Source organism: Canis aureus, chromosome 11 (genome assembly GCF_053574225.1).
Source record: "Canis aureus isolate CA01 chromosome 11, VMU_Caureus_v.1.0, whole genome shotgun sequence".
Lineage (NCBI taxonomy): Eukaryota > Metazoa > Chordata > Mammalia > Carnivora > Canidae > Canis > Canis aureus.
In genome coordinates this window covers 21080398-21150923 of record NC_135621.1, presented here as the reverse complement: position 1 = coordinate 21150923, position 70526 = coordinate 21080398, and the positions used below count along the sequence as shown (strand labels likewise).

Here is a 70526-nt window from a genome sequence, read left to right as displayed (position 1 = left end):
GCTTGAAGGGCCCACAGGCCACCCAGAAGTCCCCGTGCACCTGCCGACATTCGCAGGAAATAAACGTGTTCCCCTCCCCCACCCTGAGTGAGCTCCCCCTGCCCCATCTCTCAGGCTCAATACTCAAATCTTGGATTGAGGGATCCCTGGGTGGCGCAGCGGTTTAGCGCCTGCCTTTGGCCCAGGGCGCGATCCTGGAGACACAGGATCGAATCCCACGTCGGGCTCCCGGTGCATGGAGCCTGCTTCTCCCTCTGCCTGTGTCTCTGCCTCTCTCTCTCTCTCTCTTTCTCTCTCTGTGACTATCATAAATTAAAAAAAAAAAAAAAATCTTGGATTGATTTGCCTCCTGGACTCCTAACGTCATTGGTAGCCGAACCCAATCTCCTCTAAAACCAGAATATTCGGTCAGCCCTAGGGCGATCTTTATAGTTTCACGATTCCAGAGCTGCTTGCACAGCACATCTGCAACCAAGCCCCGGGCCTCCGGGGTGAACAAGCCACGGCTCTGAGCCCCGTTTGTGCGAGCCTGTGGGGCTGCAGGCTGGTGCTGGACGGGGGCCGTGGCGGGCGAGCTGGGCGGAAGGAAGCTTTCAGGGCAGCCAATCGGCCGTGGGAAGAGGGCCTCCAGGAGAAGAGCTCCCTGACTGCGAAACAAGGCTTGAAAGTCGTTTTCCAGAACAAAGCACGTCAGGCCGCATCACAAGCACTCTCCTCCAGCAGGCAGCGGCTCTGCAGGCCTCCTGGTAACCGCCGGCCTCCCAGCGGTGGGCTCCGAGGGGGCCAGCCCTCGTTCCTGGAGTAACGGTCCCTCCCGTCGAGGCGTACGGACCGTCTGCACCTGGCTCCCTGCAGGACAGGGGTGTCCCGCGCTGTGCTTCTGCAGGGGGGCAGGGAGTCGGTGCCCTGACCGGTGGGCGGGGGCCGGGGCCTCAGATCCACCCAAACCTCTCCTGACGCATCCTAAGCAGCTTCAGACGGTGAGGGCCTATTTCCCGGGCCTCCTCTGTGTCCACGGGGGAATATCTGGAGCAGCTGGCGGTCAGCTCGGGGCCTCGGGGCATGGGAAGGGGGACAGCCCTCTGCCCAGCCGCTGACGGTTTTCCTTAAGGACACAGCGTGTTTTCCAAGGAGGCTCCCATAGCTCAGGGGCAAGATGCAAACCGGGCTCTTCCCACAGCGTCCGGGCCCGTGATCCTCAGTTTCTCCACCTGCACTGTGCTGGCCAAGGAGCCACTAAGTGCGGGGTGATTTAGTGGCTGAATTAAGACCATAGTTCTTCTGCCCAGGAAATTCTGGAGCTCTCTCACAGTGACCCCCTGAGCTGGTGAAGGCCAGCCAGTGGGAGGAGGAGGGGTGCATGAACATGGAGGCCACGCTGCAGGATTGGCCCCCTTGGGCCACAGCCAAAGTAACGACAATCACCCAGTGGCAGGATTTCATTAGCATGTGACATGTATGTTATGGCCCCTGTGGTGAGACCTGCCCCTTTCCAGAGACGTGTGTCACGTGGGGAAGGGTCCATGGAGGGTGACCGAGAAGCGGACACTTCTGTGGGCATTTGGGACCACGGACGCCGTCAGCACAGCGTCACCAGGCCAGGTGGAAGCAAAGTCCAGGGCCCTGAGCCGCGTGGCTCCCGTTCTGAGCCTGCAAAGCAAGGTGTCGGTTCCTCTGCCAAAATCTACAGGGTGGGCCCATCTGTGTGCCAACTGACCGTCCTCCTGGGCCCTGGAGCCCCACTCCCCTGTGGAAGAAGGATTCACGTGTACCCGCACATTTTCAGAGCACAGTTGAAGGAGGGTCCACAAGAGGGAAGCAATATAAAAATGTGCGAGTAATCCTCCTTCACACCGTATACCAGGAAATAGGATAAATTGATCAGAAAGTTAATAAATTCTCCCACCGCGAATATGTGTCTATGTCAACTATTCTATATAAATTTTAAATTGTACATTCAACTGTCTCAGGCTTTAGAAACCAATGTGTGGCCATGATCCGTGGGAGAAGGGAAATGCAGTCATCCTTGGTTTACAAGACCAAAATCATTATTCTACTACAAAGACTCTTCATTTTGTGAGGTTCTTTTCGATAGGTGAGCTCCAAACAGCAGACTTTACCTAAGGGGGATTGTCCTGGAGAACCTGGGGGGGCCTGGTCCGATCAGTGGAAAGGCCTCCAGAGCACAGTGGAGGGTTCTCTGAGGAAGAAGAAGAAATTCAGCTGGCCCCCAGGAGCTCCAGCCCGCCCTCCCCAAAGCCTGCCCTGTGGGTCTGGGACTTGCGGGGCCACGTAAGCCTACTGCGTGTCTAGAGCACATGCCTCACCTGGCTGTTCCTCTGATTGGCCCTAAATGGATGTAAGAGCAAGACTCCAATCCTTTCTCCCCGCATCTACAGCCCCCCACCTCCGTACATGCTCGGGGCCTCAGACTTCACCCGGACGGACGGACAGATGCCTCCCCGCCCAGCCTGGCTGCCTCACTGATGACTGAACCCCTCTCCGTCAGGTTGTCCACCATAAATGAGGGAGCTAAATGGCAGCAGCCCTCCCTGTGGACCAGATACTCCCAACCCCAGCCCCTCTGCAGCCCTGCTGCTCATTCTGATGCACACACCCTGGGTGATGCCCTCGTAGCCATGCAACCCTTCCAGGCTGGATCTGATCTAGCAGCTCTCCCCGTGGGGTCAGATCACGTGGGCAGAAACGAGAGGCTTCAAGGTGGCTGTGCCACGCAGCCATGGCTTTGTTAGGCCGTGGGAACAATCTGAAACATCAGCACCTCCAAAAGTTGTGTGTTTCCCACTCCTGGCACTCGTCTTGCACAGAGTGGCATGGACTGTTTCTCTCAGGCCTGATGAGGTCTCCACGTGAACATTGCTCCCACAGTCTGAGAGGAAGAACAGGGAACCTAGAGAGTGGCTCCTACAGCGTCTGTGCAGAAGGACACGTGTCAGTGGCCGAAGCTGGATGCCACCATGTCAGGGACGTCTGCCCTCTCGGGGAGGGGCAGTGCCGATGTGCTGTCACTAGATGGGGCCTGCCCCTGAACACAGGGGAGCACAGCAGGGTCAGCTCGGCACTGTGAACCCCTGCGGAATCCCTGTGTAGGTCCACCCGGGTGACCTCTGCAGTGGATGAGCCAGGAGCGCTGGGTGGTGGAAGCCAAGTGGGGAAACAGTCATCCCAGGCCAGGCCACAACCACTCTGACCAGCTTGGCCTGGCCAAGGCCTTGGGAGGTTCAGGGTCAAAGGATGGGACCTAGAGAGGCGTCTGGGTTCTGAGAAATGGTGATGTTTTTGAACCCGTAGACTTGAAAACACACAGGTTCCTTAAGAACCGTCCCATCCATCACAGACGTCACGTTCAGAGCAAACCAACCTCCCCTGCCACTGACCATGTAGATCCCATAGTTGAACAAGTAGGGCCCACTGTTCCTTGTAGAGCCCACTGTAGGGGCCACAAGGCCTCCATCAGTGGGCGCTCACGGGGACTTCCAGAGCAGGTGCCTTGGGAGAGGGTTGCAGGAAGCAGTTGTTACTCTAAATGGCGCTTCGTCAGGAAGGAAGGGTAATCCTAGGATTGATATCTTTGCTCTAATTGAGATAGAAATCCCGGAAAAGTCCCCCGTTTCACTATTCTAAGAACCATTCTGTGGTTTTTAGTGAATTCCTAAGATCACGTGACCATCACCGCTGATTGCAAACGTTTTCACTGCCCCATCGCCATTAACAGCCCTTCCCAGCCACCCCCCCTGCCCCCAAGACCCTGGCAACCACTTATCTACTTTCTGCCCCTGCCTTTTGCCTGTTCGGGACATTTCATATAAATGTCGTCACCCAATGTGTGGTCTTCCCGTCTAGCGCCTTTCCCTGAGCTTACTGTTCTCGAAGCTCATCTGGACTGTGGCGTGTGCCAGCACTTCATCCCCTAGTGGGCCTGGAGACGGTCTGCTGTTGGATGGGCCGTATCGTGCTGACTCACCCATCCAACGAGGGACAGTTGGGTTGTTTCCACTCTTCGGCTGTTGTGAGCTTGTGGATGAGTTTTTGTGCAAATGTATGTGTCCACCTCTCCTGCTGCATCCCTGGGAGTGAACTGTGTGCTCACGTGGTCAGTCTACATCCAGGACGGAGCATCTCATCACACCGTGTCTCAGGAGGGCTGGCTAGACTGGAGCCCGGTGCTCTGGGACCGGTGTCAAGGGGCGCCTGTGCCCTGGGCTGCCCTAGCTGCCTTGTGTCTGCTTCGACATAACTTTGGCTTCTCTCCTTTTTGGTCTCGCTCCTTTGTGGCCACTGTTTTTCCGGGAGGCTGTTTTGTGTCCAACAGGGAAATGTCACGTCCTTGCCATGAGCACCAGACCAGGACCTGGATGTCGGGCTGCTTCCCTCCTCCTCCTCTTCCATGCATGCTGTTGTCCTCCTCCCCCAGGTGACATCTCACATGTGAGATGCGTGTGAGCTGTGGTCTGGCTGCTGGACTCAGCCCACCCCTCCAGCCTGCTCTGCTTGAAGGATCTCCAGAGCTGCCTGGTGCTCCTGGATGTGCAGAGTCAGCGTCTGCCGCACAGACCCGCAACTCCTCCAGCAGCTCATCCCCTCTCACTGGGAAGCCTCTCCAGGGCCTGCATGCACTCACCTAATCTGCACTCTGAAATGCAAACACGAGCCAAGTCCAGTCTGGTCAGCGAACTCGAAGGTGCCCCTTTGTCCACAGAATAAATCCCAACTTAATCAGCAGATCTCCCCATTTTCTAGTCCTCGGAGGGGTAGCCTCAGATCCCAGGCCTCCCTCTTCATGTGCAGGGGTTTACAGCCTCATATGTGGTTGGCAGTCAGACCACTGGTGTAGACAACACCTGACAGCATCTGTGTGGACGAGGAAGGAGATGCAGTCTTGTCCATCACAGGGTGGTTTCTGACTCACGAGTGTGGCTTATAGTCACTGAGTTTGCACAAGATGCTCTTTGGTGTCTGCAGAACATCCTTTGTTTCCCAAACTCCCTCCCTCCTAAGGGCACCTGGTTTGACCTCCCTCCTGTGGCCACAGGGTGCACTGAGGGAAGGGAACACCTCCCTCCTCTGAGCCAGGTTGTGCTACACCCTAAAGATGGCCCAGGCCAGTGTTGGGTGAGGTCTGGATCCATGATGAAACAGCCCCACATGCCCAGAAGATGCTCACTGATGAGACAGGACACAGAAAAGCAGGAGATACAGAGGGCTGGAGACAGGAGGCCCCTGAGGCAGGCACCCACGGAGGGAGAGGGATCCAGGTGCCCACTGCTGTGCTTCCCTGCTCATGAATCCCCAGTGGTACTTTGGCATAGGGGAGAGCACCAGACTTCAGGGAACCTTATTGCCTCTGGAACCCCCTGTCCCCCCAGTGCTGGGCAGTCCTATACCCGGGAATGCTCTAGCCTGGAGCTGCCATCCTCTGCGAAGGCTTCTGGGCCCCTGAGTGGGGACTGGATGTGAGGACTGGACATCACCCTAATAAACCAGGAGGAAGCATGGTCATTGAGCCAGGGTTGGAGCTTGGGAACACCTGATGGCCCACTCAAGCTCTTCTGCTAACAGGGCATCTACGTCCTCTCTACACTTTGACCATGACTCTCATCCCCCTGATGGGCCAGGAAAGGCAGCAACGTGGTCCGTGCAGGGACCATATCCAGGACCGCTCTTCAGGCTTCCCACATCTATGGGCTTTTTTGTTCTTGGAAAATTCACCCAAATGCAAATGTGGTGTATTAAACAGCTGAACAATCCTAAGTAAACAAGACCCATCCCCAAATGCTTAGCCAGGGCCAACTCTCCCTGCACAAGATCAAAGACCTGCAGATTTCTCACATGTCAAGAATGACATTTCAGGTGAATTGTAAGAAGATAATAATAATAAAAAAAAATACTGGGGAAATAAAACTCCCCCCGCAGCATGTTTACCTCTTCTAAACTAGGTAGAAACCATATGCAAACACAACAAACTATCACCTTCGGTTTCCTGTAAGACGGCTATCGAGCCACACGTGGTGCTCACACAGTGCAATCCCACACACTCTGTGCACCCACTATGAGCCCCCAGCAGCTTTGGGCCTTGAGGAAGATGATTTGTAAAAAGACAAAAATGCCCTGGGAATTCATGAAATGACAACAGCAGCCAGGACGGGCACGTTCAAATGAGCGTTGCCTTTCGAAGTCCTCCCTTGAGGAAGGCAGGATCCCTCCTTGCTTGTAGGTCAAGCCCGCATCCGCAGCTAATTCTGTTCAGTGCTCTTTGCCTTCCTCATGGAGTCCAGAGCCGTTGACCTGTGGGCTGATGCTGAAGGTCTTTCCAAAGAGAAGATCCTGGAGCCCCTTGGCCAACTCCTTCCCTCAGCCCTAGGGCAAGTGCGATAACACTCACCAATGCCTTGCACAGACCCAGGAGAGCCTGCACTCCCCAGCCCCTGCAGCAAAGGGTACAAAGGGTCTGCCTTTGACTGATGGGCTGTACCTGGAGGTAACAGGTGCACTTACTGCAAATATGCTATTGTCTAAACTCACCCCCACCTCGTTCTGGTAGGGGAGATGACACTCTGCTTGGCCCAGCCCCAGAAAGATGGATTTTCCATCAGCCTGGGGCCCTGAGAGATGTTGTGGAGCAGAGTCCCTCCAAATCATGAGGAAAAATAGTCACCTGTGTGTGTGTGTGTGTGTGTGTGTGTGTGTGTTGTGTGTGTGAGAGAGACACTGGTTATTCCATGGTTAATTTGTTATTGCAAATAATAAATTTAACACATCCTAGCTGATCCATCCCCCAATACTCTCTACCTACATTTACTAAATGGAAATCCACCCGTCAGCTCTTGCCACATGCAGGGAGAGCTGAAACGTACCTGTAGGGGAATTGGGGCTGGTGGTCTAGTGAGGCTGGCTTGTTTTTAATTGAGTTTGTAGACGTTGTCCTAAGAAAGATGTGGAATAGGGCTAAGCCAGCTGTAGAAACATCCCTGTGTAGGGAGTCTGTGCCACCTTGAGAGTACATGAAACACCATTGCCTCACACGGTCTGAACCGGACACACTCCCATGACATGGGAGACAAGGAGCAGTGGAGGACCATTCCAGATCCAAGGAAGGTAAAGGGTGTGACAGCTGCTGGATCCTGGGCTGAATTCTGAGCCAGAGAAAAATATCATAAAAGGCACGATCGAGACACGGGGTGAATTAGAATCTGGGCTGTCGTAGACTATTTAATCTGGACAAATTTCTGACTGTGATGTCAGCACTGTGATTATTTAAGGGAATATCCTCAATCTTGAGAAACACGCTGAAGTATAAAGGATGAGGGGCCCGGTGTGCATGGCGCGTGGAGTGCTCACCAGGTGTTCAGGCAACAACCGTGGGAATAGTAACGTATAGAGAGAGTGCAAAGCAGACCACACAAAATCCTGCAAGTGGGCGAGCCTGAGTAATGAAGGACCCGTCAGGGCTCATTACGCTACCCTTTCCATGTTTCTAAGTGACATTATTTCTAAATAAATAAATAAATAAATAAATAAATAAATAAATAAATAAATAATGTATAATATATAAACGAAATAAATAATTAAAAATAATAAAATAAATCATTTTTCTAAAAAAAGAGACACTGAAGGTAAGGACCCACCTGTTGCAGTCACTGTGGACTGGAGGGGTCTGGGATCGGGAGCCCTCAGCGTGCCCCGGGGTGACATCAGCCCCCAAGGGGGCCATGCTGGGTACGGGGAGGCTGGGCAGTGGGGACCTTGCATCGGAGCATCGGAGCATCCGAGGGCAGGGCAAGTAGAGCTGGATGGGATTTTAGGAGCCCTTCACATGCAGGTGATGAAGTCCCAGGGATCCTGAAGAAGATGACAGATGGGTGGCACAGAAGGTGTGGTCTAGGTGCCCAGCAGAATCTTCCAACACCATCAGAAAGGACAAATACCTACATTTACATCGATGTGGAGGGACCTGGAGGGTATGATGCTGAGTGAAGTAAGTCCATCGGAGAAAGACAATCATGTGGTTTCACTCGTACGTGGACTAAAAGGAACAGTGCAAGAGACCACAGGGAAGGAGGGGAAGGTAATGGGAAAAAAAACGAGAGAGGAAGATAAACTGTGAGAGACTCCCAATCACAGGAAACAAACTGAGGGTCCCTTCCCTGGAGAGGAGGGAGGGGGGCCGGGGCCCCTGGGTGACGGGCCCCGAGGAGGGCACGAGGTGGGATGAGCCCTGGGTGGGATACTGTATGTTGGCAAATTGAATTTAAATAAAAATTAATAAATAAATAAAAATGAAAAATAATTTTAAAAGAAACAAACTTTAAAAATTCCTGAAGAAGACGACCCCCGGGTCTGTCCTCGCTTCCGTTTTCTTTCTCAAGTGAGAAGACGCGTGGTGGGGCGGGGGGGGGGGGGGGACAAGGCGTGGATGGCAGAGCCAGTCTGAGGCTGGCTCTGGGCTCTCCCGTCTGCGCCTCCGTGACACGAGGGCGCTGACACCCCCCGGCCGCCGTGCTGGCTGGGGGACCCGCGGTGGCGCACCTGTGACCCCGACCGGCCCGTGTCACTCCCCCGCAGCCCCACGCTGTGGCCCAAGGCGCGCAGGTCGAGGCCATGTCCTGAGAGGGTCGTGGTGACCTTGGCAGACGGAGAGCGGGTGGGTGCGGGACGGAAGCCTCCGTGGGGCAGGGAGGCCGCTGGCTTCTCCCAAGACCGAGCCTCTCATCATCGCAAGCTCTCCCAGGAAATGTGCTCATATTCACAAAATGCATCAAATAGAATAAAACTATCTAAACAAGCGTGACTCAAAAGCTCGCTCCTGACTTAGGCAAATGGATTTCGGTTTGCAGCCTGCAAATTCTTCCCTGGAGTTATATTTTGGAGTCACTTTGCACAGTCTTGCTCTTAGAATAGTTTTCAAAGAGAGAAAATGCCTAAAGCAAAAATTCTCAGTTCAACATCCTCTTCCCTTGCTCACCCTCAGCCTGGCTCCCACGGCGGGGAGGTGCTGCTCGGTGCTCTGCTCCCGTCTCCAGCCGGCTCTGCACGCGGAGGGACTGAGGGGCTCCCGCGGGGCAGCAGGACGCTCAAGCGACGGCCACCCAGGGGGCCCCGGCTGTGCACGCGGCCTGCACATATGGATGCCAGGGGCGCACGCGGCACGCGGCACACGGGATGCGGGATGCGGGACGCTGGCTGAGGACACGTGTTTGCTCCTTGTTTTAGGCACAGGTGCTTGACTGGTCCTGGCAGGGTCAGAGCGGCGGGGTGGCAGCGCCGAGTGCCTTACAAGCGCGGCCAGCGCCTCTGCCCACACCCGGCCTGCCCGTCCGGCCCCTTGTGGACTCTCGTGCTCTCAGAGTGAGGACCACCCCCGACACCACGGGCTTGGGGTTTTTGCACGAGTTTTGCACTGTCACCACCCCTGGTCCCGTGTGTTCGCATTCCCTGTTTGAGTTGACAGGTGCTTGCTGCAGGTTCAGGGCACACACGTTACCCCCACGCTGGAGAGAGGCGGGAGGCATCGAGTGGGGTGCAGAGGGGGGTCTCCCACCAGCACGTGGTCCCACGACTATCCTGCCCCACTCCCAGCCGACACTGGACTCCATCCAGCTCCATCTCAAAATGCTCCTTCCTCTGCCTCCTGCGAGCTGTCCCTTTGTCCCTTCCATCCTCCCCTGGCCCCCCGAAGCGCGACCTCAAGCACGACCTCTGCTGACCCTCACCTGGACATCTCACCCCCTCCCCGGGTTCCCATCCCGGGCTCCCGTCTGCATCGGCGTCTTCCCTCCATCCCCTCCCTCCTTCCCGTCGCCCCGTATTCACAACCAACACCCCACATCTCCAAGGCTCCCTACGACCCTCACTCTCTACTTCTCAAAACCCACTTCTCCGCCATCCTCCCTCTTCTGCAAATGGGAGCTTCTTCTTTCAGCCTCCCGGCCCAAGTCCTGGGGACCCCACCCTTGACTGAATCACCTCCCGAGGGCCCGCTGCCTGAGACCGTCATGTCCAGAACATTCCACATGGATGGGGGGACGGGTGATGCAGCCACGCAGACCAGGGCTGGGACCCTTCAGGGATCTGCCCGGAATATCAGTTCTCATTTATAACAAGAGCTGCCTCTCCCCCAGGGACCCGAACCCCCCCACCCCCTGCATTTGCACCCCGTGCTCGGAGGTACTCCCCGGAGGGACGCTGAACAGGTGCGAGGATGCCACGAGCAACTCCACGCCCCCTAACACCCACACCTTGCCTCCCGCCCCCGCCACTCATGAGACGTTTGTTGAATGAATGAGTGAGGGCATGTGAGACGTGTGTCCCGAATGTTTCACGGAGACCCGTCGTGCACATGCGTTCTGAAGGGAGGGACGGGGGAGGATCAACGCAGGGGTCCCCCAGGGTGTTAGAATTTGGGGAAGGAAGCAAGAAAGGAGGGAGGGGGGATTTGCTCCCAAGAGACTGTCAACTCCACGGGAGCAAGGATGCGACCATCCCCTTCCTGCCGTGTTGGGCTGGCAGGCGGGACCGTATTCCCGGGGTGAGGGCCTAGCTGGGGGGAGGCTGCAGGGAGGGTCCCCCTTCCCTGCTGCTCCTCCTCTGCCTCCCCCAACATATGGAATCAGAGTCTGAGGACCCCAGCGATGGAAGGGACTTTCCTGAGTCCACGTTTGGCTTCAACCCCAGAACCATCTAAGTATTAACCTTCCCGAAGACGCCTCGGCCTCTCTCCGGGAGACATTGCCTCGGGCACATGGGTCCCTTGGGAATTACAGCCCTGGGTGCATGAATGTGTCTCCCCTTGGGAAATAGGCCAACACGGTGGTGGGGGAGGGTTGCTGTGGGGTGTCAGAGCTCAGCCCTGAAATATTCTCATTTAAAGCCCCCTGGCCACCGGCCATTGGAAGGTGTACCTCTTACCCCTGGGACGGTGAGCGCTTACCGTCCCCGCCATCAGGAGGGCGCATCAGGCAGGGCGAGCGGCGGGGATGGGGAGGGAGGGTCACAGTTTTCGGGTTGGCGGTTCAGGAATCGTGGATTTCACGCTGCTGCTGGGAGGGGTGCAACCAAAACCCCTGGAGCAAGGCTGTGAGGGGGCCCGTGCCCAGGTCCCCACCGGCCACCAACCCACAAAGCTGCCTCTGAGCCCACAGGGGTGAGCGGGGGGGCGGGGGGGGCAAGGCACCTTCCTGCATAACCAGCGAGTTCATTTGAAGTTGCATTAGATATGCAATAAATACGTGTATAAATAACCAAATAAAAAAAGAATAGATGATAGTATAAATGCAACCTACAGACACCAGCCCCGGCCCTTACTAGCCGTAGGATCGGGCAACTCTCTCCCTTCTGCAAGCCTCGGTGGGCCTCGCAGAATAATCTGGATTGGCTCCTGATGTTGCCCGGGGAATTCAGTGTTTGTCCTGTGAATACAGTTGTCCCTGCAAGCCACGGCAGACGTCTGCTCTGGAAGCACAGGCAGCGCAGGTAAGGGTGGGTTTGGGGAGATTGCCGGGGTTCGCCCCAGAGCACACCCTCTGACTTGCCCAGAGCTGAGTGCAATGTGCGTCTGCGCCTCGATGCACCTGCTGCCGGGAAGGGAGGCTGGTGTCCCCTGAACAGAGGCTGGTGTTCCCTGAACGGAGGCTGGTGTCCCCTGATCAGAGGCTGGTGTCCTCTGAATGGAGGCTGGTGAGCCCTGATTGGAGGCTGGTGTCCCCTGATCGGAGGCTGAAGTCCTACGCCTTCGGGTCGAGGACGCCCTGCCGCAGCGCTGCCGGCCGGCCCCGCGCCACGACTTCCGCAATCAGGAGCTGGAAGTGTCTGGGCTTCGCATGGGCTATGACAGGGACGGACACCCAGCACCGGCGATCCTCGGCGCTCTGCCCGGGTTGCTTCACTGAAGGCAAACCTCTTACAATAAACAAGCCAGCTGAATCTACGAAGACGCTTTCCCACAGACCCCACTCCGTGGGTTTGCCGCTTTTCCCCCAGCAGCGAACCTTCCGGATTCTGCTCGGCCTGCGGGCCTGCGGCGTCTTCCCGTGACTGCGGCCGAGTCAGCACGGCGTCCGCCCAGGGCCCGCACATGGCCTGTGCCCACGACGGAGGCCGGGCCTCCCCTGGCTTCCTCCTCTTCGCTGCCCCACAGCAGCTGCCGGGGGACACCTGGACCCAGAAGCCCCCAGGCCCCTTGGGCCCAGCTTCTTGCTTCTGGCACCAGCTTGTCTTAACCCTGACGAGGCAGGGCCTCCCTGGAGCAGCTGGCCTTTCGGGGGGCGCCAGACAACACCAGGCTCCCTCTCCGGGGAGCCCAGGACACTGCTAAACTCAAGGGAGGGAGAAAAGAGAGATCTTATCCAACCTCAAGGGGCCTGGGCTGGCAGGCCGCAGCTCACTCTGTCTTAGGAACTGCAAATGTGGGGCCATATGTGAAATAACCCTGCCGGCCTGGCCCGAGGTCCACGTGGCACAAGGACCCCGGGATGACAGCTCGGCGGCTGCTCCTGCTGCTGCTAGAACGACGGACGGGCGTCAGCAACCTCAGCCAATACCCCTTTCCTTCGGGGCAGGGCCTGGGACAAGCGGGGACCACACGCAGACCGAGGGGCCAGCCGGGGTGAGGAGGGCGAAGGGAGCCCCGGAGCAAGGGCAAGCCTCACCGTCCAGCCTCCCCCAAGGCGGTCCGTGCAGACTGACCCTGGACAGGAAGGTCTTGGGTGATGGGATTAAAGAACACAGAAGCCTCGGGACCGTGGATGCTGGAATCTGACGCTGGGGAGCACAGCGAGGCAAATGTATGGTGTTAAGCTTTAAACCCTGAGCTGCTTCCCCGGGGGAGACAGGGTCCTGTGGCCAGCGAGGGGCAAGGCAGGTGTCGCCAATGCCCTCGCCTGGAGGATGAGCCGTGAGGTCCCAGAAGCACCAAGGACAAGCACCCCAGCCGGGTCCCCTCTGTGACTCTCCTGCTTCTCGGGGGGGTAGGGAGCAGATCTTAGGAGCTGCACCTCCTCCTGGCCCGTCCGGTGCCGCCACTGCTCCCGTGCAAATCACGGCCTCTCGGACCCTCTTGCTCCTTCTTTAGACCTGACCTGGATGAGGTGACTGCCGACGGCACCCAGCGCCCCACGCTTCTCCCCTCACCGAACGCGGGGATCCTCTCACGTATCGTTACATTAAACATCTGAGTAACCAGCTCGGGTCTGCGTGCGGTTGGTTAGGGTTCTCCCAGAACCACGGACGCCCACGTGTTCCAAACCCAACGTTTGCACAAATCTGACTCGTATGGGAGATGTTGTGTGCGCTGTTTCCATGGCAACCTCCTCCCCCACCCTACCGTCACCCGCCACTCCCTTGGTTTTAAGCTTAATTCTGTAAAAACATGCAATTCAGCTGGCAGGAGCTTTCAGATTTAAATATAGAGATTGGATTAAATGCGAGTTGAAGCTGTGTTTGAATCCATAGCGCACGGAAGGAATAAAATCCGATAATGTTATGGAATGTGGGGGGGAAAACTGAGATGGGGAGGTAGGGCCCCGTCAGACGTTTCTTCAATGTCAAATTATGCTTGATTTAGCTTTCCTTCTCGGTATCTCGTTAACATGTGTGCGAAGACATCTTTAAGGGGGAAATTTAGTTTGGGTTTTTTTTTTTTCTTCTTTTAAGTGAGACTCTGCATCCTGTTTGCATAACTCGTTTTTTTCCGTTTCGGTGTGCGGTGGGACGCCCGAGTGAAGGCTGCAGCTCCCGCCGTCCTCGGCCCTGAAAGGTGAGTGAGTCGGCCTCGGGACACGCTGGCCGGGGGCAGAGCGGGACAGACGTGCAAACCTCGGCCTAGTGTTGTGAAGCCATGCAGGCTTCGGTTCTTACTTTGGGAAACCCGCGAGCACCCCCCGCATGTGAGTGAGCTCCCGCTCACCTCGGGCCAGGAGGGGACTGAGGCCCAGCTGGGCCGCAGTCCTGTGAGGAGACCCTCAACCGTCAGCCCACTGCAGATGCCTACATTAACCGGGCAGGCCCGCGAGACGTGCCCAGCGGAGCCCAGCCCCCAAGCCCATGAGCTGCCCAAACGATTGATCTTCTGACATTGAGTTCTGCGGCGTTCTGTGCAACAAAAGCTAGCCGCTACTCTGTCCAACAATAAAGCATTCGACTGTCTTGGTTGCATGGGAATAGATTTTTTTTTTAATCCCTGCTATTCCTGCTTTTTAATGTGGCGTGTTGAGTGGCTTCTTGGTGAAGAGGGAGCCTTGATCCTCACGCAACCCTGCGGCGTGCCGATCCTCTGATCCTCCACGCGCCGGCTTGCTCCATCCCAGCAGACATGTGGGGCCTCGAGCCAAGGCCTCCAGGGCCAAGCTACTCAGGGCTCCAGCTGCCGCCCAGCCCTTTTGCTGATCTCAATCTGAAGTGGAAATGGACCACAGGTCACATTTAGGAACATTTCTCCAGATCCTTTTGTACAGGCTGCTACGGTCATGGACCTGCTTGCACGGGGCTTTGGAAGCCACAAAATAGCAGCAAAATGACAATTGCAGGCACACGTGGCACGTCGTAGAGACCCGGCTGTGGGCACATGCTGGGCACAAGCAGAAGGAAGCTGGGGATCAGAAAGCGTTCCAGGTCCTGGTCCTACTGCCCGTGACCGCCGGGGTGTGGGTCGGCCTCGGTGTCCGGGCACGTGCGTGATGGCCGACAGTCCCTGCACCGCCTGGGCACGTGGGGTCGTCATAAGCACTTTGCAAAAGTCACTCAGTGTGGGAGAGGCAGTTTTAAACACTAAAGACAGTTAGGATCCCTTCAGGAGTTTGACTTTTGCGAGCAGCCCCGGCATCTGCGCAGGATTACAAACGTTCCCATGGTGCGGTGTTCCCATCACACACTCGAGTTACACACGGCTCATCCACACCTCCGCTCCGCATCATATTTTATATTTTATGTCTTTCCCATGGAAATGAGCCACTCTGTGGGCAAGAAAGCAGGCAAACAGCCAGGGCCTGCTCCTGCGGGCTGCTGCCTTTTAGAGACGCTCGGATGGACAATTTGGCTCCGGTATTAACCGTTTTTACTGTTCTGAGTACGGAGGGCATCAGACATTTCATATTTGTATGGATCCGCCCAACAACCCTGCGAGGCAGATGGCATTATCCTATTGTAAAGATTAAGACACGGAGGCTCAGAAAGGATGACGCCCTGCCAAGGTCACAAGGCAGGAGGGGGAGGAGGCGAGATGGGAACCCGGCAGGGGGAGCCCAGCCGCGTACCAGCAGCACCCGGTCTGTGGGTCGGTTTGCTGCCGAGCCTGCCTCCTTTCCAGAGGAGCCTGACCCTCTGTGACATCCTTTCCAAAGTACCGAGGAGCCTCCAGCTCAGAGAGGACACATCCCGTTTGCATGTGTCTTGAAAAGCAGCCATTTGCGGTTGTGCAAAGAATTTAGGATCCAAACAGGCGTCTCAACATGATTTGGTAAAGCACATTCGTGACAATCCAAACTGCTTCCTCAGGATGGATGCGTTGGGCGAGTGTTCAGGGGCGACCATAGACCATCTGCCACGGGGGCGCCTGTGCCAGCTCGTATCCTTGACAGGCCCGTGAACGCCGCGGCAGGGAAATGTCCCAGCACAGTCCCGCAGCGTCTCCTTCCTGTACGTTGCACGTTCCTGCGCCGGCCACCAAAACGTCGAAATGTTTCTCTCACCAAATTCCAGGAAGGGATCCAGACTCACCAAAGCACGTTGGATTCACGTGGGCAGCTCCCACATACCGGTTATTTTTATAAGGCTAAGATATTATTACCAAGCGGCGGAACAGCCAGCGCTAATTATCCCCCGGCTGACTTGCCTGCCTTTGTCATTAAGGCAGGAGCGACATCTTGCTAATTCTATGTTTAATTCCAAGAAGCATCCCCATTGCACCTGCTCCCTCTCAGGAAGCCCGGCTCCGCGAAGAGGCGGGACGTCCTCCAACCTCACGTGGGCAACGGCAACGAGCCTACTGTGCGTGTGTCGCTGTGGAGCCGCCCGAAACCCTCGCCGCTTCCTCACCCTCTCGTGCGCGCACCCCAGGGAGGGCTGTCCTACCAGGTGACACGGAGACAAGCAACCCGAGGCGGGTGAGACTTCTTCAAGGGAGCATTTGGCGCAGCATGATGTCATAACCTCGTGGTGCATCATCGAGGCCTCGCACTAAGGGCAGGCGTGTGGGAGCTCGTGGTGATGATGCCCTGCACCCCGAACGAGGGACGGGGTAAACCAAGTGGAGGCACCCAGTCAGGCCTCCAGGTCACGGATGGGTCGTCCTCCCCCTCGGCCTCCCTCCCCCTCCTCCCTGCCTCTCCCACTCTTCACCAGGAGTGGCAGGCAGGCTGCAGAGCTGGCTGCCCCGGTTCCTCCCCTGCTGACACGCTCCTGGGCCCGTCAAGACATAGACCCTTCCTTGATTCCGGGCTGGCCTTCGTGACTTCGTCGCCCTCCCCGTCTGCCACCGTCCGCAATGCCAGCAGGAGTCCCCTCCCCGGCTGCTGGTGTAGAGGCCCTGGGCCGTCCTGATGGAGGGCTGTCCTCAGGGGCTCCGTGTGCAGACGGGCAGGCGGTGGCCGGGCCCAGTGCTGGCCCCGTCACCCCCTGCTCTGACCCTTTGACCTCCCAGGACTCAGTTCCCCCCCTTACAGAACGGAGGCACTCATGGCTCAGGCTGAGGCAGCTCTGGTGGGGACTCCATGAGGGAAGTGAGGGTGGAAGACACGGCCTCCGCGATGGTGTTTGATGGGGCACGTGGGACCGAGGGGGCATGGGGACACTTTCCGTACTCGGGACGGCCGGGGGGTGGGCTGGGAGGGAGCTGCGGGACATAGGGCCTTGCCCATCCCATCTACACCCCACACGGGATGTGGATCTCCCGAGCAGGGAGACGAAACAGGCGACATTTCGTGCTCGGTGGCCCTCCAGGCGACATTTATTCTCCCCAGTCCTGCTTGTTTTCCTCCAACGGCCCAGCAGGTGGTGTGACCCAAGGGCCCCAGGACCTGTGCAGTTGACCTGGAGTGGACCTGTGAACCCGTCCCCGCCTCCCGAGGGCCGGCCTGCTTCTAGCGGCTGGAGGGACACCCGCGCTCAGGACCGTCCTCGGGACACGCAGGGCGTGCACTGTCCAGGCCGTGGGCCGCCGCCGGGGACCCCAGGGCAAGGCCATGTCCCTCAAGGAACAGAGCGTAGTCTGAAGCACAGATATAAAAGTGGCACCTGCTGGCTCTTCTAGCTCTGCACGGAGTGCCCACCCATGGGGGCCTGACCACCGCAGGCGCCCCGGCCTCAGGCCCCAAGGTGCCTGGACGTGACCTTTCTGATGGAGCTAGAACCTGTCCATTCTTCACTCAAAGGGGGAACAAGAGTCGAGCCAAAGGGAGGCCCTGGGAGCAGGTGACAAGCAGAGCCCAGAGCATCCTGCATGCAGCACAGTGGGGTTGCCAGAAATGCCAAAAATGCAGGCGTGCCTGCCCCGGGCGGGACGCTGTAAGCCAGGAGTCGTGGCTGACATGTGTATGCTCTGGGTAATAGCAGAACTTTATACTTGTCGAACACTCAAGTGGGTTTGAGTATTGTCATAAAGTGCAGGGAAATAAAGGAATACTTGATTCTTCATTAAATCCTAGAATGGTCTGACTCTGGGGTAAGTGATTTTAGGACAAATAAAATCAACCATCCAACCAACAAATATTTTCTATGTAGAGATGAGGAAAGTGGGCAATTGGGTGAATTCAACCCAATTAAGCAATTATATCCAAAGGCGTAGATGTGTAAATTGAGCTCAGACCTACTGTAGAATGAATCCTAATAACACCGTCCGAGGTTTTGCCTAATAAATGCCTTTTGCATGAGCAGAGAAGTAAACGGACAGGGAGCTGATGGCCAGTAGAGAAGGGGATGCGTGGTGCACGCCGGTCGGGTGTGCAGGGGAGGGAGCACGCACGCATCACGGGATGAGCCAATGAGAACCAGGCCACCTCAGGAGCAGGGACCTTTGGAGGAGCTGACATTGAGGTGGAGTGGATTTAAAGATTGAAGCTCGAGGGGATCCCTGGGTGGCTCAGCGGTTTAGCACCTCCTTCTGCCCAGGGCGCAATCCTGGAGTCCCGGGATCGAGTCCCGCGTCGGGCTCCCTGCATGGAGCCTGCTTCTCCCTCCTCCTGTGTCTCTGCCTCTCTCTCTCTGTGTCTATCATAAATAAATAAATAAATCTTTTTTAAAAAAAAAAGATTGAAGCTCAGGTCTGGACACGGTTAGAGCTTGCCTGCGATATGACGGGGCACTGGACGCCTTTCCGGCGTCAGGGGCCCGGGAGGCATCCGTGGCTGCAGATGCAGTGGGAGCCGGCGGTGCGGCCACACGGACACGCACACACACGTGCCCCAGGGGCCCGGGTGAGCGCCGCTCCTGCCTGCACGGGTGAAGGTCGGTGGACACCGCGTCTCTCCTTGTTTGCAAGGGGAATCCAGCGGGAGGAACTTCCACTCCCAGAAGGAATCTTTCTATTTCCAGCCGGAGCAGAGGCTGTCTTGCTCCACATCTCAAGGGAGGCAACCGTCTGAAGGAGGAAAACGCTCTTCTTGGTCTTGGAGACATCCACGCGGGAGGACGGGAGAGGAACAAGGCAGTCCACTGACATTTCAGGGGGGAACCACATCTGTGGCCTCTTTGTTTCGATTTCCGGCCGGAAGCGTGAAGCCGGCCTGCCCACGGCACAGGGTAAGGACATGTATGTGGGCCGTGGTCACCACGAAGATTCGGCCCCAACGGGAGTGCGCTAGTGTCGTGAGCCCAGGTGTTCCTCAGCACCGTCGGGGAGCCCACGCTGACATCTGCCGACGACACCCCGGGGTCACGGCAAAGGTGCCGCGAGGGCCAACGCCCCGTGCTAGTGTGGCGACCATGGGGCATCGCCGACACGCCACTGCTTTGGGACCTTCACAGATAACAGTTCCATAAACCTGACCCAGGAGAACGTAAGGGAGCCGAGATCCAGGCTTAGGTTTTCTGAATATAAAGCTTAATTCTTTTTTTTTTTTTTTAAGATTTTATTTATTCACTCATGAGAGACCCAGAGAGAGAGAGGCAGAGACACGGGCAGAGGGAGAAGCAGGCTCCATGCAGGGAGCCCGACGTGGGACTCGATCCCGGGTCTCCAGGATCACGCCCTGGGCTGAAGGCAGACGCTCAACCGCTGAGCCACCCAGGGATCCCCTTAAAGCTTAATTCTTGAGGAGGAGATGACTAATCCTCTGGGGAGCCAACTGGGATTGTTTCCCTCCCTCCATGTGCCCTTGGGGTGCCTCAGACACATTGTGTTGCCCTGGTTGGGCCGCGGGCGTGGGACAGGCAGGCGCAAGCTCTGAAGGGGACACTGGCGCTGGGGTGGCCGTGACCTGGCGGGGCCTGCTGCTCCCCTGACAAGGGGCGCCCCCACTGCTGTGACTCCTCAAGTCGGCCTCCCTCACGTCGTCAAACGTTTGCACTACTAACCCCACAGTTCTTACCCGTGATCACGCCGCCTACAGGTGGGAAGCGGGGGGTCACTGCCCCGCAGTCGAGAACTGAAGGAGGCGGATGTGTGCCCGCGCCCATCTGGCTCCCAGACGGCACATTCCTTGTCCGCCTTCCACGCGGCCTCCCGACCCGCGGGCCAGGCTCCCTGGTGACCGCAGCGTGCTCCCACCGAGAGGAGCCGGACGCTCACCGCCCCGCCACCCACCCACCGGTGGGGTGCCGCGTGGAAGCTCCTGGAGGCCCTGGACCCGGAGGGGTGTGCAAGGCTCAGCCAACTCCAAACACAGACCTATCACGTGCGTTTCATCCATTTTCCTGCCCCACACACAGTCCTTCTTTCAAAAGACTCAGCTGCGACTGTTTCCCACGATCGTGACTGACCTTATTGCATCTCCGTGATGCCCCAAAGTGGAGCAGAGCCTCCCGGAACGACCTCTTTGCAAAACAGGCAAGTGATATTCCCCCGTCTGACACGCAATTCCACGTGCGATCTGTGTCAGGACCGTGATAATTGTTGGCGCCACCCTGGGAGGGGGCCCAGCAGCGCCGGGCGAGCCAGACCTGGCGGGTGTATGGGTGACGACCCCCCCGGCTGCTTGCTGGTAAAGGACTCACAAACGGGCAAATGCAATCTGGACGGGACCCAGGGGGGCGGGGGCGGGGGGCAGATCCTGTGAGGGTCGTTAGGGTCTCAGGGAGCCATGACGTCCCAACGCGGCCCTGTGCCGCCCACCCCGGGAGCATCGCCTGGAGCACCCCAGCTGCGGCTCCCTCGTCCTCACGGCCAAGCCATAGAAGAGCCTCTGCCCGGGGTGCTGGGCGCACAGCACGGTCACGATTGTCGGTCATGGTGGCCTTGTTCTTCTCTATTAATCTTGGTTGCAAGGATGACTGACTGTCCGGTCGGTAGGTCAGGCCCGACGGAGCTCTCTGCTGAAGTATCTGGCCTTCAGGACACCAAGGGCGCATCTCCTGTCACACGCTGGGCCAGGTGGCCACCCCTGCCGGCTTCCTCTCAACACGCTCGCCGGCGGGGAGCCGAGTCCACAAAGCGTCCCTGCCTGGCCCTGCGCCCGCCCCACGGAGCCACAGTGCAGGGCCCCTCACAGAACCATTCCTGTCTCCCCAAAGGTCCTCGGACCTGGTCCTGGCCCCCAATACCCTGCCAAACGCATTCATCACGGGAATTAGAGACGAGGTGCTGCAGACGCCTCTTCGCTCACCACTCACGCTCTGTTGAAAGCAGGACCCTGGGGGCAGGCGGAGCGTCACCTGGGCCTGGTGGCCAAAGGGGTGAGCGCAGGGGGGTGGGCAGAGAGAAAGGAGCCTGAGGGAGCCGTGGCTATGTCCCTTCCCTATTATTCAGGGCTCTCTGCGCAGAGAGGGGCCTGCTCAGGGCTTCAGGCAGAGCCGGGAGGGCGGGTTCCCGGAGTCCCGGGTCAGGTCCACGCCATATGGACCCGTTTCCACGAAGAAGCTTCCATCACATCCTGCAGCCTGCCCCTGAGCGTCTCCCCAAGGATGGCAGGTGGGGGCGTCCCCACGGGCAGTGCCCTCCAAGGGGCGGCTGAGGCCTCTGCTCAGGGCCTGTCTCCTCGTTCCCCCGAGGCTCCCACTAGGCAGGATTTCTCCTCCCTCCTAGCAAGGGTTCTGCTCACGGGACAGGCTCTCCCCAACCCGGGAGGCTCTGCAGAAGCGTCCCTCAGGGTCCTCATCACTTTAGAATCCAACAGGGGCCCCCGGGGGGCTCAGCGGTAGAGCGTCTGCCTTTGGCCCAGGCCTTGACCCTGGGGTCCTGGGATCGAGTCCTGCATCGGGTTCCCTGCAGGGAGCCTGCTTCTCCCTCTGCCTGTGTCTCTGCCTCTCTCTGTGTCTCTTATGAATAAATAAAATCTTTTTAAAAAATTAAAAAAATAGAATTCACCAAGAGAAAGAGGTGCAGGTGGGTATCACCCCCCAAACTCCAACACACAGCGTATTTCCTGCAAACACTTGGTCATGACACCTGACAAATAGCCTGAGTTTCGGAAACAAGAGTATCAAGGAGGCCGCACGACCTGTGGCACAGGCAGGGGGCAGGGAGCGCGTGTGGCACTGGCTGGGAGGGACACGAGGCAGCCGCCCTAACCCTGCTCCTCCTGGCCTTGTTTGGAAAATTGTCAGGATCCAGAGACGGGGATGGGGCGGGGATGACGTCTTACCGCACAGACTCCTGAGGTGCCTCCTGCTGCACAGTCTCAAGGAGGCCCCGAGAGCCTGGCAAGTGCTCGACTGAGGGGCTGGGGGACCCCAGGAGGGGCCCTTGCATCCGGGATGTGGTTTGCTCTGGTCCAAAGCCCCGGCTGAGAGCCATCTACCCGCAGGCCAGCAGGCTGAGGGAGAGAGAACCTCGGAGGCAGGTGAGGACATGGCCGGGAGTCCAGGTGAGCAGGGGAAGGCTTCTGCCCTGGCGTCGGGCTCTGAGGGATGAGAGGGCCCCTCACCAGCAAAACTGGGCAGAACCAGGATGGAACGGCACAGGTCAATTCCCTTAAAGCTGGGGCAGGGAAGGGCTGTATCTTCATGGCGCGTAGGACTGAAATAGTCTTCCCCCGTCGCAAGGAATCGACCTTATGGGAAAGCACCCTGGACACGGCGTGGCCCAGAGCCACCCTCAGATGTTGGACATGCAGGACAATAGCCCGTGGCCTCCCGACAACAGGGGAAGGGGCTCCCGGGCACGCTGGCCACGCGGCTGGGTGGCAGGTGCAGCACGATCCCCGTGCACGGGCCGGGAGGGTGGGCGTGGGGGGCAGAAACACCCCAGAGGGGAGCCCTGCAGGCGGGGGCCACTGCGGGCGCGAGTGGGGTCTACAAAGGTGCTCTTAGGGCCCCGTGAGCAGAGGACAGGCAGCTGTGTGAACCCCGGGGGCTTGGGGCAGACCGGGCTCTGGGGGGCATGTCTGTCGATGCAGCAGAGCCAAGGGCAGAAGCCAGGGAACCCGCGGGAACAGGCTCAAGAGCAGGCGCAAAGGAAGAAGGCCTAGGACCCAACACCTTGGCCTCCGCAAGGGAGAGGACAAAGGGGATTTCACGGCAGGTCAAGGTGAGCAGCTCAGTTTCGTGGCTGAAGAACAGGAGCAAAGAGAGGTGGTGGGGCTGCCAGCAAAGATGCCTGATCCGTTCCCTGGAGCCCAGCGACCGGGGGGGGGGCGGGGGGTGGATGGCAAGAGCTCGCCGAGGAGGGATGGAGCCCGGGGCCTCGGGGGCAGCGGCGAAGGTGGGGTGGGAGGCAGGGCCTCTGGGCAGAGACCAGCGTGGGACGCGGTGACAGCAGCCTGAGCGACTCCAGAGCATCAGCGACTGGTAGGCCACCCTGGGCCTGCAGCACGGCGGCCACGAGGAAGGAGGAGGCTGTCGGGCGCCAGGAACTGGGAAGCTTCAGTTCAGGGGACCCACGGAGAGGCAGCTTACACAAGTGGAGGCTGAGAAGCTCACCTTGCAGATTTTTACCCAAGTGGACTCTGCTCTGTCTCTCCCCTCGGACAGGGTGACAGCTGTGATGTCACAGCCACCTTCCTGCAGGAAGGTCTATTCCAGCCACTCGGGCTCCCCACAGCTGGACGCCAGGGTCAGCACCCGCCGGGGCCGGGCCCGGAGCACGTTGCTCTGTCCTGTGTCCAGCCACCAGTGAGCCGCCTGGTCAGCCCTGCTGCGACTCTGCTTGGGACACCTGGTGATCTGCCTGGAGCTCCCCAGGTTCCAGGAGCGTGGGGTGGGCTCTCGCCGTGAGTGTGTCTCTCTCTGCTCATATTTCCACTTCTCAGGAGGACACCAGTCTTGGGGGGCAGGGCTCACCCAGTGGCCTCCTCTTAACTTACCCCCGATTCCAAATAAGGTCACGTCCCACCTAAGAACTTGGCACAGCTCAGCTGTGACGAGGACCCAGCCCAGGATGAAGGGGAGCCCTCAGCTGTGGAAGAGACGTCCCAGGTAAGAAGCCAGGACAGCCGAACCCTCCGCACACGAGCATCGCCCCCCCCTCCCCGGGGCCACCACCAGCGCAGGGAGCAGCAGACACCCCTCTGGATGAGGGACGCCCCTGGGACCTTCATGCCCACCCACAGCAAACCTTGTCCGCCCGCGCTTACAAGCCAAGACCGTGTGGACGCGGACGCTTCCCAGGCTATGCTCCCCTGGTCCCCCAAAGGCTGCTCCCAGGTTTTTAATTGAATGTTCTCAAATTTTGTACTCGAGACCGGAGGCACTGAGCTCTCAGAGGGCATGATTTTACAAATTGGAGAAAAAATAAAATAAAATAAACGGAAGGTCTTCTGTTCCCTCCCTGCCCCCGCTTACACCTTACGGCGAGTCCAGTGTGGGCAGGCCAAGCCCCAGAAGCCTGTGACCTGGTGTACGAGCCCAGAGGCGCCACGTGGGGCCTTGGCATCCCCACAGCATGCTCACTTCTCGTGCAGGCATCAGGGTGCCCGAGTGGGGCCAGGGACCCCCAGGACCCAGCATCCTGACCCCCGCCTTCCCCCTTCCCCGAGGCTGGGCGCGTTTGCCAGAGGCTGGGCTGACTTGAAGTGTGTGTGACTCATGCCCGAGGGCGGAAGGGCTGCCGTCAGCAGGCCGTGCCGAATCTGGGTGCCTGGCTCATGGTGTGGACGGCCAGGCTTCTGCCCAACACACGCACGGGACGAGGCTTTGGCGCACTCCCCTCTGCGAGCTGTCAGATCCGCCCCGCACTCACTGCCCAGCCCCCGAGGGCCCAACCAGACCCACCTGACACCTCTAGGGTCTCCCACCTGGGTCTCGCGGAGTTGCAAAGATGCAAAGGAAAGCTCGGACCTGCTTGCTGCCTCAGTGTCCCGCGTGGAGGAAGCCCGGCGCTGCCCACCCACCTCCTTCCCTGAAACACTTGATGCGTAGCCTTCTCGGAGACCCAGGTCTCGAGCGGGGTGGGGACTCGCGGTGGGGATGCTGGACGTCAGCCAGTCACACATGCCAGTGGACAGAAGGTCGTAATGTCTTTAAGAGGACCCCCCTCCCCCGTTTGGACCACGGGCCTTGCTGTTTGCAGCTTGTGTCTTTAAGCCGAGCAAAGGACACACTCTGGTCCTGACCGCCTGTACCCCGGTGGTTTCTCCTTTATTAAAACCACAGGTGCGCCCGTATCTGGCGGTGCCCCCTTCCGCTCCATGCAGCCCGGCGGGAGTCTGTGCTCGCTGGAGTGGCCGAGTGCGTGGGTGGGGACCACGAGGCCCCTCCAGACTCTGAGAAAGTGGACCGGATCCCGAGTGAAGGGGTGACACGTGGCACCATTGTTCCCCTCTTTGACAAGTAAGAGATCCCGTGAGCCTGGGAGCTTTATTAGAATACAGGGAAGGAGTTAGCTCCATCCCACCCGTCAGGGCTGGTGAGGAGGCACCTCCTCTGGTCTCCTCTGTGAAGTCCTGCGATGAGGCCGCGTTTAACCACAGTCTCTCGTAAGCGCGAGGCAAGAGCAAACGAGAATAGAAGTGACACGAGTCGGTGGGTGGGCAGGAAACCTACCTGCACATGGCACCTCGCAGCAAAGACAGGTCAAAGCCCTGCAGCGACCCTGGGCGAGTCCCTGGGGTCGGGGTCCTCATCCGCACTAGATGGAAACTTCAGACGAGGCGCTGGATTTAACAGACCCGCAGCCACAGAGGATGGACAAGGGGTCCATGAGAACCACAGCCTTCTTCCCGAGCCTCACGGACACTCGTGTCCCTTGTGACGTTAAAGTGATACCCAAACTAAACCTGCACATGCATGCTTACGGCGACACCATTCTCCACATCCCAGAGGTGGACACAACCCAGAAGATGCTCAGATGATGAGTAGAGAAACAAAATAGGCGCTTGCCATGCAACAGAGCATGTGGCACCGACAAGGGCTACAATGAGGGGAACCTTGAAAACGTGGAGTTCGGTGAAAGGACCCAGTCACTAGAGACAGCGCGTCCCACGATTCCTCTGATAAGCGGTGTTCAGAGGTGGCAAATCCATGGACCCGGAGAGTGGGTTCATGTCCGCCAGAGGCTGGGGAGGCAGCGAATGGTTGCCAGAGTGTAGGTGCAGGTTTCTGTCTGGGGCGATGAAGTGTGGAAGCAGACAATGGTGATAGTCGTGTGACCTTGTGAATGCACCACCTGTCACTACTCGTACACGTCCCATTGTGTGTATTTTACCACGACCAAAGTGACTCCTATACCCAAGCGTCCACGGATAGAAGAATGGGTGAATGGGTAAAGAAGATGTGCTGACCGCTCAGCCATAATGTAGAACGGGATCCTGCCGTTGACAGCCACAGGAATGGACCTCTAGGGCATTATGCTAAGTGAAATAAGTCAGACGAGAAGGAAAATACTGAATGATCTCACTTCCAAGAGGAATCCAAAAAAAAAAAAAGCAAGTAGCAAATTTCACAGACACAGCTCAGACTAGTGATGCCAGAGGGGGGGAGGGGGGGAAGCAAAAGAGGCGAAAGAAGCGGCCAAAGGTATAAACTTCCAGTTATAAAATCACCAAGTCAGGAGGATAGGAGGGATGTGCAGCATGGTGACTGCGGCTAACACCGTGTCGCGTATTTGAAAGTTGCCAGGAGGTAAAGTCTTGAAAGTTGTCATCACAAGAAAAAAATGTCTGCAACTATGTAGGGTGACAGGTGTTAATTAGATTCACCATGGTGCTCATTGTGCAGTGTATACGAATATGAAGCATCCCGTTGTACCCCTAAGTAATGCAGCGTTAGATGCCAATCGTACCTCAATAAAAATAAATAAACAACAAATAAAAATGGAGACTAATATACGGGTGTTATTTGTCGAGTGTCCACACCGGGCACTGCGCTGAATGCTGTTGTGCTTTCTCTTTTTATGTCCCTGAGATCCTATCCCTGTTTCATAAATGAAGAAGCAGGGCAGTGAAGCTGTCTGCTTGGTAGGAAACAGACCCCGGATTCTAGCCCAGGTCTATGCAACACCCAAATCCAGTGTCACCCACTAGGTGATGTGTTTCAGTCCTGAACACAGAAGGGCTTCATGGTCAACTAATTTGGGGAAGCCTTCGTTACATGGGTTAGTTAGCCTGATGGACCCATTTTAGAGCCTTAGAAGTGCTAAGGAGCATTTCGAATCTCCAAGAGAAAGACCTAAGGCACTATTTTTGTTATTTCTCAGGCCACCTGTCACTACCTGAGGGGCGTTTGGCAAACACTGGTCTCAGCCCTGCTTTGCTTGATTGCACCGCGGAAGGAGAGGACGGACCTGAGTCCAAGGTGACAACCAGTAGAAAGGAGCAGGTGCTTAGTCAGGAAGTGGATGTGGAGAGGACAGAGACAAAGGACCCCCTAGGGAGCCACATCAAGTTATTCAAGATCAAAAAGCTGCAGAAATAATGCAGTGAAGGAGGCAGATCTTAGCAGGCAGATTCCATCATTGAATGAAACCTTGGAGGCCATCTAGTCCAACAATATCCATCCACCTTCCCATGCACCCACTCACTTACCCACCTGTCTACCCACTCACCACTCATTCATTCATCCATCCACTTATCCATTCATCTAGCCTTCCTTTGATCCACCTGCCTACTTATCCATCATCCATCCATCTATTCGTCATCACCCACCTACTGATCCATCCATCCATTCACTCACCCACTCATTCAACCATCCATCTATCCATCGATCTATCCATCCATTCATCCACCAGCCTACTTATCCATCACCCATCCATCCACCCATCCACTCACCCAACCACCTAGCCATCAGTCCATCCATTGATTTATCCATCATCTATCCATATATGCATCCATCCACCTACCTGTCCATCTGTTCCTTCACAACATGTTATTTGAGGGCCTTCAATGCATGCATCATAGTTCAAGTAACTGGAGTTTTAGTAGTGAAAAAAGAAATTCTTTCCCTCTACAAGGAAAGAAAGACAAAAATAAACACACACGTGTATAATATATTGGAGGTATCCAAACTGTGAAGCAAAATAACCAGTGATAGGAACCAGAAAGTGATGATACAACTCTTGCTTTTAATCAGTCATTCCCAGTGGAAATCCTTCTTAATTGAAAGTTGTCCTTTTTTTTAAGATTTTATTTATTAATTCATGAGAGACACAGAGAGAGGCAGAGACACAGGCAGAGGGAGAAGCAGGCTCTCTGCAAGGACTCCGATGCAGGACTCCATCCCAGGTCCATGGGATCACGCCCTGAGCTGAAGGCAGACACTCAACCGCTGAGCCACCCGGGTGTCCCGAAAGTCTTCCTTAATGGAACCGAAATCAATCTACTCTAGGTTTTGGCTCTTGGTGCAAACTTTGCTCTCTGAGATGCTCCTCTATCCTTTGCCAGGTATCCAGGAATCTGATTGGAACCTCAGTGAGCCTTCTCTGGCCTGCATGAGGTTCATGACCTCTGCTCTCCCTGACTGCTCACCACTCACTCAGTGTTCAATCTACATTCACTGGATGACTCCTGGGACCAGATTCTGTGTGAAGGCTTCACTGTACAAAATTGAGTGAGGCAGAGACCTTGGTTTTGAATTGTTCAGAGTCACAGGAGGAAGAGAAATAATTACAACAAAATGTACAATGGACATATGTAGGCATGCTCTACCCAAGACTCCATTGCTGCATCAGCCTCCAATTAGCCTCCCTGACTCCAACTGGGCCTTCCCAAAGGCCCTGTCCAATGGAGGATCCAGAAGGTTCTTTTTCGAACATGAGCCAATAGACAAGAGGACGTCAATGGTGTGTTTGTGGGAGGGTGGAGCAGAAAGTAAGTAAATTATGACAAATCTACTTGACGGGCTATTAGGCAGCATTTACAGTCATTGTGAAAAGTTCCATGTAATAAAACAAAAAGGGCTTTTCATATAACATTGAGTACAAACATAAATTGCCAAATTGAGTGTGTACAGTAGCATGACAGTGTAGGGTCTGTGTCTGTCTGTTTGTGGAAGGAGCTGGGGTTTGCTTACACTGAACGTGGCACATGAGAACAGGTCCAGAGTGCAGAGGCACCCCATGTCCGTGTTCAGGGGCCAGGAGCAACCTCCCATGTGCAGCATCTGAAGACACTAAGGAGATCCCGGGCACAGCATGAGTTCTCCAGTTGAAGAAGAAGTCACGTTTACCCCAAAGATAACCCCACTGCCCAAAGTCCATTGGGAACAGGCTGCCATTTGCAAACTCACCAAGTAAGGGCTGGGGCTGGGCTGGAGCTCCGTGCAGGAGCAGGTCTCTCATCCGAGGTCAGGAAGACTCATAGGGAGACACAGGTGCCTTCCAGGCTTCCGCTGTGCGGCATGGTCACTTCCTCCTTCAAGTGGGCTGGGGGTCCCGCTCAGTGTTGAGTCCTGTGTGCTGAGGCGACCACGTGCTCTGCAAGGGCAACCCTGGAGCATCTAAGTTCCCATGCACCGAGGTGCTGCTACTTCCCAGGGTCTAAACAGCACAGAGGAACTCTGGCCACAGGAACTGCTCCAATTGGGGGCTGCATGGAATAGAAATAAAGCCAAGCACGGGAGAAAGGACATGCATGCAGCTCTGGCTGGATCTTGAACGAAGCAGATGATTCCTTGTCTCTGAAGAGCTTTTGCCATGGATGGGATGGGGTTGAGGGCTCAAAGAAACAAGAGACAGCCTTCTGTCACCAACAAACGCACAGCCTAATGAGGATGGCAAGAATGACAGCAGCCAAGCCGGTCCCTCTGGGTGTTGACTGGCACCGGCCCCTGTGCTGTGGGCCCGAGGAAATGGCAGACTGGGGCAGGACCACCCCAGGAGGACCTCAGAGGAGCACCACGTGACTTGAATTCCAAGAGATCTTCATCAGCTGAGTGACAAGGCAGGTGCATCAAGGGCCGACTCTGAAAACCAAGGACAGGGAGCCTGCCCTGGGGAAGACAGTCACTGGGCCCTGGGCGCTGGAGGATGCTAGGAGGGGTGGATGAGGCGCCCAAGGGCAAGGACAGGGGTGTTAGGGGTAGGGTCTCAGGGTCAATGTGGGAGGCTTGCCGGTGAGAACACCAGCCTGGGCCTACACCTCCCTGGAGTGGCGGCTCTCCATTCTCCACTGAGACATGCAGTGCGATGGGAGCATGCACACGCACACGCACACACACATGTACACACTCATGCACACACAGCCACAGACACAGGTACACACATGCACAAACATGAACACATGTGCACACATAGTCACACACATACCCAGATGCATACACTTACTCATACACATGAATTCACATGTGTGTACAAATGTGCAAACACACACATAAACTCACACAAATGCATACACTTTTGTGCATGTGCACATGCGTGTGGATATATACATCCTCTTGTGTGTGCACATGCACATGGATGCTCAAACGTGTGAATGCACGTACATACTTTTGTGCTTACACATACTCGCAAATATGCACATGCACACATATGCTCACACACTCACACATATGTATACTCACATGCACACACACACACACACACTGAACCTCAGGCTGACGAGGAGAAGGGCACCTGCCCTGTTGGTGTGAGCCGTGGAAGCAGCCCGGCCTGGCAGCCCGCAGTCAGAGCTCAAGCCCCTGCACCTGGGTGTCACAGCATGAATCATCACCTATGTGACTGGCTGCCAGGGGACAGGCAGTGTCGGACACACGAGAATACTTTGGCATGCTCCCTTTTTGTAGTGAGCCTGACCGCAGAGAGCCGCTAGGGAAGCCTTCTGGTCTGGGAGGGAGAGGAAGGGGCAGCTGGGGGAGGGAGGAAGAGAAGGAGGGGAGCCTCTCCTCCCTGGCTCTGGCCCTAGCTCCTGCCCTCCAGCCCCTGGGCCTGGACCCGGGGACCCCAGCGTCCTGCGCAACCACTCACTCTCGATCAGTCCCATCAGCTACATGAGCGAAGCGACTCTCTCTCCTTAACAGCTGAGGCCCGGCACTGGGCGGGAATTGGGGGGTGGGCAGCTCACCAAAGGGGAGCAAAATGGAGCCCAAAGTGGAGCATGAGATCATCTGGGATCCACCCCCAAGTTGGTCCTGGGAGGGAAGAAGTTTCTGGAATAGACCGCTGGGGGTTGCTGTGGACCAGGCTCGGCGGCTCGGTGGCAACTTCATCCCTGCCCGCAGAGAGCGGGGTGGGCAGGCCCCAGCTGGCTCCCTCTGAAAGCAGCTGCCCGATTCCCAGGCCAGCCTGGACACGGAGCTCCTTCTCCAGGGGCCTCCTGCCCAGGGCCGGGCGCCCAGGGATTATCCCGCTTGCAAAGGGCCTCACGGGTGTTGGCGGCTTTGGCAGTTACTGAAAAGGAAGCATGGTTACTATTCATGTCTTGTGTTGAGAAATCTCTATAAAGTTTTACAGCCGCAAATGTAAAAGGGGTTTTTATCAGCTCGACATCCTTCCCTACTTTCCTGCCCCCACCCAGAACCTCGCCTTTTGTCTCCAGCCGCCCGAGAGTGGGGGTCTTCAGACAGCTGCCGCTGTGCCCGGGGAGGTGTGGAAGCACCTGCAGGGAATGTGGAGCCGATCTGCGAATCCCACCCAGCAATCCCACCCGAACCCGTGTGGTCTTGTCCTTCATCCACTTCCAGCCCCACAAAGGAGGCCAGTGTCTCTGCCAGCTTCATTCCCAAGCTGGACAAGTGCACTTGGAAGGCCAGGTGCTCAGAACACAGATGTGAGCGTGGTGGACATTTATTTTCTGCGCGAAAATAGAAAGATGCAATAAGAAAGCAAATCAATGCACATACAGGGAGCGGGTCTGGCTCAAGAGGACCCCGTGCTGGGCTTCGTGCTCTGCGGTGCGGTCTTGAGATGTGTCATAAATGTGAACACGCTCTCTTCTTGCATGAGGCCTGACAGGGTGAGGAGCAGTGTGAGGGCTGGGGCGTCGGGCTGGGGAGGAGAGCGGTACTCCCCGCAGGGTGGTGGGGAGGCAGCTCGAAGAGGGAGGTCCCTGCAGAGAGCCAGCAGGCATGCACGGCAGGACCAGAGGAGCTTGCAGAGTTTGAGGAGAAGCAGAGAGGCCACATGGCTGGAACAGGGCCGTCCAGCGGGTGAGCCCACGGGGGCCCAGGAGGAAGGACCAGAGAGGCCCAGGACTTGCCAGCCAGGGCCAGGGCCCGGGGCTTTAGTTTAGGGATAGGGCAAGCTCCAGAGGTGTGGAGCAGGTGAACAGCAGTATCTGATCTTTTCTCTTACAGACCAGCCTGGCTGCAGAGCAGGAAACAGAGTGGGAGGGCGGGCGGGGCAGGGAGCTGTGCAGACGGCGGGCTCTGCAGGTTGGAGAGCGTGCAACTCTGAATGTGTGGGTGCAGAGCAGGAGGCATGAGGAGTGAGGGAAAGGAGCCCGCGGAGGCCTGCTCACAGCACTCAGATCAAAGTCACAGCTCTCGGCCCTCACGCCCACCCGCAGTCCACCTGCAGAGCCAGCGTGCCATCCTGACTCTTCCACTTCCCATCACACACGTTAGGTCACAGACAGACACAGCCAGGACAGGTCCTACAGCCTTGAACTAGGGCAAGCACGTGGCTCAGCTGAGGAATCCTGGGACAGAATTCTACCTACAGAAAGTTTCAGCACGAGGCCATATTCCAACCAGACCTTGCAATGCCATCTGCCTCTTGTGCTCATGGCGGCCTGTCCCCACTGTGCCATGGGGCCAGGAAGGAAGGAGGGTGGAAGGCAAGTCAGCAGCAAGGAACCTGGTGCCAGCGGTGAGCATCTCTCTCCCACTGGGGGGGGGGGGCGTAGTGAAGCACCTGCCAGGGTGCTGGGATCCCACTGGAAAAATACAGTTCATCTCCAGCATGAAAAGAGCTTAAGGATCGTCACTCCTATCTTCACAATATGAAAATACAATGAGCAAATTGAAAATCAACAACTTAGGTCTATCAGAGAATTGAGGCCCCACGGCACAGTGCCGCCCTGACAACCGAAGAGAGAGACAGGGAGGCAGAGAATCACAGCTGAGGCCGGCTTCCTGGGAGCAGGAGCTGCGGGCCAGGATCCGGTAGGACATTCATGCAAGGATGGATGCAAGTCTGGAGGCTGCCCCTGGAGGGCTGAAAACTGCTGGGGGCCCAGGTTTTGTGGCATTTCTCTCAGCTGGGTCTCACGGTGAAAGTCCTAAGACGAGTGCACTAAGGAAGGACGGGGCAGGGGAGTGGGGGGAGTGGCCAGCTATGCCTGAGGGGTTCTGTTCTCCCTAACGAAGCCTGCCTGTCCTCAAGGGAAGCTACTTTCCCAGAGCCTGACCTGACTTCTAGCACTCTTATCTCAGTAAGGGGAGAATAAACAGATAAAAAGCACATCTGAAGGTCATAGCTCAAGAACTCAGGCCCACTAAGAAAAAAAAAATTAAACATGGGGTGCCTGGTGGCTTAGTCAGTGAAGCATCCACCTTCAGTTCAGGTCATGATCCCAGGGTCCTGGAATCGAGTCCCAGGTCAGGCTCCCTGCTCAACGAAGACTCTGCTTCTCCTCTCCCTCTACCTCTCTCCACCCCCACTCATTCTTTCTCTCTCTCTCATTCTCAAATAAATAAATAAATAAATAAATAAATAAATAAAATCTTTAATTTTTTTTTTAATTTAAAAGTCAAATGTAATCATAAAACCATGAAACACTTGCCTTCCTCAATACCTTATTACCAATCAGGCTCCAGTATGATGGTGGAGGGGGGAGGGTGGTTAAAGAAGAAGGAGCGTCAAGATACAGACTCTATTTAAGAAGGAAGTGTTAGGGAAACCCAGAAGCAATGGGGGCGGGGGGCGGCAAACGAACAAAGGAACTGGAGCCTCTGGCACATGAGCAACCACCAAACACAGTCCCACTCTCCGGCAGAACAACTTAAAACCTTACTCTAAAAGCCTGATTTCCTCAGTTCCTATTACCAGATATGCCATTTCCAGCTTTCAAGAAAAAATATTAAAAGGCATGCCAAAAGGCAGACAAAACCACAGTCTGAAGAAACAAAGCAGACTCAGACACTGCACAGATGCTGGAATTATCAACCTGGGAATTTAACACATCTATGATTAATATGCCAAGGGCTCAGTGGAAAGAAGACAACATTCAAGAACAGATGGGTAATTTAATGATAGAGATGAAAACTCAAAGAAAAAAAATCAAAGGGAAATTACATAAATCAAAAACAATTTAACAGAAATGAAGAAATGCCTTTGATAGGCTATCAGAGTAGACCAGACATGGCCAAAGAAATAAATAAATAAATCAGTGATCTTAAAGATACATCAATAAAAATTTGCAAAATGAGGGCAGCCCAGGTGGCTCAGTGGTTTAGCACCACCTTCAGCCTAGGGCCTGATCCTGGAGACCTGGGATCAAGTCCCATGTTGGGCTCCCTGCATGGAGCCTGCTTCTCCCTCTCACTGTGTCTTTGCCTCTCTCTCTGTCTCTATCTCTCTCTATGTCTCTCAGGAATGAAATATTTTTGAAATTAAAAAATAATAAAAATAAAATAAATAAAAATAAAAATTTGCAAAATGAAATAGAAATAAGAAAACAACGTGGAACAGAATACTCAAAAACTGCAGAATAATTACAAAAGAAGTTGTATATGGGTAATGGAATACCAGAAAGATAAGAGAGAAGAAGGCCAGAGAATATGCAATATTTGAGGTAATCATGGCTAAGAATCTACCAAAATTAATCACAGAAACCAAACCACAGATTCCAGAAGCTCAGAAAACACCAAGCATAATAAGCAACCAAACTCTATCTATAGGCTTATTATATTCACACTGCAGGAAACCAAAGACAAAAAGAAACCTTGAAAGAAACAAACCAGAGGAAAAAGCTTACCCTTCGTGCAACAAGGATAAGAATTACATTATTAGATTCCTCTCTAAAAACCATGAAAGTAAGAAGAGATTGGAGTCAAATATTTAAAGAGTTGAAAGCAAAATGCACCGATCTGGATGTCTGTATTCAGCACAGTTAGCCTTCAAAAGTGAAGAAGTACTTTCTCAGACAAATAAAAACTGAGGACACTTGCCGACAGAAGACCTGCTCTTCAAGAAATGATAAAAGACATTCTTCAGAGAAAAGGAAAATTATATAGATGAAAACTCAGATCTACAGAAAGAAATGAAGAGCACCAGAGAAAGAAGAAAAGTCTAATAAAATATTTTATTTTGCTTATTCTTAATTTAATAGATAACTGTTCAAAGTAATAATAACAATAAGGTACTAGGTGATTAGAATATATTAATGAGTGAAAGGAATGACAGCAATATTATAAGGAGTGGAGGGGGGAGATCCAGAATACTCTGCTATCCCTACACCACCTGCAACCTGACTACACGGTGTCATTTGAAGATAGATAAGTTGTGAATGCATATTGCAAAGGCTAGGGAGATATATACGTATAAATGTATACTAACAGAGGACAGAAATGGAATGATAAGATGCTCAATTAAAACTAGAGAAAGCAGAAAAAGAGAGGAATTTTTTTTAATGTCAATAACTGGCAAGTGTAATGAATAGAAAACAGTTAGAACCATGGTAAGTAGTGATCCACCTCTACCTATAATTACTTTAAAGGTGAATAGTCTGAATACACCCAAGGAAAGGCAGTTACTGTCAAAGTGGATGACAAAGAAACTATAGGTTATGTATAAGAAACCCTTTTTCAATTCAAAGACACAGATACATTGAATCAAGAGATGGAGAAAGATATACCATGTCAATACCGATCAAAAGAAAACTTAGGGGACTTCATTAATTTCAGACAAAGCACCCTTCAAAATAGGGAAAATTATCAGGAATAAAGAGGAGCATTACATCATGATAAAAGGATCAATTACCCACAGATACATAAGAGTCTTTAACGTGAACTCACCTAACAAGTGTCAAAATATGTGGGGCAAATAACTGAGAGAAATACAAGGAGAAACAGACAAATCCACTATTGGAGTTGAAAACTTCAACACCCCCCATTAGTAATTGACAGATCCAGCAGACACGAAATCAGTAAGGACATAGTTGAACCGAACAGCACTATCAATCAACTGGATATAATTGACATTTATAGAATTCTTCACTCAACAACAGCAGAACACATGCTCTTCCTAAGCTCACATGGGACGTTAACCAAAATAGACATTCTTAGCCATAAAACACACCTTCACAAATTTAAAAGAATATAAATCATAGAAAGTATTCTTGCATACCACAACAGAATTAAACTTGAAATCAATAACAGAAAACAAGTTGGAAAATCTCAAAATGCTTGGAAAGTAAACTACACACTGCTAAATAACACATGGATCAAAAAATATCTCAAGAGAATTTTTAAGATATATTTAATTAAATGAAAATGAAAGCCCAATCTATCAAAATTTGTGAGATGCATCAAGAACAAGGCTTAGAGGGAAATTTATAGCATTGAGTGCATCTATCAGAAAAGAAGAAAGACAGAAAATCAATATTCTACCTTAAGAAACTCTTAAAAGAAGAGCAAATTAAAGTAAGTAGAATAAAATAAATAATAAAAATTGGAGCAGAAACAAAAATTGGCAATCAATTGAGATCAATGAAACTAAAAGCTGGTTCTTCAAAAAGATCAATAAATGTGATAAACTTCTAGCTGCACTAAGCAAGAACTAAGTATAGACACAAATTACTGATCAGAAATCAAAGCATGATCATCACTGATTCCATAGACATTAAAAAGATAATAAAGGAACTCATGAGCAACTCTGCCCACTACTATTTATCAGATGTAGCCTATCACCACTTCTATTCAAATCGTCCTAGATGTCCTAGCTAATGCAATAAGACAAGAAAAAAAAAAAGCTATACAGATACAGATAGGGAAAGAAGAAATAAAGTGGTTCTTGTTTACAGATGACATAATTGTCTTGCAGAAAATCCTAAAAAATACACACACACACACACACACACACACACCACCTTAGAAGTAATAAGTTATAAAGCAAGGTTGCAGGATACAGGGTCAGTATATAAAAGTCAATTGCTTTTATGAGCAACGAACAATTAGAATTTGAAATTAGAAACACAATATCACTTACGTTAGCAAAAAAAAGTAAATACTTACATATAAATCTAACTATATCTATACAAGATATACATGAGGAAACTAACAAAATTGATGAGAAGAATCAAAGAAGACCAAAATAAATGGAGACCTTTTCATCTTCATGGATTGTTAATATGTCAATTCCTTTCAACTGGATCTATAAAGCCAAGGCAACCACAAAATTCTACCGTGTTAGTTTGTGGATATGGAAAATCGATTCTAAATTTTATCTGAAAAAGCAAAGATCCATAATAACCAACCTAATATGAAGAAAAACAAAGTCAGAGGACTGATAATACTTGACTTCAAGATTTATTATAAAGCTTCAGTAATCAAGAAAATACTGTATTAGAAAGAAAAGAATAAAAAAAATAGATTAGAGCACCTGGATGGCTCAGTTGGCTGAGTCTCTGACTCTTCATTTTGCTTCAGATAATGATCTTGGGATCATGGGATCAAGTCCCAAGTTGGGCTCTATGCTGGGTATAAAGCCTGCTTGGGATTCTCTCTCTCCCTCTGTCTCTGCCTCTCCCTACTGCCTTTTCTCTCTCTCTCTCTCTCTCTCTCTCTCAAAAAAATCAATAGAACAGAATATAAAGCCCAGAACAGGCCTACACAAATATAAGCAATTGATCTTTTCAAATGAGCAAAGGCAATTTAAAGGAGAATAGTCTTTTCAAGAAATAATGTTGAACATTTGCACATCTATACACAAGAAAAATAAATTTAGACACAAATCTACTTCACACACACACACACACTTAACTCAAAATGGATCATGAACCTAATTTTAAAATACAAAACTACAATTTTGTTTTTTTAAAGATGTTATTTATTCATGAGAGACAGAGAGAGAGAGAGGAGGCAGAGACAGAGATAGAGATAGAGACAGAGACAGAGACAGAGGGAGAAGCAGGCTCCATGCAGGGAACCCAATGTGAGACTTGATCCCGGGAATCCAGGACCATGTCCTGAGCAAAAGGCAGACACTCAACTACTGAGCCACCCAGGCGTTCCAAACTACAAAATTTCTAAAAGATGGGATCCCTGGGTGGCGCAGTGGTTTGGCGCCTGCCTTTGGCCCAGGGCGCGATCCTGGAGACTCGGGATCGAATCCCACGTCGGGCTCCCTGCATGGAGCCTCCTTCTCCCTCTGCCTGTGTCTCTGCCTCTCTCTCTCTCTCTGTGACTATCATGAATAAATAAATAAAATCTTTAAAAAAAAAAAACAAAATTTCTAAAAGATAACATAGGAGAAAATCTAGGTTACAGGGTTTAGAGATGACTATTTAGATACTACATCAAAAGCATTATCCATGAAAAAATTGACAGGTTGGATTTCACTGAAATTAACATTTTCTACTCTGCCAAAGATACTGTTAAGAGAATGAGGACAAGCCACAGACTGAGAGATAGTTGTTGCAAACTACATATGTCATAAAGTACTCATATCTAAAATACACAAAGAAGTTGTTAACACTAAGTTTCTCAAATTTATTAAAACAACAGTAAGAAAACAACCAACCAAGTTTTTAAAAATGAAGAAAAGATCTGAACAGAAATCCCACCGAAGAAGATTTACAGATAGCAAATGAGCATTTTAAAATATATTCAACATTGTATGTCAGAAAATTGCTAACTAAATCAACAAGATACCACCAGACACCTATTAGAATGGCAAAATTCCAGGACACTGACATTCTGGTGAGGATGTGAAGCAACAAGAACTCTTATTCATGGATGGTGTGGGAATGCAGAATAGTACAGCCTCCGTTGGCAGTTGGGCAGTTTCTTACAAAACCAAACATACTCTTACCAAGAGATCAGTAATTGTGCTTTTAGGTATTTACCCAACTGATTGGAAAACATGTCTATAATAACAACAATGACAACAACAACAAAATCTAATAAATGTTTGATGTGATCTTATTCAGTTTCCAGTCCCCCCCCCAAAAAAAAAAACAGAAGAAACTAAGATTTTCTTCAGTAGATGAAGGGATAAACAAACTGTAATACAGCTGTATATCGTAATGCTATTCAGCAATTTAAAACAAATGAGTGATCAAGCCATGAAAAGACACTGAAGAACCCTAAATGGACATTGCTAAGTGAACATAGCCTCTCTGAAAAGGTCCCATAATATATTATTTCAATGATGTGGCATTATAAGAAAGGCAAAGCTATGGAGGCAGTAGGGAGAGATGTGTAGGTGAAGCACAGGTGATTTGCAGAGTGGAGGAAGTATTCTGAAGAAAAGTGTAATGGTGGGTGATGACATTATGCATTTGTTAAAACTCAGAGAACTTTACAACACAAAGAGTGAACCAAAGTGTAAACTATGGACTTTAGTTAATAATAATATATCAATATTGGTTCATTAATTGTAACAAATGTACCACACTAATGCAAGATGTTAATAATAGAGGAAAGTGTATGGAGATGGAGCCATATGGGAGCTCTATGTGCTATCTGTTCAATTTTTCTGTAAATCTAAAACTCTAAAAATTAAGTCTATTAATTAAAAATGTGTATACTGAGAGACTGTCAGGTTTATGAAGATGAAACAATTAAGCAGACACAGCCACCGCCTTTAATGACTCACTGTCTGGTGGAAGAGACAGCAACATAAGTCAGCAATTATGGAGTGTGGATGGATGCAAAACAGGAAATGTAGGAGATGGGGGGTACCAAGGATAAAACAATTAGCTCTGTGGAGAAAAAGAGGTCAATGAAAGGCTTCTATAAGCTATAAAGGGCTGTAAAATATAAATCTGTTATTATTATGGTGGTTGTTATTAGTCTTATGGCATTTCATTTACTTTCTCAGACAAACAAAACAGAGAGAATTCATCACCTACAAACCTGCTCTGCAAGAAAAGTTTAAAAATGTATTTCAAGGAGAAGGTAAATGACATAGGTCAAAAACTTGGATCTACATTTAAAGAGGAAGAGTAACAGAGAAGAAAAAAATGAAGGTAAAAGTCTTTTTTTTATTCTTAATGGATCTAAAAGATAATCAATTTCTTGAAATAATAACAATATATTGAGTGATAATAGCATACGGAGAGTTAAAATAAATGACAGCAGTGCCATAGTGATGGGAAGGAGAAAGTGATACCATAAGCACAATGTATGTAAAGCAGTATAGTATTACTGGAGATGGACCCCAAATATTCAACTTTATATTAGAAACTCCAGGACAACCACTAAAGAGTATAATCATTTACTAAGAAATGAGAGGAAATTCAATCATATAAAATGCCCAATTAAAACCATAATAGGCAGAAGAAAAAAGAGAAAAGAAATGAAAAACAAATGCAATAAATAGAAAATAATTACAAACATGGTAGAAACTAATCCGACTACACCAATAATCACTCTTAATCACTCTTAATGGTCCAAATATACCAAAACCAGAATGTCATAGTAAATAAGAAAAAAGAGGGAGATCTAACTATAAGCAGTCTCCTAGAAACCCACTTTAAATATAAAGACACAGAGAGGCTAGAAGTAAAGGGATAAAGAAAGCTATATCAAACTAACAATAATAAAAATAAAGTTGGAATAACTACGAAATTTTAGATGCATCCAACTTCAGAACAAGGTAAAGGGGTCAATTCTCCACAAACATATAACATTCCTAAACATGTATGCACCTACCAACAGAACATCAAAATACACAAAGCAAAATCTGATAGAATCACAAGGATAAATAGACAAATCCACTATGACTGTTGGAGACTCCAACACTCTTCTGACCCAGCATATTAGTGAGGACATAGTTGAACTGAGAAGCACCACTGATCAACTTGATTTAATTGACATTCATAGAATATTTCATCCAACAATAGTTCAATGCATATTCTTCTCAAGTTTTCCTGAGACTCAGCAAGACAGACCACATTTTGGCCCATAAAACACAGCTTAACAAATTTTTTAAAATAGAAATCAGACAGAGTATGTTCCCAGACCACAACAAAGTTAAAAATAAAATGCAGAAAAGTAGCTGGAAAATCCCAAATGACTTTGAGATGGAATAACACACTTTTAAATAACACATGGGTTAAAGAAAAAGACTCCAGAAAAGTTAAAGCCAACTAAATGAAAATTAAAATACAACAAATTAAAGGACATCCCGTAAAAGACCTGATTAGTATTCTTCAAAACTGCCAAGGTCATTGAAAACAAGAAATGTCTGAAAAACCACCACATCCAAGAGGAGCTAAATATAATGTGGGATCCTAGGACATTGGTTAACAACAGAGAAAATCTGAGTAAAGTACAGATTTTAGGTAACAATACTGTATCAACATGGGTTTGTTAGTAGTAATAAATGGACCACATTAATGTATATGGTTAAAAATAAAGGAATTGGGATGTGGGATATATGGGTCCTCTTTGTATCTGTGATTTTCCTGTAAAACTAAAACTGCCCTAAGATTTTAAAAGTTTATTTAATAAAAATGTACAATCAGAATCTGAGTTACACAGTGAATAAAGTGCTTTGAGGGAAATTTATAGCTATTAGTGTATATATTACAAAAGAAAAAACATCTAAATTCAGCAAGGTACTTTCAACCTTAGGAAACTGGAGAGAGCAGAGTAATTAAAACTCAAACAGGAAAAAAATAATAAAAATTAGAGCAGATCAATTAAGTCAAAGAGTAGAAATCAGCAGAGAAAAATCAATGAAACCAAAAATAGATTCTTTTAAAAAAATCAATAAAATTGAAAACCCTTAGCTAGTCTAACCAAGAAAATAAAGGAGAGGACATCAATTATTAATATCAGAAACAAAAGAGGATCCATCATCCCTGATCTCATGGATGTTAAAAAGAAAATAAAAGAATCCTACGAACAAGTTTATGCCCACAAATTTGATAACTTAAATTCAATAGACCAATTAATTCCTCGACAGACACAAACTACCAAAACATCCATAAGGAGAAATAGATCATCTGAATGGTTTATATATATTGAGAAAATTGAATAAATAGTTAATTCATGTTACAAAAAAAAAAAAAAAAAGCAGGAAACAAAAAACACAGCACCAGTCCAATTGTTTCACTGGTAAATTCTGTCAAACAAAAAAAAAAACAAACAAACAAACAAACAAAAAAAAACAAAAAAAAAATTCTGTCAAACATTTAAGAAAGAAATTATACTGGGGACCCTGGGTGGCTCAGAGGTTGAGTGTCTGCCTTCGGCTCAGGGCGTGATCCTGGGGTCCTGGGATCGAGTCCCGCGTTGGGCTCCCTGTATGGAGTCTGCTTCTCCCTCTGCCTGTGTCTCTGTCTCTCTCTCTCTGTGTCTCTCATGAATAAATAAAATCTTTAAAAAAATTTGCCAATTCTTCACATCCCTACCAGAAATTAGAAGCAGAGGAAATATTTCCAACCCATTCCATGAGGTCCACGTGACCTTGATATCAACACCAGCCAGACAGTATGAGAAAGGAAAGCTACAGACCAGTGTCTCCCACGAGTGTAGACGCGACCCTCCCCTGAACCTGGTCAATGCAACAGCACATCGCGCTCCAACCTTCAGCCTCCATTTCCCCGCCTCCCCGGCTGATGGAGCAGGGGACAGCCCACCTGGCATGGTGTTGCTGCCATCTGGCAGATGGGGCCTCCAGCAGACCCCAGGGCCCTTGTTGGAGCAGCTGCCTGGGACACGGGGAGCACATCTGCCCTCAAACAGCGGTCTCCGTCGCTGGCGTAGCTGAGCGTGGGCCTGGCTCTGGTGGTCACCCCAGGTGTCAGCTGTGGCTTCAGCACCCCAGCCGGGACGGGCTCCCCAGGAATGCCCGGGGCCCCAGCAGGACCTAGACGGGGCCTTCTGTGATCTGCTCTGCTCAGGCAGCATCAGCGGAGCCACCAAGTCTGGTCCCCATCATCCCTGCGCACCTGCTGGTACCTGTTCCCAGTCCCCAGCCCTGGACGTGCAGCCGGCAGCTTTGAGAGCCTCCACACCGTTTGCACGCTCCTGAGGACAAAGCATCTCCAGCTTACACGACACCCACTGGGAGGGATCGTCCTGGGCACCCGGTGTCGCCCCCACATTCCCCTCCTGGAGCTCCCCACCCCACGGCCCGGCGTTGGTGCTCCCTCTGCAGACACCGCACTTAGGGCTGATCTTGCTTGTGCACTTATTTACTAGCTTGTTGTCTGTGGTTAGACGCACACACCCACACACGCACCACAGCACATATGGTGCACACAGCACACCACGCACGTGAACATAAGCTCCTGCTTGCAGGGGGCTTTGCTCATCTTGCACACTCGTGTTGACTCCACGCCCAGCTCAGCACCTGGACAAAGAAGGAATGAATGATGAGTGAGTGAATGAATGAGGAGGGAGGCACCCCTGTCTGCAGGGAGGGGTGTAGGGTTTGCAGCCAGCTGGACCTGGGTCCAAATCCTGGCTCCATAATTTAGCAGCTGCATTGACAGGGACAAGGCTGCCATCGGAGATTTGTGTGCGGAGCAGGGGGAGAGACACCTGCCACTCCTGTGACCCCGCGGGTGCAGATGCCATCAAGGCAAACCAGCCGCTCGGTCCGACCGTCATCACGTGATGGAGGAAGTCCCCTGGTCTGTCCTAACCTGAAATGCCACCAAGAAATAAAGTGTTCCCCGCCACCTTGCTGACCACTGAGAGCGTTTGGAAAGACCCGGAATACCCAGCCATGGGGGGACGGGGCACCCAGGTCATAAACACGTTCACAAAGAGTTGAGCCCAAAGACACACTTCATGTGCGGCCGCCCTTCTGTTGTGGGAAAGCGCTGGGCCAGGCAGTGACCAAGGCTCCGTCTGCGCAGTAGGGACCCCGGGCTCCTGTTCCTGCTCAGCCCGACTCCAGGGTGCTGGATCGCTGGGCAGCTCTCCCCCAGTAGGACTCCACGTGGTGAGGGTTCCACAGCTGCTGGAGGGAGCAGGGGACACGGTCTGTGGGGCACTCAGAATAGGGCCTGGCCCGCGGCCCCATCAGCTCTTCCAGTTTAGAGTTTGGAGACAAAGGAAAGGTCCAGAAGGAAACAGAAAAAAAAAAGGGGGGGAAGAAGAAAAAAGAAAAGAAAGAAGAAAGAAAGAAAGAAAGAAAGAAAGAAAGAAAGAAAGAAAGAAAGAAACAAAAAAAGAAACCTGGAAAAAAAAAGAAAAAGGTAGTAATAGCTTTTGCTTGAGTGACTGGATTAGGATTATTTTCTTTTCACTCTTCTCTGTTTTCTATAGTGTGCATGTAATGCTTTTGGAGGGAAAAATACCACTTAAATGGAAGTGAAGTGCCCCGGAGCTGGTGGCCGGCCGGGCGGGCGGGTGGGCAGGCAGGGGGTGCAGGCGCCTGCTGAGAACGCCGCCGAGCATCCTTCCTCTTGAGACAAATCCACTTGGAACCACTTCATCCCCGCGTAGAGCGGATTGCAGCTGAGACCAGCCGGAGGACGCGCCAGTTCCTGCAACACCTTTCTGGAACACGCCGCCCGCCCGGCGCTGCTCGGCAGCCTGGGGAAGACAGGCAAGCGGCTGGCTCGCTGGCTCAGGCTCTGAATCTCTTTGTTAGTTGAAGCCAAAAAAGATTGTCTTCCCCAGACATTGTTCTAATCAAGCTCCTGGAGGTTTGGGGGGGGGGTGCTCTCCAGGTGCAGAGCCTGGGACTCCCTCATGGGGGTCACCCAAGTCCACCCGGCGTGTCCCTCCCGCGGCTCCACAGATGCACAGACGGGACCCCAACAGCCTCTCCAGTCGGAGAGCCAGGGCCCCGGGAGGGCAGAGGCGTCCTCTGGCCGCGAGCTGCTGGCCGGCCCGGGGGGCCTGTGCCCAAGGGGCTGCTGGGCAAGTGTTTTCAGTGCCCTATGCCTTCGGATGCAATTTTCTGACACTGAGTCACGAAAGATTCGGCGCCCTTCGTAGGTGCCAGCCTCGGAGAAAGACACCGTGGACTATTTTTAAATGTGCAAGACAGGGCCCTTCCTTTGAGGAGCTGGTGGTGGTCATCCACGGATGTGCGTGAGAAGCGAGGCACCGCCCCGTATCACGAAGGCCCCTCCATGGGCCAGCCTGAGGCTACCCCGGCCTGACCCCTCCGCTCAGCCCAGGAGCACTCGCTGGGTGCTTGTCTGCACCGGCTTTGGGCACAAAGCAGGCCACGAGTGTCCCCAGCCCCGCTGGCTAAGCATTTGGCACCCGTGCGAAGCCACAGAGCTAGTGAGTACGGAGACCCGAGGCGGGGAGGGCTGCCCGCCAGCAAGGAAGGGGTCGGAGCACCGTAGGACTTAGCTCGATGTCACAGAGGGGACAGTTGTAGTGGGCTGGACACGGTGCAGATGGGAGGTGAGTGGGCACAGCCCCAGCTGCCTCACGTCCTCCACGCCCTGCCCGACCCCGTCAGGATAGGCCTGATGTCCAGAGCCCTCAGGAGCCCACGCGCCACCCCCTGTCCCCCCGGAATCCAGGAAGGGACTTCTGGAGGCTGAAGCCCCTGAAGTGTCCCAGCATGGACTCACCCGGGGAAGCCAGCGGGGCTCCTGCCGTCACCGCTGCACCCAGCACCTGCGGCCTCAGAGCGGGGCGCATGCACTGCTGCCCAGGACTCGCTGAGCTGGGGAGCACAGGTCCACAGAGGGGACGGAGCACCATCGGGGCTTGCACACAGGGTGTCAGCGAAGTCACAAGCGGTCAGAGACACACGTGGATGGCATGATACGATTGGCGCTGACGTAGGGGACCTGGGGAGTGGCGGTGGCATGCCCTTGTACGTCAGCACGATGGGAGGGCTGAAGACCACCCCCGCTCAGGCTGCGGGGCCGGGCCAGGCCGGTGAGGGCGCAGGGCCAGCGTCCCTGGTTCTAACTATTTGCGTTTATTTTCACAAACAGGGACCCGAACTGCAAGACTAGCGACGGCGACCCCGTGTTAAAGCCACACAGTGTTGCCCGGCAGCTTATCGGCCATGGTGACTGGACATTTCCTACACCCCAGGCCAGAAGGTTCTGCAGGCTGCTCCTCGGGCTCCAGCAGACCCAGGGCAGGGCGCAGGTGCTGCGTGTGCCCCGGGCGTGCACTGCACGGATAGCGGGTGAGCCGGCAGTCTGTGACGCAGGGGCTGGACGGTGAGGGGCTCACGTGGCAGACGGGGACGCAGAGACGTCGGGGACCGCGGTTCCTCCTCACGAAGCACAGTTCCTCGGCAGGAAGGTGCTGGCTCTTGGCCCGAGGCTCTCGTGTGCATGACTCCGCGGCAGAGCAGGGGCGGGCGGGGGTTCGAGAAAGCAGAGGCCGGGACGCGAGCTCCCGGGGCCCCCTGGCCCGACCTGCGGACGTGGGACACGGGAGTGGGACGTCGTGGCACAGCCACCCGGCCGCAGGCGTGGCAGAGGGACAAGTGCCTGGGAGGCAGACGGGGACAGCGCTGAAGCCCTCCTGACTCCGACGGGAGACAACGGTGCTGCGTCCCCATGAGCGCACCTCCCTGGTCCGCACCGGGTCCGGCCAGCTTCGGGCTCCCGCCCCACATGCCCCACACGCAGGCCCCCGGCTCCGCCCCGAGGAGGGCCCCGCGCATGCAGCCCTCACGGTCGCCCTGGAGGAGACCCTGCCCCCGCCCGGCCGAGCAGACACGGGGGGCGGCCGCAGGCCCGGGAGGAGGGACAGGTGTCCGAGTCCAGAAAGCACCTGCGGGCAGATCTGGGCGAGCACCGCCCAGGGCCTCGGAGTCCTGGCGCCCTCCTGAGTGGCCGGTCCCGATGCTGTGTCGTGGGTCAGGAGGTGGCGCCGGGGCCAGCGCAGGTGCGGCAAAGGGCGAGCGGCAAGGGCGTGAGCCCCGGGGGGTCCTTCCCTAGGAACCTGCCGACCACCTACCTCGGGGCCACACAGAATCGGGGCCAGCGCCCCACAGCTGCTGCCAGGAGCCCAGCGTGAGGCACTTGCCTGGAACCCTCCCCGGTCACCCGGCCGAGCCCACGGAGAGGCCAGCTCCCTCCCTGACACCTCGTCTGCATCCTCCTCGAGCACCCGCGATGGCATTCAGAGCCTACAGCCACCCCCGTTCCTCTCCGTGTCTCCCTGTGTCCTCCCCGTATCTCTCTGTCTCTCTGTGTCCCCCCCGTGTCTCTCAGTGTCTCCCTGTGTCTCTCTGTGTCTCTCTGTGTCCTCCCCATGGCCTCCCGGTGTCCTCCCTGTGTCTCCCCGTGTCTCCCCGTGTCCTCCCCGTATCTCTCAGTGTCCCCCTGTGTCTCTCTGTGTCTCCCCGTGTCTCCCTGTGTCTCTCAGTGTCTCCCTGTGTCTCTCTGTCTCTCCGTGTCCTCCCCATGTCCTCCCCATGTCTCCCCGTGTCTCCCTGTGTCTCCCCGTATCTCTTAGTGTCTCCTCGTGTCTCTCTGTGTCTCTCCATGTCCTCCCCATGTCTCCCTGTGTGTCTCTGTGTTTGCCTGTGTCCTCCCCGTGTCTCCCCATATCTCTCAGTGTCTCCCCGTGCCCAGCAGGGCCGCCGGATGGAGGCGAGTGGGGACAGGTCACAGACACAGGCCACGGCCAGGCCGCAGCCTAAAGGGAGTCGGAGCCGCACACCCCTCACCAGAGCAGCACACGGTCTCTGCCCCCCAGTTCTGAGAGCTTCCCGGTCCCCGTGGAAACAGAGGGACCCCCAGACGCATGTTCATAGAGCGACACCCTCCTCCCGGGGTGTCCGCGTTAAACGGACGATCATTCCCGAGAAACTGAGAGACCGTCCTGCTGGTGGATTTCTGCAGCCACGGCGCAGGCAGCCCTTTTGTGGATACATGGTTAGGAACTGTTTTTCCATAAATTAGCATAAGAGAAAAACCCATAAAATTTGTCAGGAGGCTTCAGAATTGTGCTATTTTCACAGAGTACACATTGGGGCGTGCGGGGAGCCATATGGCATCTCAGGGCTGGGAAGGCGGGCGGCCCACAGACCCTGCCCTCAGCCCCGCGGCGCCTCCCGCAGAGGGACTGGCAGTCATCGCTCACCATGCGGTCCAGCATCGCTGGGGTCCCACCTGCTCCTCCCAGCTGTAGGGAACATTAGATAATGGAACAGACACCACAGCGCGAGTGTAAACTAGGTGCCAGGTGCCGGGCGAGGTCCCCACGCGTGTCCCCGGTGCAGGCAGCAGGTGCATCATGACCTCTTGGGCTGGACAAGCCCAGTGGGGGCAGCAGCTGGGAGTGTCCCTGACAGTCAGGGGACAGACACCAATGGGATCAGTGCCAGTGGTGACCTGCGCCCCCGACCTCCCCCGACCGCTTCTCTCTGCAGCCATGAAGGGTAGGCACGTGCCCATCTGGGGCTGGTAAGCCACGCACAGAGGAGTGGGACCCGGTGCTCGCGGGACACCTGCTCCATCCCGGACGGCCAGCTTGACTCCCAGGCAGACCTCTGAGGTTGGGAACATCATTCCCACGTTCCGCACAATTGAGTGCTAAAGCTCAGAGAGGTTAGGTCACCTGCCCAGGGTCACATGGCTCGTGGGTGGCAGAGTGGATCCACAGCCACTGCGTCCCAGCAGGCCGGCTGGGTTGCACGGTCCACTCGATTCCTCGCTGGCCTGCAGGCTGCGGCCTCCTACGAGGGCAGGCTTCTCCAGGGTCCCCGGCTCATGGAACAGACTCTCAGCAGAGGGATGAAGGACGACAGAGGGAAGGCCACTCGCCGTGTTGTGCTGGGTTCCCAAGGACTGTGCCAGACAACAGGGGCTCCAGTGACCCCACCCTCAGTCCAGGATGAAGGTTGGAGGGGATAGGAGGAGGGGAGAGTAGAGGGGAGGGCAGCAGGGGTGGGGAGGAGGGAGAGGAGGGAGAGGAGGGAGAGGGAAGAGGGGAGGAGGGGAGGGAGGAGGGGAGGGAGGAGGGAGGGAAGAGTAGGGGAGAAAGTTGGAAGGAGGGGGAAGAGAAGGAGGAAGAAAGGCAGAGGGGGGAGGACGGGGAAAGGAGGAGGGTGAAGGGAGGAGGGAGGGTGCAAGGAGGAGGGAGGGAGGGGGCAAGGGGGAAGGGGTAGGAGGAGGGAGGTGACAGAGAGAGGAGGAAAGACAGAGAGGAGGAGGGAGGAGAAGGAAGGAGAGAGGGGAGGAGGGGAGAGGAGGGAAGGAGGGGAGGAGGGAGGGAGGGGAGGAGGAAGAGAGAGGAGGAGGGAAGGGGTGCTTCCAGAGGACCCATTCCCATACACGTAGCTTCCCGGGCCCCTTCTGGAGCGTGATCTCCAGCCCCGCAGCTGACGGCGCACAGGGTCCCCGAGCCCCCGGAGCCCCTGAGCCCCCCAAGCCCCCCTAGCACAAAGGCTCTGCCCCCCCACCCCGCAACCTCGCTCCTCACCTGTGCACGTCCAGGGGCTCGCGGCCATCGGGCCCACCCCACCCGGCCGCCGCGGCCGCCCCTCCATCCAGGCCTGGGCCCCTCGGCCCACGGGAGGGAGTGCGCCGCCGGCGAGCACAGGAGCTGGCGGGTGTCGGCCCGGCCGGCCTCCGCCCGCCCCTGGGTGTCTGCTGGAGGAATGAGCAATCCCGGATGAGAACTTGACAGTGGAATTTGAAATGATGTTTCCTCACAAATGAATTCTAAAATAAACACTGGAGCCAGCGTACATTTCCTGCGCCCCGCTTCTCCGCAGCCCAGATTCACTGACGGTCTTGTCGGTTATAAATTGCAGCCTGCATTCCTCATATCAAAATGCACAGCTAGTGATATTTAACTCTAAAGAAATATATCCTCCGGCAATGAATACAGTCAGAAATTACTCACTGAATTTAACCAAGGGGAGAACGATGCCGTCGAGATGTACTGCATAAATTCAGAAATGTGGGACAATGGCCGTCATTTATTAACATTTTATCTCCTCCTGGGAATGTTTGACCTTGCTTCAGCAGTTTTATTGGGAGCAAAAGCTCTGGAAGCTCCCATGTCCCCTTTTCGGAAAGCAACCTGTGCCGTTCAAAGTAGTGGAAACCACCCAAGTTGTCTTGTTCATTCCTGATGTTTTCGTTAACCTGGAAGTGGTGGGGGGGAGCAAAGCCCTCTCCCCTAAAAAAAAAAAAAAAAAAAAAAAAAAAAAAAAGCTGCCTTTGGATGCACCGTGTGGAAATTCAGGTCCTTTAAACATGCTTCAGTTCATAAAGGGAAATGAAAGCAATTTAATTGTGATAGGCAGGGTTTGTGGCAAGAGCCGGGCCCCCCCGAGGATGGCCGGTTGGAGGCAGAGAGTGGGGGGCCGTGCACCAGGCGGGCACGGCCAGATTGAAGCTGGTCGTTCCTGCCAGGGCCGCACGCGAACACGGGTGCTGCGAGGCGCCAAGGGCAGGGCACCAGGCTCTCAGACACGTGGAGGGACGGCGGTGGCTCCTGGCCTCTGCTGCCAGCTGTCTAGGGCAGAGGCAATGTAGGTGGGCAGCCGGTGGCCAGGAGGTAAGCATCACATTTCAGGGGGTGTGCAAGGTGCCAAGATGGGGACCACTGCAGTGCCCCGGGCACTCAGTCCATCCTTCGCCCACCCCCTGCTTCACACACACACCTGCCCGGAGGTCCTCTCAGCCCACCTCCTCCCTAGTGTGCACAAGTGCACAGGGCATGGGGAGGCAGCCCAAGGGGGTTGGGGACCTGATGGGGACCACAGGGCCCTTCATCCCCATAATTTGCTGAGGTGAAGATGGGGGACACACTCGGCCACTGTAGACTTTCACCCCACATCCCAACATCCTGAACATGGCGGACGAGAGTTCATCAGGCAGGTGCCAAGTGCCCAGCAGGTCCCGCGATGGCTTGAGGTGCTGCACCCACCACCCAGACCCCCTGCCCCAGACACACTGCAGGGAGGGGCAAATGCAGCTCCTCTGTTTCTACATAGAGTGACCACACAGGTTTTGCAAATGTAATATTCGCTTATGGTAAAGAACTAGAGCTACTCCAAACGTATGAAGAAGAAAGCACACGGGGCACCTGGGTGGCTCAGTGGTTGAGCGTCTGCCTTCGACTCAGGTCATGATCCCGGGGTCCTGGGATCAAGTCCCACATCGAGCTCCCTGCAGGGAGCCTGCTTCTCCCTCGGCCTGTGTCTCTGCCTCTCTGTGTGTCTCTCATGAATAAATAAATGAAATCTTAAAAAAAAGAAGAAGAAGAAAGCAACCAATCACTGCAAACCCTTTCACCCAGAAACACCAGGCGGGGATAAAAACTCCAGATGGCTCTTGATAGAGAGACAGGAGATGCAGAGATGGAGACGAGCAGACAGGCAGCTATGGGATGGAAATAACCATACCTCCCAAGATGAGGGTCCTGATGGCATCGGCAGCAAGATCGTGATTTTCCTTTACTTCCCTTAAAAGGATAAGAGAGAAGAGAAGAGGGATTGAAGAAACCGCTGAACTTAGCTGTTCCTTGACCACCGGCATTATTATCCTGTTACCTCCAAGAAGAAGGAAAACAAGCACATTGAAACCTTAGGTGGACCTTGTTCCTTTTCCCTCTGCACATTTTCGTTTGCACATTTTCACTTCATGCTGTACCCATGGCCCCTCACAGGGGGCCACCCTGTCCTCACCTCCAGCTCCCCTGACGTTTCTTCAACCCTGCCTTTCATTCTTGCAGAGGTCGATGTTGTTCCAAGACAATAGTTCATGCAGTAGTTTTTGTTTCGTGATAATTTTTAAAGGGCTGTGGGTCCACTTCCTGTCCCTGGACCTCCCCCCACTTCCTGCCCACTCCCACCCCCACCCTGCCACCCCCGTCTCCAGAACCATGTTATTCAACTGGACTCTCTAGCAGGTGTTTTATCCATGTCTCCTTCCAGGGCTCCTGTGTTGGGGAGGTCATGGAGGGATTGGACACAGGGAGACAATTTAGCTGGGTATAATAGTTCCGCTCGATGCATCTTCCCCCGGGGATGACTGATTCATGTCTGTGGGCCCCTCCCCTGGGCTCTCAGGGAGGCTATCCTTGAATGTTAATGGCTCAGCAAAACTTCAGTGCACGGGCTCCCCTTCTGCCCCGAGTCCACGTTGTACATCTGCTTCGTTAAACAAAAATATGTGAAAAGGAGCATTCTGAATGCAAGATAAAGAAGGAACCAATGTCCTTGGTTCCCATGAGATTAAAGTCATGCAATCCTGCATATCCTACAAACTTAAAGGCCTGCAACCTTCTAATAATCTGTAACTTTTTATGTAAAAACTGTGCATGACCTTCACCAGACGCCCCCTTCCCAGAGCACAGTCTTCTTCACGAAGACTCTGTATCCAGACAGCCATCCTGACTTGGGCTGGAATAAAATGCTTCCCTTGTTTCAGGAATTCTGAAAGCTCTGTTCATTTTGTGTCCAAATAACTTACATCCGTTCTCCTGGGTTGGTAGACCCTGAGTTGAATTGGGTGTCTTCATTTTCCTTCTTTTGATCTGCCCAAATTATGTATTTTTTTTTTGATTATATATATTTTTTTCAAGAAGCCGTCCTTGGTCACCTGTTCCCTGTGTTCATTCGTGCTTGAGCACAGCTGACTCTCATATTTCTATTTCAAAGAAAAACATAAATATAAAATTCTGTATGTAAATGATAACACGCTCAGGTCACAGTGAGTCCCCTGGAGATGCCACAGGCACGCAGATCCCAGTGTCTGACTCCCTGAAGGCAAAGACCTGGGTTCTGCGCTTCACCCACCGTGCTGGGGCCTGGTACTTGTGTCTGGTAGGTGACAGCGCTGTTCCGTTCCTGCCGGCACATCCAGAGAATTATCTTGTCATGTCTCTAAAGCCCAATAACCTAATCGAGATTCATCTCGAGCTGTTTCTGTGTCAGATTTTCGGATAACGCTGTCCACTCACTCAGCCCTGGGGGGCTTCATCTCCCTGGCGTTCCATGCCAGTGCCCGGTGCGCTTGCCTCAGCCTCTGTTCCAGGGCCCCCGGTTCATCAGATGTCCTCCGTGGCTAGCACCGATGGCCTCATTATCCTGCCTGCATCTTCCCCACGTGCTGCTCTGATGATCTGGAGCTCTGCCTTATGCCGGTAATTCCAGGGAAGCCAGCCTCGCCCGTCCTTGTCACTTCTGATTTATCTCCTGGGTCTCTGTGAGTGTTGTGTTCCTCGCCATGCCCTCGGCCTTCCCTCCTGGATGCAGCTTCCCTGTTTGCTCTCATTGTTCTTAGGAATCTTTTCCCAAATGATCACGAAATGCACCCCGTGCTTAGGACGCCCGGATGGCTCAGCTGTTGAGCATCTGCCTTGGGCTCAAGTCGTGATCCCAGGATCCCGGGATCAAGTCCCACATCGGGCTTCCAGCAGGGAGTCTGCTTCTCCCTCTGCCTGTGTCTCTCCCTCTCTCTGTGTCTCCATGAATAAGTAAATAAAGTCTTAAAAAATAAAATAAAATAATTCTGCCCATGCTAAGGTTCTCTATGGAGCGGAGCTGCAGAACTGTCCCTGGCTGCAGATCTAGCTCCCCTGCAGGGTCTCCACATGCTCTTCCTTGCTGCTCCCGCTCTTGCTCAGGAGGGGAGGGACACCTGTCCACCGCCCTTTACACCTTAAGAGCAAGTGCCTTCCCTTGAGCTCCACCTGAGGCCTGCGGCTGCCGGGCCCACTCCATCAGAGCTGGGCTGTGGTTTTGTAAGACCTGGTGGTCCTCTGGGATGGTCTGCTCTTAATGGTGCTTCTCACCAGGCACTGTGTCCCATCCAGGCCTGGGGATGCCCTCAGGCTAAGGTCACTCTGTCCATCCAGACAATCAAGGTCCCAATGTTCGCTTCCCAACAACAGCTTATAAACAAAACATTAAGGTAAAAAGAGCCACTCGGATGACCCATTAGAGAGCCCCTCCCTGCCACGGCCACACCGTGAGGACTCCTTCCAGCCTCCTCTCTCGGGCCTCCTCACCCCATGGACTTTGCTCCACAGACCATCACACCACACAACACCCTACATCTGAATTTGGTCAGTTATGGTCTCCTCGATCCCAGCTGCAACCTGCAGGCAGTAGCTTTTGTCTCCATGGGCTGCTCTGTGCCCGTCCCCGGGGGCTGCAGCTATCTGAGCCACAGGTGGGATATCTCAGCTGGGACCCATAGAAAGTCCTTCCCAAAGGGGCTCCTAGTGGCTGTGCATCCACAGCCACCCCACCACTGGTTGCCTGCTGAGATGCTGTGCAGGTGTCTCCCCAAGGCCCAGGCTGTGGATGGAATCACTGCAAGGAGGCTGGCACCGTCACTACCTGCAGGTCCCCTCAGGAGCCCTGACCCCAGGCTGCTACCCTGTCCAGGTGTGTCTCAGCTGACCGGGAAACTGTCCCTTGAAACCAGCAGGCATCAAGGCAGCACATGAGCCCCTGCAGACCCGGAGGCTGGCCTCTGGTGTCTCCCGAGGGTCTGATCTGGCCCTTGGCATGCTGTCTTGCAGGCTTTGCACCCTGGTCCTCCGAGACTTCCCCAGACCCCCTTTACTGAGAGATCTAAAAGCAGTGGACTTAGCACTCGGGTCATTCATCTAACCAGCCACTCAGAGCCTGAACCCACACTTCTGACGTGTGGGAGGAACATTCCAGGCGATGAAGCAACAATCTTGCAGGCTTGGGGCCTTGTGATAGCCCGAGGTCCTGTCCTCCCGGGGAGGGAACAGGTGTCCCACATCACTAGGCCACCTTCCCTGGGGAGGGGGTGTGCGGTCTGCTCTGCCTGGAGACGGTGACCAGTCCCCCTCCCCTTGCCCCACACCTACCAAGGTTAGGATTGTCTTGGGTAAGATGGTGTAATGGGCTGATTTCTTCATCATCCCTGAGGCAGCTCATAAGTTCTGCAGAAGATGCAACAGCTTTGAAATTGGAGCAGAGCAACAGGGGAAGGGGGGGACATGAAGGCACAGAGATCTCTGTGGACACGCTGAGGATGCAAACTGGCACCTCCTGATTTAATAAAACATGAACATATAGGGCCAGGATCCAGGGCAGGGCATGGTGACCCTTCATCCCCTGGGTCAGTGGGGACAAAGGAGCCCAGCCTCGGTCTCCACGCCACCCTGCCCCCAGCAGTCCAGTCCAGCCCTCTCGTCCCCACACCCCCAGAAGACCCTGGCAGATGGGCCATGCGCCTGAGTGCTATGGCCACACAGGGAACCCAGATTGTCCCCTCCAGGGGCAGCACCCGAGACGCAGATGCTGGATTTGAACGACAGGTTGTGGGGCTGGGGGCGGGCTGACAAGCCAGCCTGGGATGCGCCCCCGCCGCCCGGGCTCAGGGTGTCCACCTGAAGCCTGTGCTCTGTTCCTGGGTGTCTGGACAGAATGCACCTGCCCAGGGGCTGTGCCCATGGCACAGGGGGAGGACGCCCAGCTCTGGGTGCGGGTTGTGGGTAGGGGTCCCCTCAGTGGGTGGTGGGAAGAGGCCTGAGCTGGCCAGTCACATCGTCTTCCTTGTGAAAAAGGGTCAGGAAGGTGAGCCACAGGGTGACCCTGAAGCATGCCTGCTGCTGCCCCCAACAATTATCCAGAAAATAAAAACTCAATGGAAGTGTTTCCAGCAGATGGGCCATGCTGACGCACCAAGCAGCAAAGTGCTCATCCTGGAAGCTTTGTGGCCCCCTCTCTGCCCGGGCCCCATGGGCTCCAGAAGGTCAGTATATGCGGTGTGGGGGGGTGTGGTTACATCAGAGAGGCACCCGGGACAAATGACCCGCTGCTCCTGCCCAACCTCCCACCACCCACCTGCCTCCCACGCGGCACCCCTGTCGGCCCCCTAACCACGGCCACTCCTCCCCCTGGACTATGGTCAAGCGGCTCCACCCAGGACACCCCCTCTCAACATCCACGGCCCTTATCCTGCCCCCATGAGAGGGAAGGAGCCCCTCAGAAGCTGGGTCTGAGCGCTGGCTCTACTGCTCATCACCCACAGTCTGGGGCAGGACACAGCCTTCCTGGGCCTTGGGGACCCGGTCTCTGGGGCTCAGAGGAAATCCCCGAGGTCCTTGCCCACTTCGTGGAACATGGTACACGCCCTCTGTGAGCTCCTCCCAGGTCCCCCCATGTGCATCCTCCCTGAAACGCCTCACCCTCCGCATCCCCACATGCCCCCACGTCGGATCACGCACACGGCGGAAGCTGGGTATTTTCACGGGATTATTAGACAAACGCACACGGTGATTTGTATGCAGTTGTGAGTAGAGACCCTGCAAAGTCCTCTGCTTATGCACAGTTCGTGGCTCTTGGTCCCGCAGCCATGTGTGGGCTCCATGACGTGTTCAACAGATGGGTGAGCAGATGAGCATGAAGGAATGAAGGAACGAGTGAATGAGCTGCTTTCTTCTGCAGATAAAACAAGAGAAAATGAGTGTGTCCAGCAACCGGGCACAGCTGCCGGGAGGGAGGAAGGAAAGAAGAAAGGAGAAAGTAAGGAAAGAGGGGGAGAAGGGGGAGATGCCCTCTCTGGCTCCCGCCGTCCTGGGTGGAAAAGAACAAGCGGCAAAGGCCGACAAGCCTCCCCGAGCAGGTGCAGCACGACGGGGCGTCCCAGGTCCCCAGGGCCCCAGAGGCAGAGAGGAGAGGCCGCTGCACCCGCAGAGCAGCCAGGGTGTCCTTGCCGCGCCCCGCCCGCGAACCCCCTCCATCTGCAGCCTGCTGCCCGGTAATGGCCCGTGAAGCCAACTAAACAACGCGACGTGAAGCTAATGACAAAATCTGGAGGAAAATCCACCTTCCTGGTCTCCATCGAGGCGGGCGCCGTACGTGGGAGCAGATGGGAGGATGAAGCGCTTGTGGATTCTAACCACCATCTGGCCGCAAGCGACGGCCCATCTGACAGCAGGTCAGCATTGTTTCCCCAGCGTCATTAGAGGTCTGTTATTTATGTCCACGCGCCACCTCTGGGCCACACTCGGGACCTCCGGAGAGCCCACGGCGCTCTCTCCGGGCTCCGAGAATTCACCAGCGTCCTCTGTCCTGGCGGCGGTGTCCTGAGGTCCCTCTGGCCACCCTCGCCCTCTGCCAGGGGACAGATGAGTGGCGCTCTCCCTCTCCTGGGCTCCGCGGCCTTGGCTCGTGCGCGGAAGGCACTTGCTCACCGAAGGTTCTTTGTCGCCCGCCGCGCTGAGCTCCCAGAACCTCCGGAAGATTCCAGTCCTCATGTTACTCTTGACGGTGTTTCGGCCCGATTAATCCCCGTCTTCTTTACTTTCAAATTTTCTCAGAACGTTTTTTAATCTAGTCTGCACTCTCCGGGCCCGGGGCTCAGACCGCGCCTGGGCGATGCCACACATCGTGTCCTGGCTTCTGCTAAGCAGGTGCGCAGAGGCAGGGGGCTGCAGACTTGGGAGCGCGTGTCACTGGGGACAAGGCACTTGTGTGATTGATTCCCGTCTGCTGGAAGCCATGAACGCCGAGCTCGCAGGGGAGGGAAAGGGAACCCGTTCTCCTTAAGAAACCATTTAAGTATAAAAGCTGCGCTTAGTTCCCCAATCACCTCTGAGAACACACTTTCAGGCGGTGGGGATTTCACAGAAAGAATCTCTCTCTCTCTGCGCTCAGCCGTTGAGCGTCTGCCTTTGACCCAGGGCGTGACCCCGGGTCCTGAGATCGAGTCCCACGTCGGGCTCCCCGCAGGGAGCCTGCTTCTCCCTCTGCCTGTGTCTCTGCCTCTGTCTCTGTGTCTCTCATGAATAAATAAATACAATCTTTTAAAAAAAATTCTCTCTCTCAGTCATGTGATTTTAAGAATGGATGTGGCGTGTGTGTGGCGTGTGGCTCAGGGTGGTGTCTGTGGCACATGTGGGGCTCCCGGCCTGAGCCGCGTCAAGCAGAAGGGAAGCATCCCTTGGTGGGGATGGCTCCACACAGACCCAGCTCTGCTCGATCCAGAGGCTGGAGGAAGTAGCGGGGGCAGGGACCCCGGCTAAGCGTGGGGCCAGGGCCCGGGTGCATGGGGAGAGTATTGCCTTGTTGTGCGTGTGGTAAAATATAAAAAGTTACATTTGACCACTTTACATGAGCCGCTCAGGGGCATTGGGAACACTCACCCCGCTGTGTGACCATCATCACCACCATCTGTGGCCAGGACTTCTTCATCCTTCAGATCTGAGACCCTGTCCCCGTTAGACGCCTGCCCCACCCCCAGCGTGGGGTCCCCATCCACTCTGTCTCCACGGGCCTCACTTCACTGCTCTGTGTGCTTCGTGCAAATGGCACCGCACGGTGTTTGGGTTCTTTTTTATTTTCTTTTCTTTTTTTTTTTTTTGGTGTTTGGGTTCTTCACTTGGCACCTGTCCTTCAGCTCCACGCATGGTGTGGCCTGGGTCAGAGTCCCCTCCTCGCTAAGGCTGAGGCAGCCCCCATTACCCAGATGGACCTCATTTTGTCTGTCCTTTCATCCGTGGATGGACACTTGGGTTCCTTCTCCCTCCTGGCTACTGTGAATAGTTCTGCTGCAAACGTGGGTGTGCAAATGTCTCGCAGTCCCTGATGTTCAGAGTGAATCCGCAGGAGTGCAAAGCCTGGATCTCAGGTGACCCTGCGAGGAGCTACCATCCCATTTGCCACCACCACCACTGCCGCCACACCAGCTATAGTTGCACGGGCTGTAGTTGCACCGACTATAGTTGTACCAGCTGTTGAATGAGCTGTAGTTGCACCAGCTGTAGTTGCATGAGCTGTACTTGTGCCAGCTGTAGTTGTACCGACTGTAGTTGCACCGGCTGTAGTTGCACCGACTGTAGTTGCGCCAGCTGTTGCATGAGCTGTACTTCTGCCAGCTGTAGTTGCACTAGCTATGCTATACCAGCTGTAGTTGCACCAGCAATGCACAAGCGTTCCCAGTTCCCATCTCCCCAGTATGTGTTATTCTGTGACTCAGTTGAGCAACTCCCAGGAGCCGAGTGGGAATCCAGCACAAGCCACACCAGGAGGTGCAAAGCCACCAGAGCAGCACGTCACAGGGGCGTTGGGAAGAGCACGGAGAGGGGCCCCCAGACCAAATGGGCATGCTGCCAGCTGTGGACGCAGCACCGGGTGTTAGGGAGAGCCCTGCACCTTCTCAAGTCCACACCCTGCGGGTCTGCTCTGAGTCCTGCTCTGCAACAGGGGACACCCTCTGCCCTGTTCACTCCTCACTCCACAGATCTCTGGGCTTGTGTGGAGACCAGGCCCATCCCAACTCCAGAACTCGCTCCCCTTTGCTGGGTCCCCACCACTGCCCTGGAGCCTGGCTGCAGAAAGTGCGCTTCCTGAGCTCACATGCCCAGGGTCACCCCAACTCTGCCAGCAGAGTGGATTCAGCAGCCCTGCTGGCTGGCCACAGCTTGCCCCCCAGGACCGCTAAGGGGAGGCTCAGCGTGGGTCACCTGTGGGGGTCTCCAAAGGGTCTGCTCGCTTGGAGCAGATGTGATGCCCAGCAGGCTGACCGGGTTTGTCCTATTTTCTGGTACATTCATCCCCTGTGCCCACAGCCAGCAGCTTCTGGTGTCCTGTGGGTTGTAGTTCATGGAGTAATTGGCAGGAGCAAACAGGGCCAGAGAATGGGACCACCGGAGGCCAGAGACCACTCCAGCCTCCATGAACCCCACATCCTACCCCCTCTGCCAGCCCCGTGGAGCCCGTATCCTGGCAGCTTCCGTATTGCCCTGGCGCTACATGGCAGGGCAGCCAGCTTCCCCTGCAAACCTGTGGGGGCACGCAGCAGGCACGCCGCCCTTGGAAGGGAAGCGAGGCAGGTGGCCTGGGCAGCAAGGTGGCGGGAGGCAGGCTGCCAGTAGACCAGGTCCCGGGAGGGCCCTCGTCCCTCCTCCCTCATGAGAACCAAGGGAGGCCAGGGTCGAGCCAGCACGTGGCGCCCCAGGCAGGCATCGTCCTGCAGAACCGGGTACCGGGAAGGGAGGGGCCCAGGGCTGGAGGCCGACCTACTCTCTGCCAGGAGCCTGGATCCGGCTCTAATCAGAGCTTATTGATGATCCAAGTGGGCTTCTACCAGCAGCCAATTGGGCAGGACAAGGAGAATCCGTGCCCAGCCTGTGGCAGCGGGACAGAATGAGACAGCTGCCACCTGCCGCCGCTCACCTGAGCGCTGCCCCGGGAGGGGGAGCAGCCAGCCCCTCGGGGCAGCCCTGGAGCGTGGAGGTCCATGGGAGCGGCCTGTCGCGTCAGGCCTTGATGGCCGTGCTGAGGGGTGTTCCCAGGGGAGCAGGAGTGGGTGCCGGGGAGCAGTGGGTGGAGGAATGTGGGTGGCTCTGGCGGGAGCAGGGCCTCAAACCATGTGCGGCCCATGACCCAGGCTCTCCCTGCGGCGAGGGCACCCAGCGCCCAGTGCATGGATGGCGAGCGGGGGGTGCACAGGCCCCCCACCCTGCCCAGCCCACCAGGTGAGAGGGCCCCCGACACAGAAGACGGCACCCGCAGGTCAGCAGGGGCTCCCGCCGGGGAAGCCTACTTGCTCCCCTGCCATGGTTCCAGGGCATCCTGGTGGATCAAAGTTCCAACAGGCTGGTGCCTGGGGCACAAGACTAGGAGCGAGGCAGGGGGATGGGGCCCGGGCTGGTGAGGGCGTGACGGTTAACTCTATGTGTCAACCCGGAGGGGCCGTGGCGCCCGGATGTTTGGTCAAATCTTATTCTGGATGTTTCTATGACATGTTTCTTTTGGATGGGATTAACATTGAAATTGGGGGCTTGGGACGCCTGGATGGCTCAGCAGTTGAGCCTGAGCAGCTCAGGGCATGACCCTGGGGTCCTGGGATCGAGTCCCACATCGGGCTCCCTGAGTGGAGCCTGCTTCTCCCTCTGCCTGGGTCTCTGCTCCTCTTTTTGTGTCTCTCATGAATAAATAAATAAAATCTTTTTTTAAATTTTTATTTATTTATGATAGTCACAGAGAGAGAGAGAGAGGCAGAGACACAGGCAGAGGGAGAAGCAGGCTCCATGCACCGGGAGCCCGACGTGGGATTCGATCCCGAGTCTCCAGGATCGCACCCTGGGCCAAAGGCAGGTGCTAAATCGCTGCGCCACCCAGGGATCCCAATAAAATCTTTAAAAAAGAAATCGAGGGACTTCCAGGCAGCAAACCAGCCACCCAGGTGTGGGTGGGCTGCCTCTCACCAGCTGAGGGCCCCAAGAGAAAGAGCACCGGCCTCCCCAAGCGAGGAGGAACTCAGCCAGCGGACGGCCCTCAGACCCAACAGCAGCCTGTGCTTCCCGGGCGCCCCTGCCCCTGTGCCCGCGCCCCTGCAGACTTCAGACCCGTGGCCTCCAGAATCTCGGGAGGCGATTGTGTATGTGTGCGTGTATGTGTGGTTCGGTGTGAGTGTTGTGGGGCGTGCGTATGCATAGGTGTGTAGTGCAGTGAGGGCGCGTGCACCAGTGTGCGTCTAGTGCAGCATGTGTGTAGTGCAGTATGCACGTGTGTGTATAGCGTGCTGTCTGTGTGTAGTACGGTGAGCGTATATGCATGGGGCTGTGCAAATAGTGTGGTGTGTGTGCACGGGCGTGTGTGTAGCACAGTGAGTGCGTGTGCACAGGTGTGGAGTGCGCAGGCTGCGTGGTCGCCCAGGTCTGCAGGGCTTCCCTTGGGGGTGGCGGGCGGTGGCCATGACCCCGTGGCTACAGACGCAGGACACGGGCATACCGAGTGGTCAGTCCCCAGCACCGGGGGCAAAGTTAGGGGGAGGGCAGCAGGTCATATGGGTGGGAACCGCCCCCCTCCGGCCCCCCTCCTCCCTTTCTCCCCCCCCAGCTCACGCTCTGCTCCTCTGGGGTCACCTGACGCTAGGCCTGGGCCCTGCGCTCCTGCTTCCACCCAGTCTCGGCTCCTCCGCGGCGACTGCCCTGCACCCCCAGTGATCGCGTGGCAGAGCTCAGGGACATGACAGCTGTGCCCTCTGCGTGTCAGACAACCGTGTTTGTGAATCAGCCTCAAGAGATCACTTCAGAGGGCGAGCGGGAAAAGAGATTTCTTTCCTCGCTCTGGTCGAGCTGAGCACCTTCCTGCCTCCATCCTGCGGCCGGGCTGCACCCCCGACGGCGCCCGTGTCCCAGGAGAGGGACTTGGTGAGGGAGCGCTGGGCGAGAGGACAGAGGGAAGCCCAAGGGCAGAAGGCAGAGCACGCGGAACATGCTGGAAGCCGGGGCCCTCTGCTTCCCTCCCCACGGAGCACGTGAGCCTGGCTCCTGGCCGGACGGTCATGGCTTCTGCCTGGAGCCCCTCTGGAGGGACCTGGCGACGACCCGAGCCACGCGCCTGTCCAGGCAGGTGTCCTGCAGCGGGGACCCCAGCTTCCGGGGCTCTGCAGCCCCCTCCCGCCCTGCCCTGCCCGCAGCTGGAGAGCTGGGGATCCCTCCGTCCCAGGAGGGCACATGTGCTCGGGTGAGTGAGGCCGGGTGTCAGGCCCCCTACGCTTCACCGCACCTGCTTTCCTTCCTTTGCTCACCCTGTGCTCACGCTTTCCCCACTGAACAGTCCCTGGATGACCTGGGGTCACGTGGGGCTCCTTCTTCTTTAAAAAATTGTGATAAGGGGGATCCCTGGGCTGTTCAGCGGTTTGGCGCCTGCCTTTGGCCCAGGGTGCGATCCTGGAGACCCGGGATCGAGTCCCACGTCGGGCTCCGGGTGCATGGAGCCTGCTTCTCCCTCTGCCTGTGTCTCTGCCTCTCTCTCTCTCTGTGACTATCATAAATAAATAATTTTTTTTAAAAAAATTGTGATAAGGGCACTTGGGAGGCTCAGCGGGTGAAGCGTCTGCCTTGGGCTCAGGCCGTGATCTCCGGGTCCTGGGATCGAGTCCCTCATCGGGGCCCCCGCTCAGCAGGGAGTCTGCTTCTCCCTCTATCCCTCCCCCCTGCTCCTGCTCGCTCTCTCCCTCCCGCTCTCTCACGCTCTCTCATGCTCTCTGTTTCTCATGCTCTCTTTCTCAAACAAAGAAAACCTTTTTTAAAAATTGTGATAAAACAACACATATAAAACTCCCCATCTTAACCGTTTCTAGGCATCCAGCTCAGTAACACTTAGTGCAGTCACCCTGCTGTGCACCCGCCACCCCCATCCATACCCAGGACTTTTTCATGTCCTCACATGGAACCTGTCCCAGTGAAGCACTCGCCCCCACCCCTCCGCCACCACCGTCTCCGTGGACCTGGCTCCGCCGAGACCCCAGATACGTGCACTCACCAGGTCCTCGTCCTTCTGTGGCTGGCTTACTCCAGGGAGCACAGCGTCCTCTGGGCCCGTCCGCGCTGCAGCAGGTGTCACAGGTCGCCCTCTTGGTGAGGCTGAAGCCATCATACCCCCTTGTGTGAATGGAGCACATTTTGCTTATCCGGTCGCCCATTGATGGGCACTCGGGCTGTTTCCACCTTGGGCTGTCGTGAATCATGTTGCTATGAATGTGGGCGTAGGAATATCTGATGCGTCCCTGCTTTCAGCTCCGTCAGGGATTCACCAGGCGTGAGGGTGGCTCGGCTCCGTCTTTTGGCCCAGTCGCCATGCCCGCCCCGCCCCGCAGCCCCGGGGAGGCTCCTCTGGCCCCAGGTCAGCACGGATGCCTCACCCGGGAGCCCGTGCACGGCCTCTGAGCTTGTCTCCATCTCGCCGGCCTGTGAGCATCCACTGCTCTGCTCGAGCCCCGGAAGAAGGCCTGCGGGGCCTCTGGGCCCTCAGATCCCCGGGTCCAAGACCCAGAGCGCGGCAGGAGCCTGCAGCATCTGCTGAGCTGAGCAAGCGTCCATCACGTCCTCCTCTGCCCCCCTGGGCAAGCCCGGTGCCTGCAGCAGAGTGCAGCAAGGACAGAGGTCCCCCCGCAGACCACACCCTGCCCTCGGCGTCGCCGGGTGCCCCCCGCCCAGGCCTCTCCCGAAAGAGCCCTCCGGTAGCCGGCCCTTCGGTTTTGGGCGGCCGGGGGTTCTTATGTCAGGGGCTGGAGGCCGTGTCCTCCAGGCCGACATCAGGCTCTGAGTCAAACAGACCTGGATTCAAAGCTGAACCCCCCACACGTAGCCTTTTTGGGGCTCTTGAGCGTGGTCTCTATCTATAGAATGAGGGTCAGTGGGCACCCACCTCGTGGGGCTATTTCGAGGCCACTGCCAGTAGCCCAGTAAATGCCTGGTAAATTGTCCCTTCATCAGTCGCGGCAGGAGTGACAAGCTCGGCAGGCAGAAGGTGCCCGGAGGACCTGAGATGAAGTCGTGGATCGTGGTCCTCCAGCTGGGAAGAAGCGCTGGGGGGCCAGTCTGCTCCAGATGCTGTAGCAAAGTGAGGCAGAGCCACAGGCACAGAGGCAGGCGTGCACACACGCACACACACATGCACGCATGCACACGCAGTTGGGTTTCCAAGCCCACCCCAGCTCTGGAGCTGCCTGGGTGAGGGCTGCTTCACCCTGACTCTCCGCCTCAGAGGGAGGACAGGCCGTGTGGCTCCCGCTCATCTGGGTGCCGGCAGCCCCGGCCTCTGGCCCCCGGCCCCGGCCCTCCCTGGACTGCGCCCCACCCCTGCAGTGAGTGCCCCCCACCCACTCCCTGGGGCCGGCTCTGATGTCGTGCCCGGTCCAGGCCCGTCTGTCCAGACCGTGGCCGTCCCAGCCACTGCCCAGACCACCAGCCACAGACTCCGGCCCCCTTCTCCCTGAAGGCCCGAGTCAGCTGCCGACCCTTAACCTCTAACTCTGCCACAGGTTAGACTGGGGCACAGAGGTGCAGGTTGGGGTGTCTCCTTCAAAGGGCTCGCAGATCCCAACGGTTGCTCTACACCCTTGGGCCAGGCCAGCTTACCCCAGCCACCGCCCTGGTGGGCTGCGCCCTGACCTGCAGGATGCTCCAGCTTTCTCTGCACCCCTCAATCCGCCCAGAGAGAGGGATGCAGGTGGAGAGTGGGTGGGGCCATTAGCACCAGGAGCCATGTGCATGCTCTTGTGCCCATGGAGTCCCTCGGGGACGCCCGTCCCTCCAGGCAGCCCGTTGGATTCCATTGCGGGAGATGTCCCAGGTTGTGTGCTGGGGTGTCCCCCACTAGCGGCTGTTGCCCCAAGTCAGCTGAGAAGACCTTGCCCCTGACCTTGGGGGAGGGTCCCTCCCCTCTGTGGTTTGCTCTGAGCTGTGGTCAGGAGACGGAGGGCTTGGTTGAGGGAACCTCAACTGCCGCACTCCTGCTCACCCCTCAGGTCCAGCCAGGCCTGGCCGGGGCGTCTGTAAGCACCCAGGACACCTGCACCTGGGTCCTTTCCCTCCAGCCCTGGGTCATGCGTGGCCCTCACAGTGTCGGGGGATGAGATGGCACATCTCCCCATGGTCCACATGACAGGCGGCCAAGGCCGTAGCGCCGGCGCTTCCTTGAGTGAGATCAGCCCACCTGTCCAACAGAGGGGCACATGACAAGGGGAGAGCCCCAAGCGCGTTCAGTCCCTCCCCCAACACCAGTGCACGAGGCAGGGAGGGGCCAGGCGGCCTGGGGGGAGCCCTGGCCATGGAACCAGGACAGCCTGTGCCCGGGTCCCCTATGGCTGCCCCCAACCCCAACTCCAGGACCCTCCTGGGAGCCTGGAAAGCAGTGAGCTGCTGGTGGGGGTTGTGAGAGGCAGGGCCCCCTTTGTTCAAGGGTCTGAGTGCACTTAGGCCCGGGCTTCCTGACCCTCAGGGCTGCCCCGGGCTCCCCTGCCCATCTCCTGCCAGTGCTCCTCTCAAGGCCTCCCCGGCTGTGCCTACAGCCCACAGTGCGGGGGATGGGGGCTGGCACGGGGGCCCCGGGCACTGTGAGCAGAGGGGGACGTGGCCTCGGGCCGTCACTGTGTTTATTGCACATTGGAAGCTTCGAGACGGGCCTGACTCCTGGGCCCGGCGCACTCGTCTCCAAGGAACAAGGCCACTATGGATTCATTTTTAATGTGCTTGTAATGGGGCTTGAAATGAACACAGGCTTGTTATTTATTTTTCTTTTTGGTTCCTGGGCACCATCGCGGTGCTGGCCGCCGGGAGAGCCTGGGGCAGGGGAGCCGACACTGGGGCGCTCAGCCACCACCACGAGCGAAGGTGCGTGTCCCCTGCCCACACCACCACCTCACCCCCCCGGATGCCCGCGGCCAAGGACGGACCCCAGGCCCCAGCCCCCAGCCCCCAGCCCCGGCCCCGATGGCCCTGCAGCCTCCACACTGTTGCTGGGTGAGGATGGACATTAGGGATTGACGGGGACCCTGCTCCCATCGACGAAGATGGGAGTCCTGGGGGAAGACAACGTGAATGCGCTCATGTACCCAAATGATTAAGACGGTATACTTTCTCTTACGTATATCTTACCACAATTTTACAAAACGTTGAAAAAGAGGAGCCCGTTGAGGTTCTGGTGCCCTGGCTGCACCCCCCTAAGGGTGAGCCCAGGCCTCTGCACTGGCCAGGGCTCAGGGAATGCCCAGGCCCCCTTCTTCTGGGAGCCTCAACTGTCTCTGAAGGCGGCCCTAATGTCATCCCCCAGCCGGCCCTCCTCGATTCCCGCCGACCGGACTGGGAGATCATGCAGCCCGGGAACGACCATGGGGGCCGGAGAGGCCGGCTCAGAGTCGGCTCCACGTGCACCTGCGCCTAGGTCCCTACCTGGGCAGGGGGACAGCCTAACTTACAGTCCCTGGGACCCCACCCCCCAACGTCCCCCAGAACATGGAGCCCCTGCTTCGCCATCCCAGGGGCCAGGCGGGTGAACGAGGGGATGGCCGGTCGGGGTGGCGAGGCCCAGGGACCGGGGCTGCGGGAGGATTGCGGAGCCCCAGCAGGTCCCCCCAGCTTCTCCACACCCGGAGCCCCGCATCCAGCTCTGCAACTGTGCCGTCGCCCAGAGCGCGTCTTGAAGACCCAGAGCTGAAGACGTGGCGCGTCCCTTCCTCCTGGGGGCCCAGCCCGCGGACAATGGGGAGCCGGCACACTCCGTGCTAAACAACATCATTCCCCACGACGCCTCGCACCACTGGGCCCCCGCGGGCCACACCGGGTATGAAAAACAGACTGCGAGTCCTGAAAAGACTGTAAAGATGTGATTTGTTCTTTTTCTGGGCCCCACACAGCAAGCTATACATAAATGCAGAAAGCAATGTTCATAAATTCTTTATGCTATTTACTTAGAGCCTGTGTTTATTAAACTGGTTGGCTTCCAAAATCTCCTTGTAGATTTCTTTCTCAAAAAAGTAAGTTTTATTCCTCCAGCCCACCATGAATTAAAAATGGGTCTTTGATATACTCAGCAGATCCTTCCCCACCCGTGAGCCTTACATAAGGGGTAGAAATAGACAATATTCATCAGCAGTTCAGACACACACGCGCACGCAGCTTGTCTGCAGCCCTGTAAGCCGAGCGGATTCTTAGACGGGCCTTCTTCGCCTGCAGCTTTTTCTTCCTTGGCTGAGATGTTTTGGAGTCTCTTTGGGATCCCAGCTAACTGGGATCAGGCCGTGAGAGACTCTCTTACAGGGAAAGGGCCTTCACGCCCCCCAAGCCCATTTATACGTCGATTCATATGGGATCTCGTCACGCCTCTTGAGACCAGGAGTGTGGACGAAAAAGCCCACTTTCCTGGGCAAGAAGCCGAGGCCCAGGGAGGGCCGGGGCTGGCCGGGGCCGCAGAGCCGGAGAGCAGCCAGGGCGGCTCAGAGCCCGGCTCACGATCTGGGTGCGTGCGCCCCCCGAGGTCTCGCCAGCTGGGCAGGTGCACGGGGAGCACACCTGTGTGTGCACCAACTGGCAGGCGGGATCCACAGGGACGAGGCCCCGCTCTGAGGCTGGAGGTGCAGGACCAAGCCAAACCACGCAGAGGCCGAGGTCGTGTCGTCAAGCCCTCTCCCCAGAACGGGGAGGGGACCCCAGGAGCGCACGGCGGGTCTGAGGACACCAGGAGGGAGGGGAAATCCATGAGCAGAGCCGGCAAGGGAAGGCCAAGTGATGCCTGCGTCAGACACAGGGCTGCCTTGCACCCCTGCAGGGGACAGGGTGCGAGCTGCATGCACCCCGTCACACGAGGGCGATTCCAGATGAAGCCAGGAGCTCAGAACCCACGGCACCCACACTAGGGCAGCCGTCCCACCCAGCACACCTGCCCCACCCCCCGACCCAGGCCCTAAACGAGGAAGCACCCTGGACCAGGGACGACGGAGGGCCCGCGCCTGGGGCGTGAGGCAGGTACTACTGTACTGCGTTCGGCTTTTTTCTTCATTTGTCTGTTTTGATTCTGAGCTTCTGGGACTCTTACCTCTAGGGTGATCTTAGGATCAGGGCCAGCTACATAATCTTCCAGGCCTGTGAAAAATGCACAATTTAGGGGCTCCTGGGGGGCTCAGTCAGTGGAGCACCAGCCTCCGGCTCAGGTCATGACCCCGGGGTCCTGGGATGGAGCCCTGCGTCGGGCTCCCTGCTCAGCGGGGACCCTGCTTCTCCCTCTGCCTGTCTCCCAGAGCATTCTCTCCCCCACCACCCACTCTGTCAAATAAATAAATAAAATCTTTTTTTAAAAAAAATGCACAATTTGGTGTCTCTTGCTCACAAAGCAGGTGTAATGATTCTAAAATATGAAGCCTTTCCCGTTGAAATGTTTTATTAACTCGAAGGCGCCACGGAGACACACAGGTAGCAGCAGAAACTTTCACGCCGCAGAGTATTAATATGTTGAGACTCATCATTTCACGTAAGATCATAAATAATAATATTTTATTAATGCAGTGTCTTGATCAGTCATAAAATGCTTTTTTTCTGGCTACCACTGTATTTCTTAGGTCATCAAAATCTGTGGTTCTGCCCACTTCATTGTTCCCCCGGGTTATTGCAGCTGATGGCAGATACAAGATTATAAATAACTTCTGATATTTTTTTACTTTTGAGAAGAATCTTTCTGCTAATGCAACAGTTCCTGGAGCTGCAAGGAGTATATGGGCTGGGACAACATTGGGATACATTTGATAAGTTAGTTTGAAATATAAACTGTGAGAGCATCTACAGCTGATAAATCCTGTGGGAGGATTTTTCTGCCATGATTCAGCTCTTCATACAAATTAATTCTGAAATTAATTTCAAATATGAAATCATACAATGCCTTTCTAGCTTCTCCTCCTCAGAAACTCAAAGGGCCCTCATGACTTGTGCATAATTCAGATGCTTGTTTCCAAAGCTGTGTCTTTGATTACAAGGAAAAAAAAATCATTTTATTTCTTTTAAAAAAAATTATGTATATTTTTTTTATTTATAAATATCTTTTTTATTTTATTTTTTTTATTTATGATAGTCACAGAGAGAGAGAGAGAGAGAAGCAGAGACACAGGCAGGCTCCATGCACCGGAAGCCCGACGTGAGATTCGATCCCAGGTCTCCAGGATCGCACCCTGGGCCAAAGGCAGGCGCCAAACCGCTGCGCCACCCAGGGATCCCCTATTTATTTTTTTGAAAAAAATAGATTTTAGTTCTTTTCTGTTTTGAAAAAGATTAATTTTAAAGTGGCCTTCTTCACTAATAATCGCATTCTCTGAAGCTTCATATGAAAATAGTACATTTGTTTGTCCATGAAATGCAATGATTTAAAGCTTGGTTTCTATTTCTAAGATTGTGAATATCTGCCTTGCAGTATTGCCGCAGTTTTCAGAACGGGAGATCCTAAATTCTTTGAAGAACCCAAATACTTCCCCAATACGCACTACGGCAACATGCATGCAAGTGTTTTTATTTTGCAACAACCTGCCTGGCAGGACCGTCATTCCCGTGCTGGCGGCCAGGCAGGAGTTCAGGCTCTTGCAGGCAGGCTCCCGGGACGCACCAGCAAGCCCATCCTCCTCTGTGGGTCCCCGTGCCGCCCCTGCACAGTCCCCTTCGCCCTGGCAGGGCCACCCTGCTCTCCCTGCTGCCCCCATCACAGCTGCCACGGAGACCCAGGGGACACAGGCTGCCCAGAGGCATGCATGTGCATGTCGGGGACCCAGCCCATTGCCCGGCCCCCACATGCTGCCCGCGGCGCCCACGGGCCTGAGTGCACACATGTGCACACGCCACCTTGCATATCTCCGCTGCTCATGCCCTGGTCTGTCTTCCTGCTGTAGTTCCCTTGTAAAACTTCCACGTTCCAGGATAAAAGTTATTAAGTGCCCCCCATTTGCCAAGTGGGGGGCTGGGCATCACGAGGGCATGGTCACATGCCCCTTGGAGCACAGCCTCCAGCAGGACTGCCACAGGGGACAGGGCACGGCGGGGGGGCATCTCATCCCACTGGGGGTATCCAGGAGCAGGGCCGCCAAGCCCTGGACACTGGGGACAAACGGTCACCACCTTTTGTCTGTGGGATGTCTGCCCTGTACACGGAAGGGCCAAAGCCCTTTAGGAGGCAGCAGGATGAACGTGCTACCTGCGCTCAGGGACAAGCCACGTGATCACTGTCTTCCCTGACATGGTGAATTCAAGCCTCGTTGCACGCATAAACGTCACTCCCGGCGCACAGCACGTCTGCCTTCAGTGTCACCCTCTTGGAGATGGCTCCAAGACAGGAGGGGACACCGGGGCATGGAGGCCCAGAGCTCAGAAACAAAATTGGGTCTGAGCATCAGATTCTAGGGACCAAATGGAGGTGCCAATCTCTGAGCCGTCGCTCCCCGAGCCTTTGGCCTCAAGCACGTGACCCACGTCGCGGGCCACCGTGTGCTCCCCCGGGGTGAGAGCTGCCTCCCAGAAATGCAGCCGGGCCCCAGAAACAACCACAACGGCGACCGTCCACCATTACATTCTTACCAGTGTCAGGGGATGGCGAGATTTCACGTTGCCTTGTCGTGATAAGGCCGCAGGGTGGGCACCCGTGTCCCCTTGACACAGATGAGACCGCTGGCCCTTCGTCAGCTAAGCAACCTGCCCCGAATCATCGGGCGATTTTGAGGACCCGCCCACTCCCGGTTTCAGCTGACCCGAGTCCCAGCTTTCTCCAGCCACACCACATTTTT

The 70526-nt window shown here is 55.0% G+C and overlaps 1 protein-coding gene across 9 annotated transcripts; it reads right to left on the bottom strand.

The window, feature by feature from the left end:
- Positions 1-27578: 27578 nt before the first annotated feature.
- Positions 27579-62986, bottom strand: LOC144323513 (uncharacterized). Of its 9 annotated transcripts, none has more exons than XM_077914073.1 (7): positions 62756-62986; positions 50894-50952; positions 48958-49662; positions 45751-48323; positions 45132-45353; positions 42862-44130; positions 27579-29436 (listed from the first exon to the last, which is right to left on the bottom strand). In XM_077914073.1, exons 4-5 carry the CDS (start codon positions 46648-46650, stop codon positions 45294-45296), a joined length of 960 nt encoding a protein of 319 aa, XP_077770199.1. In that variant the 5' UTR covers positions 46651-48323; positions 48958-49662; positions 50894-50952; positions 62756-62986; the 3' UTR covers positions 27579-29436; positions 42862-44130; positions 45132-45293. The 9 variants fall into 9 exon arrangements, 8 of the variants coding, with proteins under 8 accessions (XP_077770199.1, XP_077770198.1, XP_077770196.1 ...); XM_077914072.1 differs by having other exon boundaries at positions 27579-28644; positions 28762-29436; positions 45132-48323; positions 62756-62983; XM_077914070.1 differs by having other exon boundaries at positions 27579-29060; positions 42222-42937; positions 43035-44130; positions 45132-48323; positions 62756-62983.
- Between the last annotated feature and the right edge of the window lie 7540 nt (positions 62987-70526).

What these genes read in the sequence shown, in the direction of transcription:
- LOC144323513 (XM_077914069.1), bottom strand. Translation starts at nt 46,650, where the DNA reads ATGCCATCGCGGGTGCTCGAGGAGGATGCAGACGAGGTGTCAGGGAGG.